Source organism: Squalius cephalus, assembly GCF_949319135.1.
Source record: "Squalius cephalus genome assembly, chromosome: 25".
NCBI lineage: Eukaryota > Metazoa > Chordata > Actinopteri > Cypriniformes > Leuciscidae > Squalius > Squalius cephalus.
In genome coordinates, this window is record NC_137146.1 from 1269818 (window position 1) to 1334115 (window position 64298).

Here is a 64298-nt window from a genome sequence, read left to right on the forward strand (position 1 = left end):
GAGTGAGGAAGGATTGGTCTCCAGGAACTGATAAGCATCCTTAGACTGAATGTATAAGATTCTACTTGCTTTCTCACAGTTTTGACCAAATGTATTCCAAAACTGAAAGATTAAAGGCACAAGATTTTTTTTACAGCACATTTACTAAAAATACATTCACACAAACTCAATATATTCCCAAAATCACTCAATTGTCTCACTCATTAAATACACTCTACATAATGAAAGTCATTGCATATGCTATACAGTACAGTCCGGGTCAGAATTATTGGCATCCTTGGTAAATATGAGGGGAAAAATCTGTGAAAATAAATCTGCATTGTTAAAAATAAAAAATAAATCTTTCATTAAAAAAACTCACAAAAGCCTATCCTTTGAAAAAAAAAATTCATAATGTGATTTCATTTTTTGAATATTTTTTAAATACAAGTTCAAAATGATTAACAATGAAGATTTATTTTCACGGCCTTCTTGGCTCATATTTACCAAGGGTCCCAATAAATCTGACCAGGACAGTTTGTACCTAACCTTGTAAAATACATTAGTTTCTTGAAACACAAAGGCCATGTTTCTGCACTCAGGGAAGAGATCTGAGGAACAGATTATCTCGTTTTTTTGTTGTTTTAGATTGCAGTCTACTTTGGCTTGTGGGCAATATAGGAACATCAGGTGTACATCAGTACTCTAAAAATCATTATGAGTTTAAAATATAATTATAAGTGTGAAAAAGTGACCTACTTTTAGGATTTAGGAATTAGGACTATATTGGCTGAAACTCCACATAGTGCAGCATATTTAGAATAGGGAGAGATTAAAGACGCAGCCTCAGCAACCCTTCATTAAACATATAGGTTTGTAAGAATAGTTTTAACTTCTGAGACTTTAAATAAGAATAATAAATCAAGGGCAATTTTAAATTACCTTTACTGCTATTTCAATAGATTGCAGAAACTGGTCCCTCATGTCAGGATCATCAATGAGAGCCTCATCAACAAAGGTCTTGTTTTTCAGATGCTCCAGCTCACATCCCACTTTCTCCCAAAACTTTTTGAGCTGAACAAGAATTTTCTGGATTTGAGAAAGACAGGATTGGACATTCTTCAGGTGGGAAGGGCTGGCTTGGATGATACCTGGAGAAACAACATACGGCAGATTCTGATTTCTGAGAGATCAGTTTAAGCATTCAGACTGTTTAAACTTGTGTTAGTACATGTGTAAACAGCATGATACTCTGGCACACTTACAGATGCCATTTACTTTATATTTATTCTTTCAAATGTTTTAACATTTCTATGAATGTTCAGATGATTCAGATATTTCATGTAAGCACAGTTACATCTGAAGTATTGCATTAGCAAAGGCCAGAACCTAAATGAAGATATTATAAGGAGTAGATCTGTTTTCTAAACTATAAAACCAGACACTTACCCAGCTTTATGTTGGAACTGTCCAACTTCAGCTGAAGGTCTATCAGTTCGACATGGAGTTTGTTTTCCTTGTTTTGCAGTTTTCTCTTTTCAGATGTGAGACGAGACAGTTCGACACTGAGATCATAGTTTTGACCATCAACACCAGGCGCAGTCATAGCATTATAGATGGAATTAATAAAGGATGGAAAATGTGGCACCAAGGAGGACAGAATACCAACACTGTGGTTTTTTCCAGAAACATTCACAGTGCATTTCTGTATCTCAGAGTTTTTCATTTGATTGTTTTTCTCAATTTCCTCTATAGCTTTGGCATTTTCTTCCAGCTCCTCCTCAAGGTTGGCCATTGCTTTCTTCACCCTCTCCATCTCCACAGATTGTCGAGTTTTTCTTACTTCAGTCTCATTCTGTTCTTGAATCACATCACTGGTGCATGCAGCCACACTTTGGTTTTGTTGATCATACCTGAAGGTGCATTCAGATAAATGAATGCTTACAGTGATTGGATTTAGAGTACATTGTGTGTAATGTCAGAGATATGGTGCTATTCCATTTTATTGTGTTAGTGAGTAAGTAGGTTACTACTCTTGAGAGCTGCACTGCTTATGGGGGTCAATAAAAAGCTCACAGTGCAAGCAAACCCAAACAAGTAACGCACAAGTCATGTGTGTCATCGAGTCGCAAAAATCTTGGACACGGATCCACACACTTCTTAAAACGCTTAGCTTATAGTATAGTAAATCGATTTCTTACCGCTATCACATACTCAAACAAAACAGTTCCTGAAGACGAAGATTTGGATGACATGCTTTCTAGGTGCCCTTCTTATACCTCACGGTCGCACTAGTGGCGACATAGGCTGTAGCCGGCCAATACTATTGTCACGTTTAAACACGTGTTTCAATCTCCGGTCATGCTGAGTCATTCCCCATTAGCGCCTAGGACTAGGACACAGTGCGAGTAAATTTATCTTTTTAACCCCCTGGGGTCAGCGGTCGTGCCGGTTCGATCACTTCACTTTTTTTCTTATCAGTGCAAAAGACGCTCAAATAACTAGTCTATTTTTGCCATACAGGCAAGATTTATACATTTTTCAAAACTGTTAAACATCTATTTTTATTTGTGTACACTCATCATAAAAACAAAATGTTCTGCTTTTCGTAAAATAAAGAAAATAAACATGATGCGCGTTCATGTCTCTCTCAGTGTGAAGTTCATTCTGAAATGCGACAGAAAATGAACTGTAACTCAGCGAATACTTGCCAGCCATAAGTGAGAGACATGTTTTAGAAAGCTTGAAGTGTCTAGTGTTTTTAAATGACGTAAATCATATAAAAAACAAATACTCTCTGTTTAAGTAATCCGTATGAGAGCAACGAGATGTAAAGTTTCTCAAGCGCGTCCTCAATAACTCTAATGTGACCACACGCACGAGCAATTCAAATGCAAATAGTCCACGTGAAGGAACACAAACCTGTAAATGCCCTCATTGCCTCAAAACAAAGAATCAAACTTCATCATTCCTCTGCGTTTCATTGAGTTTGGAAGACACACTGTGAGTTTACACTGAATTTACCTCAGAAGAAGATGCGATTTGAAGATAAGATTTTTAGCGTGTTATTGGTGCATAAACTTATTGGTACATTGCACTTGTTGAACTGGTGTCAGACTAAACTTTATGAAATCAACAGAAACATGTTGAAATATGAACTATAGACAGGTAGGCAACCTTTCAATGCTAAATGAATATACATGTAGGACAAGAGGATGTTTAAAGCTTGATAATATAAAACACAGCATGATATAAAAGTAGGCTAGTATGAGTGTTTACACTAACATGATGAATATTTTCATGTTTAACTCCAATCTCATTTCATAAAGTCATAACGAATGATAACATTTGAGGTAACATATAATAATCCATATATGTTTCTCTAGTGTAGTGTTACTGAAGTGTTCCTATTTATTGATTCCGTGACTGTTCACGTCTCTCTGTTTAGATCAGTGTGCTCAATAATGTGCCTTTTTGTCTTTTGTATCTTAGGACTATGTTGTGTTGTAAATAAATCTCAACATTCAAAAAGCCATTCTTTTTTAAATCTCTCCTCAAACTTTGTTTATAGGTCCCTCACAGGCCACCTGATAGGGCCATTATGGGAAGGTCCTCATCTTCTTTATCTTGTGTGAAACACATTAATATTCATGATGATTCACCTCCTCGCATATAGCTTTCTTACACAAAACATGTCTTACAAATTTGAAATCAATATATTGTTTTATGTGAATGAGTGGGCAAGATGATTTTCACATAGTTTTGAAACAAAAACTAGACTATGTGATACAAATTCAAAAGTCTTGTAAACAAATAGTCAGTATGGGTTTTATGGCCTTATTTCAGTGACTTCATTTTTTTGTTTTTTCACAAACCACGCGTAAACGTAATTTTCTCAAAACTACAAACTTTTACATACATGCTGCAGATATATTATTGTAGCAGAGTTTGTGCTGAATACAGTGTAATCAGATTTTAGCCATGAAAATGTCACAAGTAACAGAAATAAGCACAAATGTCAGAGCATGTCAGAACACCTCCAAGGCCCAGAAAACACCTCAGACCCCAGAGGGTTAACAATGTTTATATGTTTTTTACTGAAAAACACTGGAAATGTAAACTATTTTTTGCCATGAAATGTTTCATAAACAACCCCAAGGTATGATATTGCTTTTCACCTCTTTACAATGTCATCCACTGCTCTAATAATGTCATCGATCCATGTTTTGGTTTTCTCCAGGTACTTCACAGCCAGTCTGGGTTTGTTCAGTTGAACAGCCTGCATCAGCCCCGGGAACAGGGAGGTCACCAGGTTGGAACTCGTGCCCACACACTAAGAGAAAACATCAATGATCCACAGGTACAGTCATTAGTATGCCATAATTGTTGGCCCAGAGCATTAGTTGCCAAGCTGAGTGTTACAGAACAAATTACCTTTTAAGGACAATAAAGCGGAAAGTAAATAAGATGAGCTGGTCAAAACATTAGTTCACATAACCTTTAAGACAAATAAATAATTTTGTGGGATTTGTTTGGATTTTGTTACAAAACTGCATTCTGTTCAGGGCTTGGAGTAGTGCATGAGTACTTGAATAGTGAGCTACCGTTATGGTTTTCTTTTGGAGATTGACAAATGTGGACACTGTGAACTGTCATTGTTGGGTAAAGATTGAAAACTTCTTATTTTGTGTTCTATTATAAAAAAACAGAATACAAATTCTGCTCACACAAAGCTATTATTTTACTTCATAAGACTTCCTGATCTGGGTGATCTGCTTGGGCTATCTAACTGGGGCCCAGCCAGTTTTTTTCTCATTTTCCATGTAGGCCTTAACCGGTGCATAAATGATTGAAATCTGCTCAGATTTAGCAAGTGTGAACGTGAAATGTGATTTTTACAAATCTGTTTCAAGCTACATTTATATGTGGTTTGAAATACTTTTTCATTACAAAATTATTTCCAGGCATTTCTTTTCTTTAATCCACAGCTGATGTGTGTAGTTTATTTTGCTTGCTTTATGTTTTCTCTTTTTTAGTTTTTTTATTGCAGTCTTTTTCTGCTGCCCTCATTTTCCTTGGATTTGCTTCTCAGTTCCATGCAATTTTAAGCGTTTCTTGGTTCATTCTATATTTATAGACAGCCTCTGTCATGCTAATTGAGATTAGCACAGTTGATTTTAAATTAATCTTGTTAATTTTAGTTCTGGGCTCCATAGTCCAGCTGTAAGGTCATGGTTTAAGCTTTACCTTCATCAGAACAGCCTCAGTGGATCCAAACAGCAGTTGTGTTCCAATAGCTTGTTCTCTGATCAGATGCTCCAGCTTCGGGATACTACCCAGACACAGGTAAGACAGGTGATAGAGGAGAGCCGTTCGCTCCGCAGATGTATGAAGATCCTGGACAAACTCTGGACTCCATGAAAAGTCACTGACAATAAGCTCTGAGATAGAAAACAAACATTAGTAATGTTTAATAAGCTCTAGGGTGGATGGGTGAAATGGGTCAGTAGTAATGTGCAAATAAATTGCTCTTGAATCTTGGGTTTTAACTTCTTAAAATATATGTGGAAAAACGATATGTTCGCTGTAATATGCATTAATTCATGGTCAACTATAATGCACAGATTATAATGAGTTAATTTATGACTCATGAACAATGACTTTAGATACACAAAGACGGTGAAAAGCACAGACATGAATCAATCAGGCTTAAGTATTCGGATAAAACGGAGTTTCCCTATATGCGTCTAACGTAGACGGAGAGCGAGTGAACTGTATCAAAAGGGAATTGTTATTTTTGGCAGAATTAATTAGTTTGAAGTAGAAAGTGTCTCTCACCTTTGCTTTCAGCCATGGTTTTCTACAATTTGCACACTGACAAAGCCTCCTAATACAACAGAAAGACATGTGACACAAGTATTAATTGTCTGTTGATGACTAAAGTGGTGAGTTTACAATCCCAGCCTATAATATAATCAATAGGTAATTAAACAGTGCCTTTTTACATAGTTTATAAAGTAAAAAAAAATGCAGATTTGTGAAATGAAGGTGTCTTTGTCATCATTGAGTCTGGCCAATCAGGGTGATACTTTATTTAACAGGGTCCATATTCTTAAAGCTTCTAAGAATCCTCTCAGAAAACTTTTAATATAGCTTAAAAACTTCTACGTAGGAGTCTTAGCTTAAGAGCGATTCGGGACCTATCTGAGAGCAACTCTGAGCAAGGAAAAGACATAAACTTTCATCTTAGTGAGGAGGTGGGGCTGACCTCGTTGCTACGTATGACACAATCTTTTGAAGACTGTGATTGGTTGTTTATCCAAGAAGGAAAAAAAAAAGCGATTTTAAGTATAGGGTCTACTCACACACATACACACACATTATAGAGAATGAGAAGTTACGTCACAATATTTTCACGCAGCGTTCTATCCCGTACTCGGGTCATATGTGTATTCTAAGTCCTCCCTACGGATAGGCATTGTGTTACATGTTCCTCCTGGGATATGTTACCCAGTGTACCTTGGTATTCTTACGTTAAGCCGAGCCCTTCGTCCGTGCTAGTCTCACGACAGGGAGCTCAGTCTTGCGCAGGGCACTGGAAGACAGCCGATGCCTTCTGTCTATGATAGAGACAGAATATCAACCAAAAAATTCTGAAAAAACACATTATATATAGGTTATAAATTGTTTTGCATTTCAGTGAGTGAAATAAGTATTTGATCCCCAATCAAAACATAATTTAGTACTTAGTGGAGAAACCCTTGTTGGCAAGCACAGAGTTAAGACGTTTCTTGTAGTCCGGGTGGGAAATTAACTTTTTTTTGCCACAGTGGCTGGTGGATGCCCAATTTTACCAGCCACTTATATTTTTTACCAGCCACTTTTCCGGAATTCAAATTTATAAAACAAAAGTGCACTAGCATATTTTGAATTGCAGTTGTCGCCGCTACGGCTGCTGACGCTGTGTTTATGTATATACTGTGTTTACGTATATGTATATGCTGCTCTGTATTGTTCAGTACAGCCTAAGATCCTTGCTGATATGCAATTCTGGTGTACTTGAGCTGAGCAGCTCATTGGTCTGGCCCTGCCTATCAGCTGTGAGCACTTCCAGAGGAGCAACGCTATTGGCTGTTGTTCAACAAGAGAGTGTCAGTGATCCTCGTGGCCCCGAACTGACCGAATCAGCCCTGGTTCACGGACCTAAGGGCCCGTCCACACAGAGACACGTTTCGCTGTATACGTATACATTTTTTATCGTATTGGCGTTTCGTCCACACGGATCCGGCGTTTTGGGAGACTGAAACCGCTATTTTTTGAAAACGGGTCCCAAAGTGGATAAATCTGAAAACGACACCCTTGCGGTTTCGTGTGTACAGCCAATCCGTATATTTTGTGAAACGATGATGTCATCACATCACGTGTCGGCGGCGTCACACGTAACAGCAACAACAATAATGGCGGACTACATGATTGTCTTCGTGCTGCAGAAGCTACTAAGCCTACTAGCTTTATTCAACTGTGGTGAAGTTGTTGCGTTTCGCCATCTTCGTCTTCTTCTTGGTTCGTATACAGCGCACAAGGTTATGCGCATGCTCAAAGTCTTCTTCTCCGTGTATAGTGTATCTCTGTGGCAGAATTACAGCGCCCCATACTGGTCTGGCATATATACTACACCGTTTTCAGTCGGTTTCAGTGGTTTCGTGTGTACGCAGATATTTCTTGAGACGACGCCGTGTTTACGAAATTTTTTTTTAGAACGAGAAAAAAAATTATCGGATAGGGAACGCACCGGCTTCGTGAGGACGTAGCCTGAGAGAGTTAATGGTGGCTCCCCCATGGCAAATCCCCCTCAGGAAGGACCTGCTGTCTCAGGCGAACGGCATGAAATGGCACCCCTGCCCCGAGCTGAGGAACCTTCATGTGTGGCCGCTGCGGGGACCTTGAATGAATACCAGTACGCTCTGAGATGGGGAGTCTTTACAAAATGGTGCCAGGACATCGATATTGACCTGGGGATCTATTCTGTGACGGATGTTTTGCGTTTTCTACAGCACAGAATGGATAGCGGGTGTCAGCTATGTTTGTCACGTTCAGCTCTGTGACACACGGACTAAATACTGAAATACTGACACATGGACTGAAAACCAATTACTCGACAAAAGTGCATTATTGTTACTTAGCAACAGCATTCTTTGACAAAAGCTGTCCAATCCGTTACAAGGAATGTTTTAAGTAGTAACCAATAAAAATATGTTTTACAATCCACCTGCCACTGTGGCTGGTATACAAGGCAAAGTCCCCCGCCACTTTGAAAAAGTACCCGCCATTGGCTGGTGGCAGGCGCTAATTTCCCACCCTGCTTGTAGTTGGTCACCAGGTTTGCACCATAGACTGTAAAAAAGATGGACGACACCCCTTCGCTCTCTTCCATTGGAGATCTCACTCTTGCAGAATGCATTCTCACTGCACTTTTTTTAAGTGGCCTATGTCTGCTCCGTTCTGCTCCAATTTTGATGTCTGTTGATTGCAGTACGACAAGAGGCTTGTTAAAATAAAGTAAATACAATCTCCTCAGTCCTCCGAAGATCCCAAAAAAAAGTCAGTTGGTGCTTCAGTGACTACTGTCAATCACAGCTGTCAATCATGACGTTACACCACCGTTTTTGTAGCATCACGTGACAAACTAAAAACAAACTTTTAAAAACAGACACTTGAACTTACATCAGCGTGATTAAAAACTACAGTAAATGACAGAAACCACCTTTGGAAAAAAGATATTTGAAGTGTAATTTAATTGTTTAGTTGGTCTCATGACCCGTTGAATAACACTGGGAGACAGGGTTTATGACCTATACTAGGACTAGTCACCGGAGGGCGATCAAGACACTTTGTCTTCACTTTTCAGGGCTTGTGCGGCACACTTGGTTTGCACACATCTCAGGAGGGATTTTAGTGCACTCCTCTTTACATATCCCCTCTAAATCCTTAAGGTTTCTTGGCTGTCGCTTTGCAACTTGAAATTTTTCCTATTTTCTATAGGATTAAGGTCTGGAGACTGGCTAGGCCACTCCAAGACCTTAATGTGCTTCTTCTTGAGCTACTCCTTTGTTGCCTGTGTGATATGTTTTGGGTCATTGTCATGCTGGAAGACCCATCCACGACCCATCGTCAGTTGAGGGAAGGAGGTTCTCGTCCAAGAATTGACGGTACATGGCCCCATCCATCAGCCCCTCAATACGGTCAAGTCGTCCTGTACCCTTAGCAGAGAAACAGCCCCAGAGCATTATGTTTCCACCTCCTTGCTTGACTGTAGGGATGGTGTTCTTGGGGTCATTGTCAGCATTTCTATTCAATACAAACATGGCGAGTTGAGTTGATGCCAAAGAGCTCAATTTTGGTCTCATCTGACCACAGCACTTCCTCCTAAGCATTTTCTGAATCATTAGATGTTCATCGGCAATCTACAGACGGGCTTCTACATGTGCCTTCCAGAGCAGGCGAACCTTGCGGGCACTGCAGGATTTCAATCCATTGTGGCGTAGTGTGTTACCAATTGTTTGCTTGGTGACTGTGGTCCCAACTGCCTTGACATCATTAACAAGCTCCTCCCGTGTAATTCAGGGCTAATCCCTCACCTTTCTCATGATCATACTTACCTCATGAGGAGAGATCTTGCATGGAGCTCCAGACCAACGGCGATTGATGGTTAATTTGTATTTCTTCCATTTCTAAATAATGGCACCAACAGATTCTTGCTGATGATCTTGTAGCCCATCCAGGGCAGGTCTAAAATCTGGTCCCTCACGTTTGACAGCACTTTGGTCTTGCCCATGGTGGTGGAGAGGTTTCTTTTATACACATTATTAGTACTTTATTAACCCCCTGAGGTCGGCGGTATCGCCGGCGATACCAGCTCGCTTTTTTTTTATCAGTGTAAAAGAAACTCATAAATACTCTGTTGACTTTGATTTTCCATAGGAGTTTCATACATCAATCGATTCTGTTAAATGTGTATTATTTTTGTGTATACTCACAATAAAAACAAAGTGTTGTGCTTTTTGCCAAATAAAGAAAAATAAACGTGATGCGAGTTCTGCCTTCTCTCTGTCCGTGTAGTCCATTCTGAAACGCGTCCGAAAATGAACTGTAACTCAGCGAATACTCAGTCAAACAGGCATACAGACACACAGGCATGAAGCTTGAATTCTCTTCTTTTAAATGAAGTAATTTATATAAAAAAACAAATATTCTCATCTTGTGAAATCTGTATTAAAAGAGAGCGATTCCAGTCGAGCTCATTACAGCTGATTCAAATGTAATGTGACTCCGCCCACGGAGAGCGTGCGCTATTCAAACGCAAATGGCTGAGGCAATCCGCGCAATCCTGTGAACGCCCCCATATCAGCTCGAGAAACACAAATTTATTCAGATCATTACTTGTTTACACCATCTCGCAGCGCTGTGAGGAATAATAATAATGGAAAATGTACCTCAGAAGTGCGGGTATATCGAGGAGCGAGCTGAGGAATACAGTAGCTGTAACGGGGTTTAGATGTTATGGGAAGAAGGAGGCGGGAACCGGCGAACATTCAACATTTTTAATAAATAAATAAACAATACAAAAATGAAAATAAAAGCCAGCAGCCCCTCACGGACGACTGCTGGCAACACAAAACAGAAACAACACACCAAATAAAATTCAGGCCTGTCCTCTCTCGCTCTTCACTGTCGTCGCTCCTCCTTTATGCTTCCGCTCCTCCGTGAGAGATGCGAGACCGGTGCGTCGCGCAGGTGTCGCTCATTTGCAATCATGCCACCGGCCTCGTGCCGTTCTCCCACGGCCCTCGACCTCGTCCTGCTCGCCACATACCCCCATCGCCCCTCGCAGGCCGGGGGGTACCACCGAGGCTGCGCCTACTCCCCCTCCCCCTCCCCGGGAGGACCGATCACGGCGGCTGCGGTACCTGGGGGTATGGACAGACGAGGCGAGAGTACAGGAGACGGAAGCATGAGGAGCGACAGAGACGAGAGAGGGGAGAGAGGAAAAAAAAAAAAAAAAAATCTTTGATCCGGTTCCCGGACACACTGCCGCTCGGCCCTCAACCAGCTGAGAGACTCACTCGCGGTGCCATGCGATGGTACTGGACATCCGTTGGGGGACGGCTCGACGCTCCTCCGCCTCCTGGCGGACGGCGATGGCTCCTCCTGTCGAGGGCAGCCGGCAGCGAGCCTCCCGTCCCCTGCTCCGCCCCCATCATGGCCGACGGCAACAGGCTCCGGCCCACGGCGAACGGGAGCAACTCCTCCGCTCCCTCGCGGATGGCAGCCATCCCTCCTCGACCCAGGAGGACGGCAGCGAGCTCTCCGTCCCACCTGATCTTCTTTCGATCCAGCACCATCGCCTCGGGCAGCAATCGGCGGCCGACGCTCCCTCGTGCTGCCCGACCTCCTCAGCACCGCGATTCCTCCCAGCAGCGAGGGCTCTCCGACAGCGTGTCCCTCCTTCTTCCCGGGTTTCGGCACCAATGTAACGGGGTTTAGATGTTATGGGAAGAAGGAGGCGGGAACCGGCGAACATTCAACATTTTTAATAAATAAATAAACAATACAAAAATGAAAATAAAAGCCAGCAGCCCCTCACGGACGACTGCTGGCAACACAAAACAGAAACAACACATCAAATAAAATTCAGGCCTGTCCTCTCTCGCTCTTCACTGTCGTCGCTCCTCCTTTATGCTTCCGCTCCTCCGTGAGAGATGCGAGACCGGTGCGTCGCGCAGGTGTCGCTCATTTGCAATCACGCCACCGGCCTCGTGCCGTTCTCCCACGGCCCTCGACCTCGTCCTGCTCGCCACAGTAGCCTAGTAAGTTTTTTTCCTTCTCACGTGAATCGGGTTTCTGTTTATGAATGAATGAACGGCAGAGATGCGCATTGTTTACCACAGCTCGCAAAAAGACAGTTTAAATTTAAATCGCGTGTGTGAATGAATGATGATGTTTTAGCAAACTGTATTACTATACTGAGATGAGTAAAAATCGACTGAAATATGTTGAAATAAAATGTAGGCTATTTGTATAAGCAACGTATTAAACTGCAAATTAACATTTATATGCCCTAATATTTCATAAAAACAACGTTACAGTCAGGCGAAATATGAAAGACAACATTTTGTTGACTAGATTTGAGTACAGTTTTTACTGTAGAATATACTGCCACATCAAATAAGCTTTTGTTTAGCAATTTCTATATATATAAAACTATACTATTTTTGTCAAAAATAAAGTCATCAACTAAGATGTTAGCTGTTCCAATGTTGGTTATATTCAAACTAATGAATACATAGATAAAATGTAGGCCTATAATCTTTTTTTTTTTTTACAAAGAAAGAGTACACTTATTGTTGAAATTGTAATTATTGTTGTAATTGTAACCTTTTTAATAAAATAGCAAAACAATTTTACAAGATAGATGTAAGCAAAATCTTAAATGGTCAATATAAGTCTTCTTCTAAATATATCTTTTGTCCTTGCATTGTGGCTCAGTCAGTGTCACACCTGAATGAATGGCTAATTATGCAGAGTGGGTGGGACATTGTATTCTAAGGTGTAAACCACTCCTCGTTCACGCCCCCCTCGCATATTGGCTTTCCAAGCAAAACCTGTTTTACATCAATTTAAATCAATGTATTGTTTTATGTGAACGATAAAGCAAGACTATTTTCACATAATTTTGAAGCCAGAACTCGAAGGAACAACATCCATTAGTCAAAAGTCTTATTGACACATATTTATTATGAGTTTTGTGGTCTTATTTCAGCAACTTTCATTTTTATTTTTTTCAATAACCACGCATAAACATTATTCTCTTAAAAATTTAAAAATATACATGCATGGTGATCACATATTTTGGTAGCCCTGTTTGTGCTATATAGAGTGAATTTACACCTTTGCCATTAACATGTTTATAAATAACTGAAAAAAGCACAAATGTCAGAGCATGTCAGAACACCTCCAGGGCCCAGAAAACCGCTCAGACTCCAGAGGGTTAAAGTGGTAGATTCTTGCTGGTTGGTAGGGGATCAAATACTAATGTTTTTGGTTGATATTCTGTCTCAATCCTTTAAAATAAACCTACCATAAAAATCAGGGCCGGATTATCCATAGACAGGATTGGGCGAGTGCCCTGGGGCACCAGCCAATAGGGGTGCACAAAGGGCTGGATTATCCAATGGACATTATGGGACCCAAGCGAGTGGAAGAAAAAAAAATCCTTCTTTTTTTACATTTCCGATAATGGAGCGTATATTTGCACTAAGTGCCTGTTTTTCTGGCAAAAAGACTCCCGCCACTAAATATCTACAGTGGAATAGGTCGTAGGGCGTGAGGTGCTTGAAAGTAGCTTTTGACGCGTTCGACCCGAGTTCGAATCCGCTTTTTGCCGAACGCGTTCTTCTCACTTTTCCCAACACATGAGATGTAAAATGTATAGCCTAACATAAAGGTCTCTAGCGTTATATATTTTGCCAATTAACTAAAATCTTTGTGCCTTTAGAAAACAGCACAAGACTTTAATTAAAGCTGCCGTCGGCAACATTTTTTTGATCAAATTCAGTGAAATTGACACTATAATCTGACAGAACAACATAAATAAGATGGTTTTAGAAAAAAACCCGAGCTTCTAACTACACCTGGAGCGTGTTATTTGTTTTGCAAAAATCCACCGCTCCCGTCTCATCGGGTCCAATCAGCGCAGGGGGGTGTGAGATCTGACTGTCAATCACAGCTCGTGCACACGCCACAGATCCCCCCTCCCTCGCGCAGACGCGCACATTACAATATCACATGCACACGACACGCCTGAAGTTCGCCTGAAGATTGTACGAAGCGTGATGGCGGAGAGAAAATCTACTAACAAGCTTCCAATTCCTCGGTTATTGCTATCTATGGATAGATTAGCCAGGGCAGCCTACCTCCGAGTCCATGGTGTTGATCGATGCTGAAGAGACGTACGCGTTCACAGAAAATCAGGTACACACGCACTGACGATGGGAGGGTGCTCGTTGGTAGTGGGGGAGGGGCATGAGAGTTGTAAACATTCAAAATTTTGGCTAAGTCCACTCAATCTGCCAGACTTGCCGACTGCAGCTTTAAGTATCCTATATAGGCATTCTGTTTGTGCTGCGTGATTTAAAGAAAAGTGCACACTTTGCTCACGTGATCAGCATGGTGATCTGGTGTTTTCTCCAAAATAGGTTTTATTTCTTGCAAGTGAAGAAATTAGGACAAAAGTATTGTTCATTTTCATTTATATTTATAGGCTATAAGGATTTTACGTCATAGGAATAATTATATAAATCATTATTATATTATTATTATAATTGTTTGTCATCCTAAAGAAACAGTGATAATGTAATGTAGAGACTCTATATCAAAACTAAAAAGATGTTTGTACAAGACATTGTGCCCAGGGGCCTCTGAATTCTTAATCCATCCCTGATAAAATAGGGTGACCGTATTTTAGTTTTCAGAAAAGAGGACGGGGGCGTGGTTAATGGGGGGGGGCGTGGTTTGAGAAGGCGTGGTTAAGGGTGGGGGCGTGGTTTGGGGAGGCGTGGTTAAGGGTGGGGGCGTGGTTGGGGGGTGAATGCATAAAAAAATACTTGACAAATGCATTCACAACCTTGCAACTATGTTATTGTTTAATACATAAAGTAATACATCCTTTCCATTCAACGTTTGGCCCGCAACAATAGAATAATATATATATATATATATATATATATATATATATATATATATATATATATATATATATATATATATATATATAATAGATTATCTTTTAACACCTTTTACATGACACTATTTCTTGTCATGGCCATAGGTTAAAATAAAATAAAAAATCTACTACACTATTTCAGTAAAAAACAATTTTACTCCTCCTGATGTTCTCTTGTAGCCTATACTTTCCTTATGTGGGCTTCTAGGTCGCTAGCACATTTATTTGACACCAACACGTATGTGCCAGCTTTGCAGGTCATCCATTCTGCTTTACACGGATCCCGACCGAAACGAAAACACAGGAATTTTCTCTGTAAATCATCAGTAAATTTACATTTGGGCTTTTTTTTACGCTGTTAGCGACTTACATCTTATCTCGCACTTGACCGTAAAGCCGTAAACTGAAGCGTTGAGTCACGCTGCTAAAATTCTGTTAACATAAAGTCCACCTACTTTGATTTGATTGGTCATTTCAAATATTCTCACATTGACGAGCAGTGACAGACTAATGAGGCTGACACACACACACACACACACACACACACACACACACAGGCCTCTGTTTTCTGACGTGCTCTCTGCTTGGAGCCGCAGTGGATTGAGGAACACGCTGATTATAACAAGACGGGGCGAAGCTGAAGCCGGTTTCATATGTTTTGTGTGCAAAGGCAAGCGCCAGTCAATTTAAAGTACATGCTTAATGGTCACATGAAAAACAGTGAAAACTGGACATTTTCATGAATATTACACCGTCTTATTAAAACCTGAAAGAATAAGTTGGTCTACTTACATATATTCTGTTTCCAGTTTCTTTCTCCAACTGTCCTGGAGCAGGTACATCAACCAGATATATACGGCTTGCTTGTAAAGACACATATTTTAAATCACATGGTTGTTAGAAGAATTTAAAAAATGCATCACTTGAAAAGTAGGCTATATGTGATGATCTCTTTCCGGGATCTCTTTTCACTTGGGTTTATGGGCGGCTGCAAGTTTTACCTGCCACAGGATGGCACTGTTTTGACACTCTAGATGCCTCAAATCTTTTCCCAAAACAATCAGAGAAAAGATTCAAAGATTCAAAGAAAGCTTCAAAAAAGCTTAATTTCTCCATTCCCACTCAATAAGTATTTTTTACAAATGTTTCAAGTGTAGCTGCTTTAGATTGTGTCTACTAGTTTTGAGCCTGGTTTTGAACATTAACTATCTGTAATGTGATTTTTCGTGTGTGGAAAAAGCTACAAATAAACAAAACTAAACTAGTCAATCAGGTTTCTTTCCCCTACCAATGCACGCACATACACACATTTGACTTTACAACACAAATACATTCCACAAATGTCCCCATCCACTTACAATGTATGGTCAGGAAAAGCATGAACATTCTCCTTTTGTATTCCACAGAATAAATTCATAAGACATAAAGGTGGGAACATTATGACAGCTTTTAAATTTTTAGCGTACGAAGGTATCTCCCGAAATAGTTTTCGTGACAGATTTCATAGGCAGCATAATGGTGTAATTAAGCTTCTGATGCTTCTAGGCTTGAGTCCAATACAGTGAATGACATGCATCTGTGGTCTCCAAGTGATTTACGTCATGGGCAGTTTAGCATTAAGTGAATAAAAGAAAATATAATGCTTTAATTTCTGGGGGTTTTTTTGTTTTGTTTGTCTTGCAATTTTGTGGATTATAATGTGCGCAAAGGACTTTGGAAGTTGAGGACATGCACTTGATGGAACTTTCAAAATAGGTAGAAAGAAGGATGAGAAACGAAGGCTGCCTTTCAAGTTTCCTTTGAATTGAGATGACATTTGATGGGGCTTGATGACATGACAGTCAAGAAATGCAGCCCTAGAATGTGACAGCTGAGATATGCATCCCTACAACACCCAACGAGTCTTGTTCATCAAGACCCACCATACATTTACATAACACTAGAGCCTGTCATCATCTTCTTCAGATTTTCTTCTTTACAAAAACAAAAAGTAAAGATATGAGAACTGCTTAGGACTTTTAGAAATGCACTTTGGAACATTCTCACTAACTTCTTAGAATTTCTTAGCAAGATTTTTGTCAATCCGGCCCTGACTAGTTCTTTTTGGTATTACTTTTCTTAGCATAAAAAATAATTGTCATTTGTTTGTTGCTTTTTTCTTTCTTTCTTTTCATCCATTTCTGTGTATTGAATTTAAACATTTTCATGTTCATAGAAAAAAATTAAGGAAAAATATCATACAATATTACATGTTTTACAATAATCAATTAAACAAGTCAAGTCACCTTTATTTGTATAGCGCTTTTTACAATACAGATTGTTTCAAAGCAGATTTAAAGTGATAACAGGAAAATGCAACAAAGTTTATTTCGGCTATACAGCAGATCTAGAAGAAAGTATTCCTCATAGTCCAGCTTAAGTAAGTTCAGTGATGGTTCATTTTTGTTGTAAAAAAGTTATTTTATATATATAGCAGCTCTGGAGAAAACACTGATGTCATCGTCCCACTCAGTTCAGTTCTCATATAATGGTGTCAATGCAGGAGATCAATAATATTGTTGTATATCAAGTGTTCCCAACTAAGCAAGTCAAAAGCCAAAATGGCAAGAAACCAAAACTCGATCAGGTATCAGAATGGAAAAAAAAACCTTGATAGAAACCAGGTTCAGTCGGGGGAGCCGTTCTCCTCTGGCCAATGAACGAACAGTAAATGATTATGATTCAGGCAGCATTACAGGTGTCATTCCATGTGTAAAAATTGAGGTAAAAATATCCAAAAAATGAGCTACACACATCAAAAGAATGAGAAGAAATAAGGGCGATTATGTCATTAAAAAAATGGCAAGTTATAGTGCTGCAGAGATATCAACCTGAATTAGCATGCTAAATTACTAGCCACGACCCGACAGGTGTCATAATACCAGTTTCGGCCATGGGAGGCGGTATGCGGGCAACATAACCACCAGCCAAACTGCAATACACGAATAACTCGCACGGCTTGTGGGCGTACTTGAACCTGATGTCAATCGTGTGGAAAGTACAGCCCACTACTACATTTCAGTTCAGGGAAGAGAGCGAATACATTTCGGTAAGTTGTAGCCTACTGTATCTTTCAACAGTGTTCGTGTTTTTTTTACTATTAGCTAGTAGAGATGATCGGTTCACGTGCGCTAGGGATCTGTCGTGTAACATTTACAAGCACCAAAACGGTATTTATTGTTTGAATTGCGTAATAAAATTGACAGAATCTGAGAGCTGAGATTTTTTTATATCATAACTAACCTGCTCTGTCTAGTCTGTAGGTCTCTGTGTCCTCTTTGCTTCACGATTTTTCTGTGCGTGAGAAAATTGATGTGTGGCGTGAGAGCGTGTGAAAAGTGTCAATTGCGTGTGTCTCACGGTGAATGCGTGAGAGTTGGCAGCTCTGGTTACGTTGGCGCTAGCTTGGTCAACATCAGCGAATGCTGTCTGTCAAATTAATGTAATTCAAACTAACAATAAAAATGTAATATGAACAAAACGAATATGAACATACCCAGTAGAGCATTACAATAATCTAGCCTTGAGGTCATGAACGCATGAACTAATTGTTCCGCATTTTTCGTGGCTTTCAAATGAAAGATTGGTATCAAAGAGCACACCCAGGTTCCTAACCGATGATGAAGACTTAACAGAGCAGCCATCAAGTGTTAGACAGTATTCTAGATTATTACGTGAGGAAGAAATTACTAGTTATCCAGTTTTTTATATCAGCTATGCATTCTGTTAATTTTGTGAACTGGTAAGTTTCGTCAGGGTGCCAAGAGATATAGAGCTGAGTATCATCGGCATAACAGTGAAAACTAATGCCATGTTTCCTAATGATATCTCCTAATGGTAGCATGTACAGAGTGAACAGCAGCGGTCCTAGTACTGAGCCTTGTGGTACGCCATACTGAACTTGTGATCGATGAGACATCTCTTCATTTACTGCTACAAACTGATAACGGTCAGATAAGTATGATTTAAACCATACTAATGCAATTTCACTAATGCCAACATAATTTTCGAGTCTATTTAAAATAATGTTGCGGTCAGTAGTGTCAAATGCGGCACTAAGATCGAGTAACACTAATAGAGAGATACAACCACGATCGGATGATAAGAGCAAATCATTTGTGACTCTAATGAGAGCTGTCTCAGTACTATGGTACGGTCTAAATCCTGACTGGAAATCCTTGCAGATATCATTTCTTTCTTAAAATACTAGAAAAGATACTGAAAAAGTTGTGAGGAAACTGCCTTTTCTAGTATCTTTGACAGAAAAGGTAGATTCAAAATCAGCCTGTAATTGAGTAATTCTGTAGGATCGAGTTGTGGTTTTTTAACAAGCGGTTTAATCATGGCCAGCTTAAAAGTTTTTGGTACGTATCCTAATGATGAAGGTATCTCCCGAAATAGTTTTCGTTTATAATAGTATATTCGCAGCATAATGGTGTAATTAAGCTTCTGATGATTCTAGGCTTGAGTCCTCAGCATTAAAGCTTTAATGAAAGGGTCTGGTACAGAGGTTCCCAACAGAGTACAACAGAGGTTGCTGGTACAGAGGTTTTAACTTCAAATTTGATCAAACCGAACCGTCTGAAACTTTCTTATAATCCTGAAGACCTTGAATAGCATGGAATAGCATGTTCATGTGTGTTTGATTAGGGTTTGACTTTGAGCTAAACTGGAAAGTTGAGAGCCCCTGGGCTAGAAAGTGCACCTGGCGGTTTCTATACACACGGTCACGGCACAAAATTAAAAAATACCATTAAAATGAACTGTGGAAAAATTTTAATTAAAAATATTTATATTGTCTGACTTTCTATTAATCCAATACAGTGAATGACATGTAGGCCTATCTGTATCTGTGGTCTCCCAGTTATTTACATCTTGGGCAGTTTAGCATTAAGTGATTAATTTGCAACAAAACAAAAAAGAAAGTATAATGTTTTGAGAAACGAAGGCTGCCTTTCATTTTTCCTTTGAATTGAGATGACATTTGATGGGGCTTGATGACATGACAGCCAAGAAATGCAGCCCTACAACACTTCAACGAGCCAACAATCACTTAACACTAGAGCCTGTCGTTTATCTCCTTCAGGCAAAAAAGAAGAGATGTTCTTAAGAAATTTTTTTAGATTCTGGAGTCTGTGACCGGAGGGTGGACAGGGAGATGACAGACAGGAGACTCCAGGATGGTATCGCCGACCCCGGGGGCGCAGGACGAGGAGGAGACCATGGCGGTGCAGGCTGAGGAGGTGGCCATGGCGAAGCAGGCTGAGGAGGTGGCCATGGCGAAGCAGGCTGAGGAGGTGGCCATGGCGAAGCAGGCTGAGGAGGTGGCCATGGCGAAGCAGGCTGAGGAGGTGGCCATGGCGAAGCAGGCTGAGGAGGTGGCCATGGCGGTGCAGGCTGAGGAGGTGGCCATGGCGGTGCAGGCTGAGGAGGTGGCCATGGCGGTGCAGGCTGAGGAGGTGGCCATGGCGAAGCAGGCTGAGGAGGTGGCCATGGCGGTGCAGGCTGAGGAGGTGGCCATGGCGAAGCAGGCTGAGGAGGTGGCCATGGCGAAGCAGGCTGAGGAGGTGGCCATGGCGGTGCAGGCTGAGGAGGTGGCCATGGCGGTGCAGGCTGAGGAGGTGGCCATGGCGGTGCAGGCTGAGGAGGTGGCCATGGCGGTGCAGGCTGAGGAGGTGGCCATGGCGAAGCAGGCTGAGGAGGTGGCCATGGTGAAGCAGGCTGAGCAGGGGGCCACGGCGGTGCAGGCTGAGGAGGTGGCCATGGCGAAGCAGGCTGAGGAGGTGGCCATGGCGGTGCAGGCTGAGGAGGTGGCCATGGCGAAGCAGGCTGAGGAGGTGGCCATGGCGGTGCAGGCTGAGGAGGTGGCCATGGCGAAGCAGGCTGAGGAGGTGGCCATGGCGGTGCAGGCTGAGGAGGTGGCCATGGCGAAGCAGGCTGAGGAGGTGGCCATGGTGAAGCAGGCTGAGCAGGGGGCCACGGCGGTGCAGGCTGAGGAGGTGGCCATGGCGAAGCAGGCTGAGGAGGTGGCCATGGCGGTGCAGGCTGAGGAGGTGGCCATGGCGAAGCAGGCTGAGGAGGTGGCCATGGCGGTGCAGGCTGAGGAGGTGGCCATGGCGAAGCAGGCTGAGGAGGTGGCCATGGCGGTGCAGGCTGAGGAGGTGGCCATGGCGAAGCAGGCTGAGGAGGTGGCCATGGCGGTGCAGGCTGAGGAGGTGGCCATGGCGAAGCAGGCTGAGGAGGTGGCCATGGCGAAGCAGGCTGAGGAGGTGGCCATGGCGAAGCAGGCTGAGGAGGTGGCCATGGCGGTGCAGGCTGAGGAGGTGGCCATGGCGAAGCAGGCTGAGGAGGTGGCCATGGTGAAGCAGGCTGAGCAGGGGGCCACGGCGGTGCAGGCTGAGGAGGTGGCCATGGCGAAGCAGGCTGAGGAGGTGGCCATGGCGGTGCAGGCTGAGGAGGTGGCCATGGCGAAGCAGGCTGAGGAGGTGGCCATGGCGGTGCAGGCTGAGGAGGTGGCCGTGGCGAAGCAGGCTGAGGAGGTGGCCATGGCGAAGCAGGCTGAGCAGGGGGCCACGGCGGTGCAGGCTGAGGAGGTGGCCATGGCGAAGCAGGCTGAGGAGGTGGCCATGGCGGTGCAGGCTGAGGAGGTGGCCATGGCGAAGCAGGCTGAGGAGGTGGCCATGGTGAAGCAGGCTGAGGAGGTGGCCATGGCGAAGCAGGCTGAGGAGGTGGCCATGGCGAAGCAGGCTGAGGAGGTGGCCATGGCGGTGCAGGCTGAGGAGGTGGCCATGGCGGTGCAGGCTGAGGAGGTGGCCATGGCGGTGCAGGCTGAGGAGGTGGCCATGGCGAAGCAGGCTGAGGAGGTGGCCATGACGGTGCAGGCTGAGGAGGTGGCCATGGCGAAGCAGGCTGAGGAGGTGGCCATGGCGAAGCAGGCTGAGGAGGTGGCCATGGCGGTGCAGGCTGAGGAGGTGGCCATGGCGGTGCAGGCTGAGGAGGTGGCCATGGCGGTGCAGGCTGAGGAGGTGGCCATGGCGGTGCAGGCTGAGGAGGTGGCCATGGCGAAGCAGGCTGAGGAGGTGGCCATGGTGAAGCAGGCTGAGGAGGTGGCCATGGCGAAGCAGGCTGAGGAGGTGGCCATGGCGGTGCAGGCTGAGGAGGTGGCCATGGCGGTGCAGGCTGAGGAGGTGGCCATGGCGAAGCAGGCTGAGGAGGTGGCCATGGCGAAGCAGGCTGAGGAGGTGGCCATGGCGGTGCAGGCTGAGGAGGTGGCCATGGCGAAGCAGGCTGAGGAGGTGGCCATGGTGAAGCAGGCTGAGCAGGGGGCCACGGCGGTGCAGGCTGAGGAGGTGGCCATGGCGAAGCAGGCTGAGGAGGTGGCCATGGCGGTGCAGGCTGAGGAGGTGGCCATGGCGAAGCAGGCTGAGGAGGTGGCCATGGCGGTGCAGGCTGAGGAGGTGGCCATGGCGAAGCAGGCTGAGGAGGTGGCCATGGCGGTGCAGGCTGAGGAGGTGGCCATGGCGAAGCAGGCTGAGGAGGTGGCCATGGCGAAGCAGGCTGAGGAGGTGGCCATGGCGGTGCAGGCTGAGGAGGTGGCCATGGCGAAGCAGGCTGAGGAGGTGGCCATGGCGAAGCAGGCTGAGGAGGTGGCCATGGCGAAGCAGGCTGAGGAGGTGGCCATGGCGGTGCAGGCTGAGGAGGTGGCCATGGCGAAGCAGGCTGAGGAGGTGGCCATGGTGAAGCAAGCTGAGCAGGGGGCCACGGCGGTGCAGGCTGAGGAGGTGGCCATGGCGAAGCAGGCTGAGGAGGTGGCCATGGCGGTGCAGGCTGAGGAGGTGGCCATGGCGAAGCAGGCTGAGGTGGTGGCCATGGCGGTGCAGGCTGAGGAGGTGGCCATGGCGAAGCAGGCTGAGGAGGTGGCCATGGCGAAGCAGGCTGAGCAGGGGGCCACGGCGGTGAGGACCCTTCGGGCGGCCATGGCGGTGAGGACTTATTGCCCCCCCCCCAAAGGGCTGGACGGGACCAGCGGTGAGGGCTCTGTGCTGGGCAGCGATGAGGGCTCTGTGCTGGGCAGCGATGAGGGCTCTGTGCTGGGAAGCGACGAGGGCTCTGTGCTGGGCAGCGACGAGGGCTCTGGGCTGGACGGGACCAGCGGTGAGGGCTCTGTGCTGGACGGTACCAGCGGTGAGGGCTCTGTGCTGGGCAGCGATGAGGGCTCTGGGCTGGACGGGACCAGCGGTGAGGGCTCTGTGCTGGGCAGCGATGAGGGCTCTGGGCTGGACGGGACCAGCGGTGAGGGCTCTGTGCTGGGCAGCGATGAGGGCTCTGTGCTGGGCAGCGATGAGGGCTCTGTGCTGGGCAGCGACGAGGGCTCTGTGCTGGGCAGCGACGAGGGCTCTGTGCTGGGCAGCGACGAGGGCTCTGTGCTGGGCAGCGATGAGGGCTCTGGGCTGGACGGGACCAGCGGTGAGGGCTCTGTGCTGGACGGTACCAGCGGTGAGGGCTCTGTGCTGGGCAGCGATGAGGGCTCTGGGCTGGACGGGACCAGCGGTGAGGGCTCTGTGCTGGGCAGCGATGAGGGCTCTGGGCTGGACGGGACCAGCGGTGAGGGCTCTGTGCTGGGCAGCGATGAGGGCTCTGGGCTGGACGGGACCAGCGATGAGGACTCTGTGCTGGGCAGCGATGAGGGCTCTGTGCTGGGCAGCGATGAGGGCTCTGGACTGGACGGGACCAGCGGTGAGGGCTCTGTGCTGGGCAGCGATGAGGGCTCTGTGCTGGAAGGGACCAGCGATGAGGGCTCTGTGCTGGGCAGCGATGAGGGCTCTGGGCTGGACGGGACCAGCGGTGAAGAGGGCTTTGAGCTGGGCAGGACCAGCTGCGATGAGGGATCTGGGCTGGACGGGACCAGCGGTGAGGGCTCTGTGCTGGGCAGCGATGAGGGCTCTGTGCTGGGCAGCGATGAGGGCTCTGGGCTGGACGGGACCAGCGGTGAAGAGGGCTTTGAGCTGGGCAGGACCAGCTGTGAAGAGGGCTTTGAGCTGGACGGAACCAGCGGTGAAGAGGGCTTTGAAAACTCTGGCTCTGGGAGAACGACGCTCTCAGTCTCAGGTTCGGCGGGCATGACGCATACTGCTTTAGGCTCAGCAGATCTGGCGTGATGTGCGGGCTTGGCTGGACTGGCGTTAAGTGCAGGCTCGGCTGGACTGGCGTGAAGTCCAGGCTCGGCTGGACTATGGATGAGGATGGATGGATGGCGTGGCGAAGATGGCTGGAGACGGTGGCGTTCCGGACCCGAACTGGAATGCCGGCTCGGCAGGAACCAACCGGATGATGAACGGGGCTGCGTCGAATAATGAAAGCTGACTCGTTCTGGAATCCTAAGGATTCTGCATCTTGGTCTGGTCTTCTGCCTTCGTCTTCAGGCAGGATATGCAGATTCCGTACCCCCGGAATGCGAGTCACGGACGGGGCCTACGCCAAAGAACTTGATTGTTTGCTGAGCTCTTAAATAAATGTTCATTGTCACAGTATTAATTCTCCCGAGTCTTTCTGGTAGAACTTATAAGCTGGGCCCCCTCAGAGGCCAAGCCCACAGTTTCCACAACTCTGGGTGTGGGTAAAGGATCAACCCACTGGCCTGAGAGAGAAGGTCCCTCCTGGGCGGAATATCCAGAGGACAGTCGTCGAGGAGAGACACTAGGTCCAAGAACCATACTCAGGCTGGGCAGACGGGGCTACTAACAGAAGATGAACCCCCATCCCGGGGGACTCTTTCCAGAACTCCTGGGAGTATAGCAATCGGGGGAACAGCATACGTCCAGCTCAACAGGGGCTGCATGAGTGAGGGATAACCATTGTGGAAAGTGTGTCGTCTCTAGAAATAAGAACAGATCGACTTCTTCTCAAACAAAGTTCTCCCATAGGAGCTCCACCACCTCGGGGTGGAGTCTCCCATCCCCGGGCCTCGGCCTCTGACTCAACAGGATGTGTGCTCCCTGATTTAGATACCCTGGGATGCAAACTGCCCTAATAGAAAGCAGTTTCCCTCGGGCTCACAGGAGGATCTGGTGGCACGACCGCAGACCCCCCTGATGGTTTATGTATAAGTCCACCAATGTGTTGATGGATCGAACAAGCACATGACGGCCTCTCAGGTCTGGGAGCAAGTGTTTCTCTTTGCCATGAGAAACAATAGTCCCAACACAGACCTCGAGCCGAGGACAAGGAGCCCCCAGCACAGGACCCTGGGAAAGAAATCAAGGTTTTTTCCACATGACTAAGGCACAAAGGTATCGCCACGTGATCTTGATCATACGGAGCTGATTTCCCCTCAGGGAGAATCCCTTGTTTTTGAGCCTGCAGCGGTCTCATGTACAGCAGGCAAAGAGGAATCACGTTGGACGCAGCTGCCATCAGACCTAACAGTCTCTGAAACCGTTTGACAGTAAGTGACTGGCCAAGCTTTAGTTTGTTCACGGCTGAAAGAATCAAAGTGATATGAGCAGGAGACAGACGTGCCTTTTTCATCATTGAATCTTGATGCGCTGTCCGAAAGGTGCACAGTTGCGTCCTTTTCATAAAAACACTGAGGTGACCGGCAGCGCTGCTAATGCGGTGGCTCTGAATCCACTTGATGCTCTCTTTTTCCAGGAGCGACAATGTTCATGGTTGCATAGCAACGACAGACGCCGTGGGAGAGCAAGCGTTTGTGGAAAGAAAGAGAAAGCAGTCCGAAGGTATCAGCAAAGAATTAATTGATTTCTAGCCCTTGCATTAGTTTTACTTCTAGATATATTTATGGAGATGAGAAATAAAAAGCTGCCCTGTTCAGCTATGATCAGCTGTTCGGACGAGTTTTCGATGTTGTTACAGAAAGGCCGAAGCTGATCGGTTGTTTTTTGTCACATGACCTGTTGAGATGAGATGTTGAGATGTTTTCACCTTGCCATGGAATAAGCACGCCCGGAAAAATGAGCTTTCCACGCCGCTTTGCTTCTATTATGAGCCCTGCTTGCTGCACGCCTACATTTGAACTAACGAATTTGCACGCGCAAAAAAAGCGATATGTGAACGGCCTCTAAAGTGGTATCGGGTGCGGTTGTATCGGGGTAGTTTTACGAGTACAAGTACATGAGCACAGTATCAGCTGAGTACTGGTATCAGTATCGGTGCATCCCTATTTATGTCATTAATATCAGTCTGTCAGAAAAGCAGTTCTAGGCTTATTCTTGGCTGAATAACTCTTTGCAGGTTTAAAAAGCCCTTTTAAAATTAAATATGAACGCAGTTCATATTAAATAAAACTACAGTCAAGTCAAATAAAACTGGTTTTATCTCCTGTATAGTTTGGTAACACTTCAATAAGATACCATCTAACATCAACACATTGAGTGATTAATATATTTTTACAACCTTAATTAATGTTTGTGAATGTTATTTAATACAAACCCCTAATTATTCATGTTTGTTCACTTCATTCATTGTGCATTAAATAATGCTAACAAATAAAAAATTTGATTTAAAAAATGTATTAGTACATTTTTTAATTAATCCCAAGGAGAATAATTGCTACAGTATATATTGTTTATTGTTAGGTCATTTTATCTAATGTTATCTAACAAATGGAATCTCATTGTTAAGTGTTTTTAATACTACAGTTTACATCTTTATAACCGTGATATACTTAAATTTTATCTAAATTAAGCTTTGGTACCGAAAATGGCACAGAGAACCGCGGATTTTCACTGGTATTGGCACAGAACACTGAAATTTTGGTACCGTGACTACACTAGTTGTGAGCGGCCTACCCCTTGGTTCTGTGACCGGGGCCCAACATATGGTGCTACGCCCCTGGGTGCATCCACACACTTTGTGAAAGTGCGAGGTGACAAAGCTAGGCCCTGTGTTGAGGAAGGATGGATACGTGGAAGTATTTGTCTTTGAGATCTATTGTGACAAACCAGTCCTCGGACCTGATCTGTGACACGATTTGCTTCAGAGTAAGAATTTTGAATTTGAGCTTCCTTACAGAGTGATTCAATTGGTGCAGATCTAAAATCAAATGTAACCCCCCATCCTTTTTTGGGACAATGAAGTACCAGCTTTAAAACCTGGAATCCATGCTGGGAGGAGGACCTCGTTCTATAGGCTCATTTAGCAAAAAAGAGCTTTTATTTCTTGTTCCATAATCAGAGCCTGCTCGGGGCTGGACCTCACTGAATCAGGATGGGCAAGACCTCAACTGAATGGTGTAGCCTTTTTTGATTGACTGCAGGACCCAGCGAGATATGTTTGGTAGAGGATTCCACTCAGCCAGAAAATCTACTAAGAGTACCAGTCACTCCAGACTGGCCTCTGGTATATTTCGAACAGCAAGCACAGTCACCTGAAGTGATGAACTGGCAGGGAACAACTGGCTTGACAGCTCTGGAGCCGTCCTCGGGGGCAGCTTTAGGTAGTTCAATTTGTTCTCCACGGAGCGGACATTACCGAGCAGAATGGATGGAAGCGGCATTCTGCATGGGTTAGCCTTTAGCTTAGCTTTTAACCCTCCCCAACTGCTGCATTTCTGTTTTCTATCGCACTCCGTCAGTGGGTTGATCACTCCGTCTCCTCTGGGTGCGACCGCAACTTGTGGGAGTCTCTGCTGGTTCATGGGGCACTGGGTGTAGCAGGTCCGATGTCCGAGGCTATGCAGTGCGTCTAGAGTGATCACATCTACAGTCCCTAAACTACTAACTTTACGCAATTCTAGCATGAAATGACGATCATATATTTGTTTAGTGCTGCAACTTCTGAACTCACTTGTCTAAGTGGCTTATTTCCTGTTAGATATCCGATGCTATTGAGAGCCAGTACTGCCGCAGCCGAGCAGGGAGCCACCATTTAAAACTTTATTAGGCGTTACACAGATGTAAGATGAAAAAAATAATAATTCTGAAGTAAGTCGGTTCCCTTCAGAGATACATTCATATGATTCATTTATTCATACATTTATTCATACAGGCTAATTCATATAGGCTAATTCCCCTTAGCACTCCACAGTCCCTCCAGTTTTTCGCGATTCCGCGATCGCTGAATACAACGCAAAATCAACAAATTGTCGCATTTTTTTGCGATCCTGCATAATTCCTAATTTAACCGCAAAATAATCACAAAAATGAAAAAGACCTCACAAAACATTAAATTATAATCACCCAATTGAAATATCTCTAGTTTAATTAAAGTTTCAATGCATTTTACGTGGATACAGATGTTGCGCACGCAACGTTATGTCTGTGAGCGGTCTGTCAGAAACATGGCGAAAGAAAATTTGTCTCACCTGCCCTCTCACATAAGCGCCAAGGAGCGGGCTAAGCAATATTCTGATATATTGCACGAGAGTGGGGGTAAATTGTTTTGTTTTGACCGAGTGACTGCCTGACTGCAGTGTGTGTGTGTGTGTGTGTGCGTGTGTGACTTGACTGCGTGTCACCGCCTGTCAGCGTAAATTCTCTTTATAGCGCTTGAACAATTACACATAGCAACAATTACTTCAAAATATTAATCTTGGCGAGTATTTACGTAAAACTATCAGTAATAACTGATTGGGACGTTTGTCATTACTGTAGTAGGTCTTAAAGTGACAGTAACCTAATTTACCTGCTGTTGTCAGTGTTGTTAATGTTAATCAAGCAACAACAATAGCTACAGCACAATTTAAAAAAACGTAAATTATCCACTGTTTGTAACTGTATCCTTGTATTTATTTGTCCTGTTTTGTTTCTTTTTGTTATTTGTTCCTTTGTTCTTATTTCATTACTGAGTGTTTACTTGATTATTTAAATCATTTCTTGGATGTTCCTGGTTGTGCCCATAGGTTGTTTTAAAAGTTAATTTGATGAGACCAAAATAAACAAGCTTTATGCATTTTGTTTGTGATTTGTGTCATGTATGACTATTGTGCATCTGACATAATACTTTTATGGTAAATGTGATGTCCTAATTATAAAATATAAAAATCGCAAATTTTTTCACAAATTTCTGGAAATTACCACCACAAAATCAGTCATTTTGATCGCAAAAGTCACACAAAAAAAACGTGAAATCCTGGAGGGACTGACTCCATTGTAAGACTGCTTGTAAATTTGATCATCTCCTGACTCCCCAGATCATTTAACTGCGTGACATAAGTTACATTAATGACAAAATTTAGCATTTCAGTAATTTACTTGCATTAAATAAACTAACGGTTAGTTTAACCCTCTGGGGTAGGCAGTCGCGCCGGGGATACCAGCTTGCTTTTTTTCTTATCAGTGCAAAAGAGACTCAAAATACTCTGTTGATTTTGATCTTACATATAAGTGTTATACATCATTCAAAACTGTTAAATGTCTTCTTTTATTTGTATACACTCATAATAAAAACAAAATGTTGTTTTTCGTAAAATAAAGAAAATAAACATGATGCGAGTTCTGCCATCTCCAGCGAATGTTTGTCACACAGACTTGAGACGTATGTCTTTACAAAGCTTGGAGTCTCTATTTTTAAATGATGTATATCAAAAACAAATATTCTCTGTTTAAGTAATCCATATAAAAGCAACGACATGTACAGTTTCTCAAACCCATCCTCATTAACTCTAATGTGACCACACCCACGTGCACACGAGCGATTGACATGCAAATAGTCCACGCGGAGGAACGCAGACCTGTAAACGCCCATCACAGAGACTTCAGTAAGGTACTCCTCTGCTTTTCATCGAGTTTGGAGGACTGTGTTTGTGCTGTGCTGTGCTGTTTACCTTGGATGTACCTCAGAAGAATTAGAAGAATGCGATTTGAAGATTTTTAAGGTAAGACTTTTCCACTCATAATAGTAAAAAAGTTCCTGGGACAAAACGCAGGTGGAAACGCAGCTTTAGAGTAGCACCCTGAAAGAGATCATCACATATAACCTACTTGTCAAGTGATGCATTTTTAAAATTCTTCTAAAAACCATGTGATTTAAAATATGTGTCTTTACAAGCACGCCGTATATATTTGGTTAATGTACTTGCTGCAGGACAGTTGGAGAAGGAAACTGGAAACAGAATATATGTAAGTAGACCAAAGTATCATTTCAGGATTTTATTAGAATATGTGATATAGTATGTGTTTCTTTTTTCTTTTCTTTTTACAAACACTCAAAGGTGTTTTCTTTTTTTACATAATTAAACAGAGCTTAAGCAACACAAATCTTTATTTTATTTTTATTTCTATTCTCATTTGCACAGTTTTATTAAACCCCATGAAATTAAATTTTTGAAATGTCAAGTCAACTTAATTCATTTGTGTTGGTCCCACATTAATATATTTGTTGTGTTGACTGAGACAGGGCAGTGGATTTCTAGTTCCCTGCATGCTTTGCATAGGGATCGAGCAGAAGAGAAAATGTTGAAAACTATAGTGCTGTTAAACAGTAACTTAAACAGGTTTTCTATTTATTTTTCACATAACTCGCGCAACTCTGCATTGGGCACCAATTTGAACAGCAACAGCACAGGTTGGAACAAAGAATACACAGAATATTCTGTGTATTCTTTGTTCCAACCTGTGCTGTTGCTGTTCAAATTGGTGCCCAATGCAGAGTTGCGCGAGTTATGTGAAAAATAAATAGAAAACCTGTTTAAGTTACTGTTTAATGTTTAGTTATCTATGTATACATAAAATGAAATTGGTGTAATATAATTAAATTAAGATGAATTTTATTAATTAGTAAAATGAACTTATTTTAAATTCAAATAAATCTATTCAGTGTGTAGAGAGGTGTGACAATTGTATTAAGTTGTATTACCAGTGATAGGCAAGTTCAGCAGAGAGCCGCTGTCCTGCGGAGTTTAGCGGTTATTTTCAGCGGCTATTTTCAGACCAAGCTATTTTTTTTGAGTGTATTACACTCTAATTGCATTTTTATTCCCTCCCCCCTAAACCAGGAAATGAAATGATGAAGGTTATTGAAAGATTAATGAAAGTAAATGAAGGTTATTAAGTTGATAATCAATACAAAATATAATTACACTACAGGCCAAAAGTTTGGACACATTACTATTTGTAATGTTTTTGAAAGAAGTTTCTTCTGCTCATCAAGCCTGCATTTATTTGATCAAAAATACAGAATTTTTTTTAATATTGTGATATATTATTACAATTTAAAATAATTGGTTTTCAATTTATTATACTTTAAATTAGCATTTATTTCTGTGATGCAAGATTTTCAGGATCATTACTCCAGTCTATCAGTGTCACATGTGACATCCAGTCTATCACATGATCTTTTAGAAATCATTCTAATATTCTGATTTATTATGAGTGTTGAAAACAGTTCTGCTGCCTAATATATTTGATGAATAAAAGGTTAAAATGAACTGCATTTATTCAAAATAAAAAAATATTTTCTAATAATGTAAATCTTCTTTACTATCACTTTTTTTTCAATTTAACACATCCTTGCTGAATAAAAGTATTGATTTATTTTTAAAAAAGAAAGAAAAAAAATTACTGACCCCAAATTACTGACCAGTAGTGTATTTTGCAGTTTAAAAAGTTTCTATTTTTAAAACATTTGCTTCTTTTTTTTCTTTCTTTTTTTTTACTTTTTATTCTTCAGAGTATCCTAAAAAAGTATCACGGGTTATGAAAAAATATTAAGCATTAGAATGATTTCTAAAGGATCATGTGATCATGTAATGAACCTGAAAATTGAGCTTTGCATCACAGAAATAAATGCTAATTTAAAGTATAATAAATTGAAAACCAATTATTTTAAATTGTAATAATATATCACAATATTACATTTTTTTTCTGTATTTTTGATCAAATAAATGCAGGCTTGATGAGCAGAAGAAACTTCTTTCAAAAACATTAAAAATAGTAATGTGTCCAAACTTTTGGCCTGTAGTGTATGTTATGTGGTGAAATGTGTATTTAAGCAATAAAAATGCATATTGTTCATTTTCTGGGTTCTTTTCCTCTTTATATATGTTGCATTTCTCAGGGTTTAGAAGTGTTGTTATGTACACATATGTTATGTGTTATGTAAGTGATGTTACTTGCTGTGTGGTGAACGTCACCAGGGTTTCAAGTTTCTCATCTCACACTCTTAATATTTTTTGCTCTGTGTCACGGGAGATGTTACCTCCACATGTCATATGATAGCCTAGCTTTGTACTTTATGTGGCCTTTGCTCCATAAATAGCTTATCGTGAACAATGTTAAAAATGTTTCTTAGTTAATCCATAGATTCCACCCAGTTAACAGTGACTTAAGTTAACAACAAGTTAACATTTTGTTACTTACATTTTAGACACAAAACAATGATTCTCCAGCTAGATTTTTTTTTTGTTCCCAAAATGTTCTCCTAAAAAGTAGGATAACATTCTTTGAAAACATTCAAAAAATATGGAATGCTTGCCATTAATTATTTTCGACAAGCAAAGTAAAAGTTTCTTCATAAATAATTCACAGGTATCACCCTGATTGGATAGACTCACCGATGACAAAGACACCTTCATTTCACAAATTCACATTTTTAAGATCTTTATTAACTGTGTACAAAGACATTGATTGATTAACTTGATAAACAGGATGGGATTTTAAAGGCCACCACTTTAGTCATCAACAGACAATTAATACTTGTGTCAAATGTCTTTCTGTTGTATTTTTAGAGACCTTACATTAGGAGGCTATGCCAGTGTGCACACTGGATAAAACCATGGCTGAATGCAAAGGTGAGAGAAACTTTCTATTTAAAACTATTTAATTCTGCCAAATATAACTGTTTTTAGAGAAGAGCAGAAAATGTAAGCTGTGAGCTGTTCAGTGATCCGCGCATTATACAATTTGCGAACGAATCGTTTGATTAATTCGGTTCTGCCTCTATCAAACCAGTGTTGTGCCAAATTGTGACCCTCCTGCCAGGTAATATTAGATTCATCACTGAATGTGTCTGTATGAACAAGAGCCGTATAACCATTACCTTAATCTCACAAAAGCATTGGTTATGTCTGTTTCAAAGGGAGGGAGCCACTAACTAGAGAATTCATTAAAGCAAACTAATACCCGTTGCAAGCACTACTAGAAAACAACACAAGAGAAAATAAATGCTTCTTATTATTTACATCTCTTTATCTTTTAAACACATAAACAAATAAAACAAAAAATTGCACATCTTCCATCAATAAATCAATACATAAGGAATTGGTGCTTTTCATATATAAAAAAATGGATGCATATATTTACTATGTAATACTTGTACTTGACTATTGTCACTCTCACAAACTACATTTCCCAGAACTCACTGCCCGGACTCACTGGCACATCTTACCTCAATGAACACAGAATGCCTTATGCTCTTTTTTCAGGGAGGACTATCTGAACCGCTCAGTTCATTCATGCCCTTGCATGATCCTCACTGGACTCTAGCTCAATATATTGACCTTGCCCTTTTACTGTGGCTCATTTACTGTGGGCTTTACGGATGAGGAGCCTTGCAAGCCTACGGTGTCCTCTAAGCCTGAGCCACTTCACGTCTTGAACACACAGCCCGCTCACCAGCGCAGTCACATCAGAGCCTCATCCCACTTGAGCTTCACGTCAGTCTTGCCGAGCCGAGCCAGAGCTTCACGTCAGTCCTGCCGAGCCAGATCTTCACGTCACTTCTGCCGATCCAGAGACTGTTCACGTCACTTCTGCCGATCCAGAGACTCTTCACATCACTTCTGCCGATCCAGAGACTCTTCACGTCACTTCTGCCGATCCAGAGACTGTTCACGTCACTTCTGCCGATCCAGAGACTCTTCACGTCACTTCTGCCGATCCAGAGATCTTCACGTCACTTCTGCCGATCCAGAGACTGGTCACGTCTGCCGATCCAGAGACTGTTCACGTCACTTCTGCCGATCCAGAGACTCTTCACGTCACTTCTGCCGATCCAGAGACTGTTCACGTCACGTCTGCCGATCCAGAGACTCTTTAAGTCAAGTCTGCTGATCCAGAGACTCTTCACGTCACGTCTGCTGATCCAGAGACTGTTCACGTCACGTCTGCCGATCCAGAGACTGTTCACATCATGTCTGCCGATCCAGAGACTTTTCACGTCACGTCCGCCGATCCAGAGACTGTTCACGTCACGTCCGCCGATCCAAAGAATGTTAACGTCACGTCCGCCGATCCAGAGACTGTTCACATCACGTCCACCAAGCCAGTGTCTCCGGACAAGATGGACGCCGCTGAGCCAGTGTCTCCGGACAAGATGGCCGCCACTGAGCCAGTGTCTTCGGACAAGATGGCCGCCGCCGAGCCAGTGTATCCAGACAAGATGGCCTCCGCCGAGCCAGTGTCTCCGGACAAGATGGCCGCCGCCGAGTCAGTGTCTCTGGACAAGATGGCCGCCACCGAGCCAGTGTCTCCGGACAAGATGGCCGCCGCCACGTCTCCTGAGCCCTCAGCAGAGATGGCTGCCGCCACGCCTGAACCTGAGCCCTCAGCAGAGATGGCCGCCGACACGCCTGGACCTGAGCCCTCAGCAGAGATGGCCGCCGACACGCCTGGACCTGAGCCCTCAGCAGAGATGGCCGCCGACACGCCTGGACCTGAGCCCTCAGCAGAGATGGCCGCCGACACACCTGAACCTGAGCCCTCAGCAGAGATGGCCACTGCCACACTGTCTGTTCCTGTTCCTGAGCCGGTGTCTGTTCCTGCCCATAACCCCATAGCCTCCCCCAAGGAAATTTGGGGGGGGGGGGGGCAGGAGGTCCCTTGATAGGGCCGCAGCCTCCATGGTCTCCTGAACTGTCTGGTCCGCCCTGTAGCCCTGAACCGCCTGGTCCCCCTGAACCATCTGCTCCACCCTGGCCACCTGAAGGGTTGTCTCCGCCCTGGTCGCCTGCACTGCCTGCTCCGCCCTGGTCGCCTGCACTGCCTCCTCTGCCCTGGTCGCCTGCACTGCTTGCTCCGCCCTGGCCTCCCGTCTTGCCGCAGTCTCCAGGTCCTCTTCCGCTCCATGGGCCTGGCCCTCCATCCCGCCCCCGGGTCCGCCTCCACTCCACCTCCCTCCTGGACAATTTTGAGGGGGGGCTATGTAACGGTCACCAGCTGGAGTGCCCTTGAGAGCCACCAGAGGGCACTCCACACCAGACTATTGTCACTCTCACAAACTACATTTCCCATAACTCACTGCCCGGACTCATCATCACTGATTGCATTCACCTGTATCTCATTACCTTGTTAGTTTCAGCCTATTTATTCCATGTTCACTCATTCACTCACTGCGAAGTTTTGTTTGTGTCACACTGCATCTCTGAGCATTTTCCCTGGTTTCCTGTCTCTTAGTTTTTGGATTTCTTGCCTGTTCCGTGGATTACTCTCTTACCTCTGACCCCTGCCTGTTTTGTTTTGTTTTGTTTTGTTTTGTTTTGTTTTGTTTTGTTTTGTTTTGTTTGTTTGTTTGTTTGTTTGGACTGCCTACCTGTGTTTTGACCCATTGCCTGTACTTTGGATTACGCCTTTGGATTGCCCATAATAAAAGCTGCATTTGGATCTCACCTTCGTGTCTCATAGCAGTTTGTGACAACACTTTTACACAGTTACTTTCACCCAATTGAGTTGTTTCTGAGTTGTCCCTACCCCCTCACTGTCATCCAGATCCCTACGCAGACCAGCTTGGTATGCCTCCAGTATTGACATCATGTGCAGGCACGGCTGCTAATGGCTTAGTGGGTAGCACCGGGGCCTTCAGGGACCATGCTGAACCAGGGGACAGATAACTCGCGAGCGTCTGTTCAGCCCTAGGCATCGTCCCATTACCCTGGTAATCCAGAGTTCTCGCGAGAGCACAAGTTGAATTTGCTTAGCGAGTTACTCTGGTGTCAAGTAATGATGCTCATTAAATATGCCCCTCGATCTGAGCTGCACCAATCACATCGGGTTATCTGATATAGGCGGGCCAGAGGCGAGCTAAAGATGACGACAGCGCTGTAACGTCGAAGTCATTAGTAAATATTGCAAGATGGCTATGGATGAATACCAGTTGTTGAAACGGCTTTGGCCACTACAATGAACAAGTTAGACTTGGCTTTTTATCTAAAAGAGGAACAGAAGACGCTGCTCGAGTCCTTCCTTTGCAAGAAGGTCGTTTTTGCCGTTTTGCCAACCGGATACGGTAAGAGTCTAATCTACCAGTTAGCTGCTCTGGTAGCTAAGCGTATGGGGTTTATTGTTGTGATTGGTCATAGTGTTATCCAATTGCGTGCAGTGAGATTTTCAAATGCATGCTTGGTGCCACCCCTCGAGCTGGGCGATTTTTATTAGTCGACGCCAGACCGTTAATCTTAGGTCTGGATATCCAGGCTATCGTCCCATAACCATTCTCTTTCAACCCCCTTATGTCTGAATAAACATGAACTTGGGGGCTGAAAAGACAGACGGGACGAGTATGGCTTATTCCATGATCTAGATAGCTCACTATGTCAATCAGGAAAGAATGGAAGGCCCCTGGAGGAGGAGACAGAAAATGCTCGTGAAATGCGGAAACAGCTATCAGGTAGACTTGTGTTCTCTTCTCTCCAAGTTTGATGTCAGCAAAGAACAGTAAAGTTAAGTTGATGTACATCTCTCTCTAGTCTGTCTGTCTCACCCAGCGGGGCAGTGCACCTTTTGGTATTTCTGTGTCTTGCTTGCTAATGCCGGCCACTTCCAGGGCTTCTGTGACTTTGTGCCTGACAAAAAAAAAAGTGAGAGTGAAATATTACGTTTGATAAACGACAAAGGGCAACGGTGTTTGTTTATAAACTGCAGCTCGGAAACCGCATTGCGCGTTAACATGCGTTAATATGCGCGTGCACGAAATGAAACGCGCACTTTCCAGCAACACATCTGTGGGGACTAGTGCAATATGGGCGTGATACCACTCCTCATTATATGCGCACATACTTTTAAAACAAGACAATTAATTATCTAGTCTCCAAGTCAGTTTAGTTACAGCTCTGCAATAAAGCAAGATGGAAAGCAATATATTGACATTGACTATTGATGTATTGGCTATATTGCATTTAAAATGTTGATTGGCTGGACATACTGGTCAATATGGATGCACATCCCTCAGTAAATAATAACCATCAAGTATTGCTTTTATCATTTAAAACACAGTGACATGCTGTGGTGTGCCATTTTAGCTTTTCTCTGCTAACCGAGGAAGAAGTTTCTAAACTCCTCCTCTCCAGTCATCCTACCACCTGCCCTCTAGACCCCATCCCCTCACACCTTCTACAAGCCATCTCTCCCACACTTCTACCAGCACTCGCACACATCATCAACTCATCCCTACATACTGGCACTTTCCCAACAGCATTCAAGCAGGCTCGGGTAACTCCACTGCTTAAAAAACCAACAATAAACACATCATTTGTAGAGAATTACAGACCTATCTCTCTCCTACCATTCATTGCGAAAACACTTGAAAGAGCTGTTTTCAACCAAGTAACATCCTTCTTGTCTCTAAACAACCAGCTGGATGTCAACCAATCTGGCTTCAAGAAAGGGCATTCAACTGAGACTGCATTACTGTCGGTCACAGAAGCCCTACGGATCGCAAAAGCTGCTTCCAAATCTTCAGTCCTCATTCTCCTGGATCTGCTGCCTTCGACACTGTGAATCACCAGATCCTTATGTCCAGCCTCTCATCACTGGGCATCACAGGAACTTCACTCCACTGGTTTGAGTCCTATCTCAGAGGTAGGTCCTTCAAGGTCGCATGGAGAGGTGAGGTATCCAGAGCGCATCAACTGACCACAGGGGTTCCTCAGGGCTCAGTTCTTGGTCCTCTCCTCTTCTCCATCTACACCACATCACAGGGACACATCATACAGGCACACGGATTCTCCTATCATTGCTATGCTGATGACACACAGCTCTTCCTCTCATTTCAACCAGATGATCCCACAGTAGCTGCACGGGTCTCAAGCTGTCTGGCAGACATCTCGACATGGATGAAGGAACGTCACCTGCAGCTCAACCTGGCAAAGACTGAGCTTCTCGTCCTCCCTGCCAATCCGTCTCTACAGCACGACTTCACTATCCAGTTAGAATCATCATCAATCACCCCATCAAGGTCGGTCAGAAATCTTGGAGTAACATTTGATGACCAGCTGACCTTCACAGATCACATTTCAAAGACAGCTCTATCATGCAGGTTTGCACTGCACAACATCAGGAAGATCAGGCCTTTCCTTAATGAGCATGCAACACAACTTCTCGTTCCCTTCCCTTTCCCTTCCCTTTCCCTTAAAAAAAAAACCTTCCCTTTCCCTTTAAAACCTCACTTATCGGGCTTATGCTACTCTGAATAATGCCTGAACTTCGTATTTTGAGCACTTCTTGTGTTGTTTTTGCCTCTTCATGATGACTTGCTTAATTTAGACCTAATTTGTAAATCGCTTTGGATAAAAGCGTCTGCTAAATGACTAAATGTAAATGTATTCATTCACAGGATGCATTTTTGATATTAATAATTAAATTTGTACTATTTAAAATGTGAACTCTTGATATTAAGAATGTACTTTTTCTAGTAACAATGTCTATTTCTGATATCAGGAATTACATTTTCATTAGTACTAGTTAAAGGAGGGAGGATTGTAGTGGGAGCACTGGGGTGTCAGGTGTGACTGTGTGGCAATGGCAAATGGTTGACATGACTCACGGGTCAAGGAGGGCCCCTTAACATAATTTTGCTTAGGGCCCCAGGAAGGTCAGGATCGGCTCTGGTCTTAACTTAATTGTAAAAAATCTAGTAATCTGTACTATTCTGTACACAGTTACATCAACCAGAGAAAATCTAACATTAAAAAGGCAAGGCTCAGTAGCCCAACTAAAACGAACACGGATCACAATAACGGTGCCTTCAGCCAAAACAGTCTATCATTGTCCCAACACTCTTTTGTATGTCTTTCTATAACAACCTAAAACTTTGAGTAAAACATGCTTGAGAAATCTAAGGCAACCGGTTTCTGCACACTAAAAATATTGATGCACCTATTTGCAACAGATTTTTGAGTATTTTGAGCAAAATTTATGTGTGTTTGACCAACTAGACTTTACACCCTAAAAGCTAGGGCAGGCAAAAGAAATGTATTAACACTTTTTTTCACATCCTGATAGCAATCAATAATAGAAGTGCTCTAAAAACTCTTTCCCCACAATTTTTTTTTTTTTTTTTTTGCCACCCACTGCCAGTGTTCTTGAGTATTTTGACAAAAAGTTCATGGCCCCCCGAAATATTTTTTTGTTAACGAAAAAAAAAAAGAAAAAAAAAACTTTACTCCTTTTCTTAATGCAGGTGACAGTACATAACACAAATGCAGCACATTGTCACAGGAACAAGAAAATCCACAAAGAAAGAATAAATAAAAATCATATAATGCTAATTAGATGTAGTTAGGTCTAGAATTTAAGACCTCTCATAAGTAAAAATTAGACTTTTTATGATCTTAAATCAGATTTAATACATTTTAAGGCTTTAAGGATCCACAGGGATTAGTAAAAGCATTATGAAAGGCAGTTACTATATAAAAATAGATGAAACACTTATGTGTAGTGATATGTATACTCTGTGATTTTATGTTTTGTACTAACATAATTGGAAATAACTGGAAAAAGTGCATTTTTAATGATCTGTTGTGTGATTAGAACCCTTGTGACCCATTTCACCCATGACTGAACCACGGAAGTTTCACTAATGTTTGGTTTGAATCTCAGAGCTTGTCGTCAGTGACTCCGCAGTCCTTTCAGAGTTCGCCCAGGAGTTTCTTCTGTCTGCTCAGCGAACAGCTCTGCTCTATCATCTGTCTTACCTGCATCTGGGAACTTTCCCAAAGCTGGAGCGTCAGATCAGAAAGAGAGCTGTCGAAACACAAATACTGTTTGAATCCTCTGAGGCTGTTTTGATGAAGGTGAGACCATCCTTATGATAAATGTCCATATAATTATGATCATTATATTAACTATGCTACATGTATATGTTTAGCTGCATTTTGAAAAGTCAGATTTACACGTCTAAGATAACTATTATTAATTTAAGTTATTTATTTTAACCTTTAACATCAGCTGACACGTTACAATGTTTGTATGGTACAGTAGCTGGGTTTCCTTCCAAACGTGAAGTGAATCTTTTCAAAGTTCGCGAAAGAAGAAAACAAAAAACAAATGCAAATTAGGTGCATTTCCATCAAGTTGTTTGAGTGGATGACGGTGGTATTGATAACCTTTTAACCAACAGTAAATAAAACACCCATTAGCAGAAACAGTAGTGATGTATCGTTCGACTCCATGAGCTGACTCCTTTAAGTGAATGGTGAGAGTCGGTTCCTGTCTGAGAGCCGTTTTCCGTTTTTGTATATTGGATTATGTTGTGTTGTAAATCAATCAAAACAATCAAAAAGCCATTTTTAAAAAAAAAATCTCCTCATTCTTTGCGCAAGGTTGCTCAGGGGTGCGTTTCCCGTACAACTATATAGCTCGCTGCTTAACTACCATACACTGTAAAAAGTGAATAGTTGGATCAACTAAAAAAAATTACTTCAATTGGTAACACCTAAAGAAATTAAGTTTTCTCAACTTAAATGATCACGTTTTATCGAGAAAAATCTGATAATTTAAGTTGAGGAAACTTAATTTCTTTAGGTGTTACCAATTGAAGTAATTTTTTTAAGTTGATCCAACTGTTCACTTTTTACAGTGTAGTACGATGCATCGTTGTAGAAATCAACTAGCTAGTCACGACTGTTTCCCGAAACCGTCTGTCGCAAAGTATCGTTCAACCACGTTGGTTTATGACGTCTCGCACGTGGTGGACTAATAACTTATTTTAATTAATCTGTTTGAGATCGAATTAACGCTAGATTTTGTCATATAAGTTACAGACATGGCATCTGAAGACCATTTCTAATTTTTCTCAGTTATTTTGCTTTATTACCAGACTCAATATTTGGCTCGTTCTTACATAGTAGAGCATGTTCGCACATGCGCAGTCTTCAAAAACGGTGCTTTAAATCTCTTGACAAACTAAAAGACGTAAATTACATTTGTATGTATTCTAAATAAATAACACGGGTTGTACTGAATGTCAGCTTGCTTGTTTTGCTAAAGATAAGGATTTATTCAGTCTACATCTCATGTAAACTAGAAACTATGCTTCTAACGACAGCTCGAGAGCTGTCATTCCAACCACACAAGTTTGCGATGCTGTTTGCGAACGTTCGTTGGAACGATGGTTTCGGGAAACACCAAATCATTGAACAATGTGATAACGACGGAACTTGCGACCATAGTTAGCTAACGATGCTTTCGGGAAACGCACCCCAGAATGACAGGGCCTGATAGCACCTGATAGGGCCATTAGGGGAGGGTCATTGTCTTTCTCAGGTGTGAAACACATCAATATTAATGATGTGTTCACACCTCCTCGCATAAAGTTTTCTTACACAAAACATGTCTTATAAATTTAAAATCGATAAATTGTTTTATCTGAATGAGTTGTCAGGATGATTTTCACATAGTTTTGGAGCAAATATTCTAGGCTACGTGATACAATTTTCAAAAGTCTTGTAAAGAGATAATCATTATGGGTTTCATGGCCTTATTTCAGTGACAATTGTTTTTGTTTTTTTCACAAACCACGCATAAATGTCATTATCTCAAAACTACAAACTTTTACATACATGCTGCTGATATATTATTGTAGCAGAGTTTGTGCTGAATACAGTGTAATCAGACTTTAGCCATGAAAATGTTACAAGTAACAGAAAGAAGAACAAATGTCAGAGCATGTCAGAACACCTCCAGGCCCAGAAAACACCTCAGACCCCAGAGGGTTAATACAAGACAGAATAACATGAATATCCTTTCGCTACACTGCTCAAACACAAGTCAAGTAGCCACTAACTGAATGTTATTTTGATGTCTATGTGCGTGCGAATCAATCACGTTTGATGACATTACCCCGCCGCTCTTGATTCGACACACGCACATACAGCTACACATTAACCTAATATCCAGTCAATACATCGAGCAATGTGGAAAAGATCAACCTTATTATCAGGTTAGAAAACAAAATGAGTAACTCATGCAAACATATACTCTTATTACTGAGCAGACCAAATGATCCAGTTTGGTTCCCTAAAAGAGCCGGAATTTCAGAATTCCTTCTGCAAATGTGTTTCCATCTCCCATTATTCGCATTAACTCTTTTTCGCACAAGTCAAAAACCACCTCAAGCTAGCGTAAAAACTTATTTGAGAATGAAAGGATTTTGAAACTCATTATATTGATAACTCAGCAGAAAAATAAAAACTTCGATTCCAATATATTAGCAAAGCTATTTGCATTGCACAGTGTCACTGAACAGTGAATACACTGAAATTAAGTGCATATTGTGTCACTAAACACTTTTAACTATAAATGAAGATGCCACAATATTTATAAAACTTATATTTCTTGAAAATAAAATCTGTTGAAAATAAAAGTTATTTTGACGAATGTGGGTATCCAAACAGTTGCTGGACGCCTGTGACTTCCATAGTATATATTTTCCTACTATGGAAGTCACAGGTGCCCTGCAGCACACGAGGTGGCAGGCACAGCATCGATCCAGATCGTGGGAATCGCAAATGAATCTTTCAGAGCGGTTTGAGATGGGCCCAGCCTTATCTCAAGGGACCGTTCTGCCAACCCTGCCACCTCGTGTGCTGTCCGGGCCCACTCAACCAGGAGTATAAAGCTCTACTGCCGGGTGCCTCCCTTCAGGACATTTGTGATACGGCAGGCTGGTCCTCTCCGAATAGCGTCTCGACGCAGCGTCTCGTTCCCTCTTCAGAGAACCAGGGTTATATACGTAACCTGAGACATTTCTGTTCTTGTTTTTTCTCTTTCCTTCAGTGATTCTGCTTATTAACAGAAGATGTTTGAATGTTTGAAAGAATGTTTCAGGAACATCATACTAAAATTTAAATGACGTTCTATTAACTTTTAGGAAACTGGACATTTTTATGTTCTTGGAATGTAACAAATTAACAAATTCCAACATTAAAAATTAAGTTGAAAGAATAGTTGAAAGAATTTTTTAGGAACATCATACTAACCTTTTAAAAATGTTCCACTAACATTAAGAAAACTTGACATTTATGTTTCTATAACCAAAACAAAATGTTTAGAAAACGTTCTTAGAACAAAAAATTGTTAGCAAGAATATTGTTTACAAGCTGTATTATTGATGTCTTTCCGTGGTTGAAATACTGATTGAGGTTACATGAGACATGAGACATGATACATTTTGCAAAGTTGTACTGTATCTTTCAACATTTGATGTTTACTTGTGTTTATTTACTATTAACTTGTAAAGAGGAAGATATGATCGTTTCACAAGCGGCTTGAACTGATGTGCTTTAACTGAGCAGCAAAATTTACTTAAAATGTGCTCGTGCAAATTGTTACGAGGATTTTATAAAGTAAATCTTACAAGTTATTTTATTTAGTGTGCTTACTTTTAGCTTTATTGTCCTTAAATAGCAATTTGTTCTGTAACACTCACTGCAGCTTTGCAACTAATGCAATGGGCAAACAAAGTTTATTACAATTATGACATACTAAAATGACTGTACCTGTGGATAATTGATGTTTTCTCTTAGTGTGTGAGCACAAGTTCCAACCTGGTCACCACCCTGTTCCCTAAGCTGATGCAGGCTGTTCAACAGAACAAACCCAAACTGGCTGTGAACTACCTGGAGAAAACCAAAACATGGATCGATGACATCATTAAATCTGTGGATGACATTGTAAAGAGGTGAAAAGCAATATCATGCATTTTCCTGTAAAAACATCTAAACATCATTAAAAAGATACATTTACATGAGAAACAAAATCACATACATTTTTTCTGAGAATCTGAATAGAATCTGAGAAATTAAATGTATTTTCCCTTACACCATTTTTATTTATTTTTTTACATTTGTAAAGTTTATGCTATAAAAAAAATTCTACTGGCATAACAAAAAATGCATAAAAAAAATTGGTTGCACTTTATTTTAAGGTGTCATTGTTACAGTGTAATTATAATGACACCTTAAAATAAAGTGCAACCAAATTTTGTATGCATTTTTTGTTATGCCAGTGGATTTTTTTTTAAACTTTTGAGTAAACTTACTGAGTAAAATTAAGCAACTACATGTACTTACTATAGGGTTAGGGTAGGATTACAATTTGGTTGAGGGTTAGTTGCATGTAATTATGCACAATTTACTGTTATTACTACGCTAAGTACATGTAACACATGTAACAAGGACACCATAAAATGAAGTGTTACCAAAAAAAATTGTTTTAAGATGTCTTAATTTCTATTAATATAAATGTATTGTGTTTTAAGAATGGTTAGAAATATTAACTGGCCAACGAGACAAAATACTGATTAACAAAAGTATTGTTTTCAGTGTTTAATTGTGACATTTTGAAACATGACCTCCTGAAACATGACGACTACAAAATCTATTGACCACCATAAGCATTGCAGCTCTCAAGAGTAGTAACCTACTTACTTACACAATAACATGGAATAGCACCATATCTCTGATATTACACACAATGGGTCTCATTCATGAAACACGAGCAGAACGAATTTTTGTGTAAATCGTGTGTAAAGTGGTTTTGGCGTAAATTTTCGGATTCATTAAAATGTTCGTATTTTCCAAATGTTAGTTGGTACGAAAGAAATCTACACCTGCTCCCAGCCACGCGTAAATAGTGCGTTTAACATCCGAACGTTTTGCTCATTAATAAGCCTGCATTTTAATTCACCTTAATCGGGTACATATTTACACAGCATTTTGAAAAATATTATATATAGTAATTACATACGGTTTTTCTTTTTACTTTTATTACGAGAGCCAGTAATAGCATCTGCAAATGGAACACAAGTCCGCGATTTTTTTATTTTTTTATTTATTTTTTTACAAGTCCGCAAGTCACAAGTGTTGCAGTCAAGCTTCATGTCGAACCATTTTCTTTTCACTTCTTCTGGGACTGTTCGATTAACAGATGAAACTCCATTAACTGCATCTGTAATATGCTGCCAAGCATTTTTACCTAAAGCATTTAGGTAAAAGCATTATTACCTAAAAAATCATTTTTTTTAAGACCTGATACGCCACTACACTTGAAAATAAAATGTGGCGTTAACTTCTGATAATAAAACTTTAATTTCTGCATCTGAGAAATTTATCTTCTTCATTCGCTTTTGAGAAGACATGTTGAAATCCTTCGTTTCGTGTCATAATATGATGCCCATATATAGTTGTCAGTCGGATTTAATGGGCGGGATTTATGGTAATTAAGAATGAGCGTGCACGCACGTCCCATTTACGACTGATTGGAATTCATTAACCCACACACACATTTCACTATCAAATCTGACGTTTACGAAATATTTGTGAATCAGGAGAAGAATTTTCGGGAATGTCTCTTTACGTGCAAATCACTCACATATTTACTCGTATATTTACGAATGTTTCATGAATGAGACCCAATGTACTCTAAATCCAATCACTGTAAGCACTTATTTATCTGAATGCACCTTCAGGTATGATGAACAAAACCAAAGTGTGGCTGCATGCACCAGTGATGTGATTCAAGAACAGAATGAGACTGAAGTAAGACAAACTCGACAATCTGTGGAGATGAAGAGGATGAAGACAGCAATGGCCAATCTTGAGGAGGAGCTGGAAGAAAATGCCAAAGCTATAGAGGAAATTGAGAAAGAAATTCAAGAGAAACACAGTGAGATTAAGAAGTTTATTGTGAAAGCTTCTATAAAAAAAAACAGCGTTGGTATTCTGTCCTCCTTGGTGCCACATTTTCCATCCTTTATTAATTCCATCTATAATGCTATCACTGCCCCTGGTGTTGATGGTAAAAAACATGATCTCAGTGTCAAACTGTCTCAGCTCACATCTGAAAAGAGAAAACTGCAAAACAAAGAGAGCAAACTCCATGTCGAACTGATAGACCTTCAGCTGAAGTTGGACAGCTCCAACATGAAGCAGGGTAAGTGTCTGGTATTATAGAAAACAGATCTACTCTTTATCATATCTTCATGTTCTACCCTTTGCTATTGCAGTACTTCAGATGTAACTGTGCTTATATGAAAGATCTGAATACTCTGAACATTCATATACTGTAAATTCCAACTAGTTAGACTTACTTAAAGCATGCAAACCAATTACCTTAAAAAACTAAGTAAAATTAAATAGGAATACTATGTTGTACTGACAAATGCTTATTTATTATATTTCTCTTACACAAGAGTTCTAGTAACTAAAAAAGAACTGTACTTGATAATTTACTTTAGATTTACTCTTGACTTAGTATTGGTACCATTGTTGTTACTAGCATTGTCAATTGCAAGATATTATTTGCAAGATATTATTGTCACATTCACCATCTGTCTTCATCTGTGTGTGCACTACACTTCCCATCATCCTCCTTGGCACACCTGCACTCTATCAGCCATCATCATCATCACCTGCACTCCCTCGTTAACAAGCCCTATATATTCAGCACTCTCCCTTCACTCCTCGTCTCGTCTATACGTCTCTATTCATGACACACAGACTCTCTACTTCACCTACCTGCATACTTACCGTCGATCCCGATCTTCTTCAGCCTGTCTTCAGTCCATCTTCAGAGAATCTTCATCATCTGCATCTGCAAGAGAGAGACTTTGTTATCATTCAGTTAAGCTTCATCCAATTATCTACTTCCTGTTTACTCACCTTTCACGCTGTATCCGATCCATTCTGCTATTAAAATATCAAACTTACCATATTGCCTGCTTCGTCTATGCCAAAACCTGACAGAAGACCAGACCAAGATGCAGAATCCTTCGGATTCCAGGATGAGTCAGCTTTCATTTTTCTACGCAGCCCCGTTCATCATCCGGTTGGTTCCTGCCGAGCCGGCATTCCAGTTCGGGTCCGGAACGCCACCATCTCCAGCCATCTTCGCCATGCCATCCATCTTCATCGATAGTCCAGCCGAGCCTGCACGTCACGCCAGTCCAGCCGAGCCTGCACTTCACGCAAGTCCAGCCGAACCCGCACTTCACCCCAGAGCTGCCGAGACCAAGGCAGTATGCGTCGTGCCCGCCGCCCCTGAGACTGTGAGCGTCATGCCCGCCACGCCTGTGACTGACAGCGTCGTGCCCGCCAAGCCTATGTCTGAGGTTGATGACTTCAGCGATCTTCCTCCTCTCATTGGCCCTGACGATGAGCCAGAGCCAGTCGCCTGCCCACCAGAGTCTGTGAGCATCGTTCTCCCCTAGCCAGAGCCAGAGTTTTCAAAGCCCTCTTCATCGCTGGTCCCGTCCAGCTCAAAGCCCTCATCACTGGTCCTGCCCAGCACAAAGCCCTCTTCACCGCTGGTCCCGTCCAGCACTGAGCCTTCACCGCTGGATCCGTCCAGCACTGAGCCTTCACCGCTGGATCCATCCAGCACTGAGCCTTCATCGCTGGATCCGTCCAGCACTGAGCCTTCATCGCTGGTCCCGTCCAGCACTGAGCCTTCATCGCTGGTCCCGTCCAGCACAAAGCCCTCTTCACCGCTGGTCCCGTCCAGCACTGAGCCTTCACCGCTGGATCCGTCCAGCACTGAGCCTTCATCGCTGGTTCCGTCCAGCACAAAGCCCTCTTCATCGCTGGTCCCGTCCAGCACAAAGCCCTCTTCATCGCTGGTTCCGTCCAGCACAAAGCCCTCTTCATCGCTGGTCCCGTCCAGCACAAAGCCCTCATCGCTGGTTCCGTCCAGCTCAAGGCCCTCTTCGCCGCTGGTTCTGCCCAGCTCAAAGCCCTCTTCATCGCTGGTCCTGTCCAGCTCAGAGCCCTCTTCGCCGCTGGTCCCGTCCAGCACAAAGCCCTCATCGCTGGTTCCGTCCAGCACAAAGCCCTCTTCATCGCTGGTCCCGTCCAGCACAAAGCCCTCATCGCTGGTTCCATCCAGCTCAAGGCCCTCTTCGCCGCTGGTTCCGCCCAGCACAAAGCCCTCTTCATCGCTGGTCCCGTCCAGCACAAAGCCCTCTTCATCGCTGGTCCCGTCCAGCACAAAGCCCTCTTCGCCGCTGGTCCCGTCCAGCACAAAGCCCTCATCGCTGGTCCCGTCCAGCACAAAGCCCTCTTCGCCGCTGGTCCCGTCCAGCACAAAGCCCTCATCGCTGGTTCCATCCAGCACAAAGCCCTCTTCATCGCTGGTCCCGTCCAGCACAAAGCCCTCATCGCTGGTTCCGTCCAGCTCAAGGCCCTCTTCGCCGCTGGTTCCGCCCAGCACAAAGCCCTCTTCATCGCTGGTCCCGTCCAGCACAAAGCCCTCTTCATCGCTGGTCCCGTCCAGCACAAAGCCCTCTTCATCGCTGGTTCCGTCCAGCACAAAGCCCTCATCGCTGGTTCCGTCCAGCACAAAGCCCTCATCGCTGGTTCCGTCCAGCACAAAGCCCTCATCGCTGGTTCCGTCCAGCACAAAGCCCTCATCGCTGGTTCCGTCCAGCACAAAGCCCTCTTCATCGCTGGTCCCGTCCAGCACAAAGCCCTCATCGCTGGTTCCGTCCAGCTCAAGGCCCTCTTCGCCGCTGGTTCCGCCCAGCACAAAGCCCTCTTCATCGCTGGTCCCGTCCAGCACAAAGCCCTCTTCATCGCTGGTCCCGTCCAGCACAAAGCCCTCTTCATCGCTGGTTCCGTCCAGCACAAAGCCCTCTTCATCGCTGGTTCCGTCCAGCACAAAGCCCTCTTCATCGCTGGTTCCGTCCAGCACAAAGCCCTCTTCATCGCTGGTTCCGTCCAGCACAAAGCCCTCTTCATCGCTGGTCCCGTCCAGCACAAAGCCCTCATCGCTGGTTCCGTCCAGCTCAAGGCCCTCTTCGCCGCTGGTTCCGCCCAGCTCAAAGCCCTCTTCATCGCTGGTTCCGTCCAGCTCAAGGCCCTCTTCGCCGCTGGTTCCGCCCAGCTCAAAGCCCTCTTCATCGCTGGTTCCGTCCAGCTCAAGGCCCTCTTCGCCGCTGGTTCCGCCCAGCACAAAGCCCTCTTCATCGCTGGTCCCGTCCAGCACAAAGCCCTCATCGCTGGTTCCGTCCAGCACAAAGCCCTCTTCATCGCTGGTCCCGTCCAGCACAAAGCCCTCATCGCTGGTTCCGTCCAGCACAAAGCCCTCTTCATCGCTGGTTCCGTCCAGCTCAAGGCCCTCTTCGCCGCTGGTTCCGCCCAGCACAAAGCCCTCTTCATCGCTGGTTCCGTCCAGCACAAAGCCCTCATCGCTGGTTCCGTCCAGCACAAAGCCCTCTTCATCGCTGGTTCCGTCCAGCTCAAGGCCCTCTTCGCCGCTGGTTCCGCCCAGCTCAAAGCCCTCTTCATCGCTGGTTCCGTCCAGCTCAAGGCCCTCTTCGCCGCTGGTTCCGCCCAGCACAAAGCCCTCTTCATCGCTGGTCCCGTCCAGCACAAAGCCCTCATCGCTGGTCCCGTCCAGCACAAAGCCCTCATCGCTGGTTCCATCCAGCTCAAGGCCCTCTTCGCCGCTGGTTCCGCCCAGCACAAAGCCCTCTTCATCGCTGGTCCCGTCCAGCACAAAGCCCTCTTCATCGCTGGTCCCGTCCAGCACAAAGCCCTCTTCGCCGCTGGTCCCGTCCAGCACAAAGCCCTCATCGCTGGTCCCGTCCAGCACAAAGCCCTCTTCGCCGCTGGTCCCGTCCAGCACAAAGCCCTCATCGCTGGTTCCATCCAGCACAAAGCCCTCATCGCTGGTTCCATCCAGCTCAAGGCCCTCTTCGCCGCTGGTTCCGCCCAGCACAAAGCCCTCTTCATCGCTGGTCCCGTCCAGCACAAAGCCCTCTTCATCGCTGGTCCCGTCCAGCACAAAGCCCTCTTCATCGCTGGTCCCGTCCAGCACAAAGCCCTCTTCATCGCTGGTCCCGTCCAGCACAAAGCCCTCTTCATCGCTGGTTCCGTCCAGCACAAAGCCCTCATCGCTGGTTCCGTCCAGCTCAAGGCCCTCTTCGCCGCTGGTTCCGCCCAGCTCAAAGCCCTCTTCATCGCTGGTTCCGTCCAGCTCAAGGCCCTCTTCGCCGCTGGTTCCGCCCAGCTCAAAGCCCTCTTCATCGCTGGTCCCGTCCAGCACAAAGCCCTCTTCATCGCTGGTCCCGTCCAGCACAAAGCCCTCTTCATCGCTGGTTCCGCCCAGCACAAAGCCCTCATCGCTGGTTCCGTCCAGCACAAAGCCCTCATCGCTGGTTCCGTCCAGCACAAAGCCCTCTTCATCGCTGGTCCCGTCCAGCACAAAGCCCTCATCGCTGGTTCCGTCCAGCTCAAGGCCCTCTTCGCCGCTGGTTCCGCCCAGCACAAAGCCCTCTTCATCGCTGGTCCCGTCCAGCACAAAGCCCTCTTCATCGCTGGTCCCGTCCAGCACAAAGCCCTCTTCATCGCTGGTTCCGTCCAGCACAAAGCCCTCTTCATCGCTGGTTCCGTCCAGCACAAAGCCCTCTTCATCGCTGGTTCCGTCCAGCACAAAGCCCTCTTCATCGCTGGTTCCGTCCAGCACAAAGCCCTCTTCATCGCTGGTCCCGTCCAGCACAAAGCCCTCATCGCTGGTTCCGTCCAGCTCAAGGCCCTCTTCGCCGCTGGTTCCGCCCAGCTCAAAGCCCTCTTCATCGCTGGTCCCGTCCAGCACAAAGCCCTCTTCATCGCTGGTCCCGTCCAGCACAAAGCCCTCTTCATCGCTGGTTCCGCCCAGCACAAAGCCCTCATCGCTGGTTCCGTCCAGCACAAAGCCCTCATCGCTGGTTCCGTCCAGCACAAAGCCCTCTTCATCGCTGGTCCCGTCCAGCACAAAGCCCTCATCGCTGGTTCCGTCCAGCTCAAGGCCCTCTTCGCCGCTGGTTCCGCCCAGCACAAAGCCCTCTTCATCGCTGGTCCCGTCCAGCACAAAGCCCTCTTCATCGCTTGTCCCGTCCAGCACAAAGCCCTCTTCATCGCTGGTTCCGTCCAGCACAAAGCCCTCTTCATCGCTGGTTCCGTCCAGCACAAAGCCCTCTTCATCGCTGGTTCCGTCCAGCACAAAGCCCTCTTCATCGCTGGTCCCGTCCAGCACAAAGCCCTCATCGCTGGTTCCGTCCAGCTCAAGGCCCTCTTCGCCGCTGGTTCCGCCCAGCTCAAAGCCCTCTTCATCGCTGGTTCCGTCCAGCTCAAGGCCCTCTTCGCCGCTGGTTCCGCCCAGCTCAAAGCCCTCTTCATCGCTGGTCCTGCCCAGCTCAGAGCCCTCTTCGCCGCTGGTCCTGCCCAGCTCAGAGACTTCTTCGCCCCTGGTCCTGTCCAGCCCAGAGCCGCCTTCGCCCCCTGTCTCATCCAGCTTAGAACCAGAGCCTGATCATTTCCCCAAGAAAATTTTGGGGTGGGGGGGGGGCTATAAGTCCTCTGGGGGGACCATGGAGGCCTCACCGACACGGTTCCCAATGCCGTCCTGGCCATCCGAAGGGTCTTCACCGCCGTGGCCCCCTGATCAGCCTGCTTCGCCATGGCCACCTCCTCAGCCGGCTTCGCCATGGTTGGCGATACCATCCTGGAGTCTCCTGTCTGTCGTCTTCCTGTCCACCCTCCGGTCACAGACTCCAGGATGCCAGAATGTTTCACAAGGTGTTTATGACAAGTGTTTGCAATAAAATTGTAAAACATTATTCAAAATGAAAAATAGACTACTAAACTCACCTTCTCTTTATTTATATCTCTTTATTTAAATGATTTTCCATAGGACTCAAGGATGAAAAAAATGGTTTTGACTACCGTACTAATCTGTTTATCAAATAATAGAGCACTACCAAAAAACATGCCCAAATTCTTCACTAGTGGTTTCGCACGAAGACAAGTGGCCACAATTTAATCAAGAGGAGCTAGCAGCTTCTGGGGCCAGTTGTTCAAAAGTAATCTGATCGAATTTTGGCTATGGTATTGGATCAAATCTTGAAAATGAGTTGTTCAAAAGAAAAGAAGGATTCTGAAATTAGATTAGATCACAAAATCCAATCTTGGTTTTGATCTGGATCAAATCATCAGTTTGTGTTCAAAACTTTTCAGTAAGATTGGGATACCTTTGATCCCAAAAAATATCCAAAAGTATCCAAACCCATGTTATTTGACCCCAGGGGTAGATAGATTTGGATATCATCATTCATCACAAGTTCAGTTTATTACTTCTCTTCATTTGAAACCAGATAACTGTGACATCTTGTTGCATCAATAGGAAGAGAATTACAATAATATAAATGAAGTTCCAAGTGCCCAACCAAACTAAACACTAATCACCATAATGGTGAGGTGTTTTTTTTTTTTTTAGGAAAATCAACATCACTTTATGAAGTCAGCTTATGTTACGTTCTCTCAAATTTTTTAGTTGTTTAGACAATTCAACATTCAAGATGACTTTTTGAAATGAGTGAATGCAACTAGAGAAAGATAACTGCAGAAGGAAATGAGTGAAAAGTCTATAAAGAATTGCCCCACCTCGAAAACTTTTTTTTTTTTTTACAAAATTGCACTCAAACCAATAAATTAATATTAACTTGGGTTTTCTGAGTAAACACAAATGAATGGTACAAAGTACTAGATAGTTTACTAAAAAGTGTTTGTTAGAACAACAGTTGGATTTTACAGTGTAAAAATGTTATAACATTTGAAAGAATAAATATAAAGTAAATGGCATCTGTGCGTGTGCCAGAGTATCATGCTGTTTACACATTCCCTAACACAAGTTTAAACGGTCTGAACGCTTAAACTGATCTCTCAGAAATCAGAATCTGCCGTATGTTGTTCCTCCAGGTATCATCCAAGCCAGCCCTTCCCACCTGAAGAATGTCCAATCCTGTCTTTCTCAAATCCAGAAAATTCTGGTTCAGCTCAAAAAGTTTTGGGAAAAAATGGGATGTGAGCTGGAGCATCTGAAAAACAAGACCTTTGTTGATGAGGCCCTCATTGATGATCCTGACATGAGGGACCAGTTTCTGCAATCTATTGAAATGGCAGTAAAGGTAATTTAAAGTTGATTATGCCCTTGATTATTATTCTCATTTGAAGTCTCAGAAATTATACTTATTCGTACAAACCTATAGGTTTAAGTACTAAGGAAAACAAGGTAATTAATGATATACAGTACAGCTGAACTGAAATCACTAATCGTATCTGTAACCATAACAATTAAAGAGGGGTGGGGAAAACTAAACAAGTAAGTAAGTAAGAATAAATAACTTACTCGTCAGTAATTATATCCTCGGCTGAATCAAGTCGCTCCTCAAAATGAAACCAAAACTACAGTCGCGCTGTTCTTCTGAGGTAAATTCCCTCAGTAAGTTGTACACTATCCGCCATTTTCTCCTCGCTCGAGCAGCTGCAGTGACAATGGGCCCTATTTTAACGATCTGAAACGCAAGTATCAAGCGCGAAACGCAAGTAACTTTGTGTGCGGATCTCTGGCGCTGTTGCTATTATATCGGCGGGATAAATGACTCTTGCGCCCGACGTAAATCTAAAATGTGTTGGTCTGAAGTAGCTTCATTATTCATAGGTGTGGTTTGGGCGTACCGTGAAATAAACCAATTAGAAAGACATCGCACATTCCCTTTAAGAGCAGGCGCGCTTGTTCCATGGCGGATTGCTATTATAACGGTGGATTTGCCAGGCGCACGCCAGGAACGGTTCACAGCCGAGGAGACCGACGTTCTCGTCAGTGCCGTAAAAGACAGAGAAGTGACATTGGGGATGGAGAAACTTCATGTTTTTTTTTTTTTCAATTATAGCACAACCAAGGCGGAGTCTCACCGAGTCACGCGTCCTCAGAGTACCCCCATACATAAGCATGTCAAATTTGGTGAAAATATCTCATTTTGTTTAGGAGTTATCAATCAATCAATCAATCAATAATTTATTTTAAAACAACACGAGTTGACCAAAAGTGCTTTACAGACTCAACATGTCAACAGCATTACACAAACATCAAACGACACAGCGAGACACTAAACACCACATGTACCAAAGAACAGTTAAAAGCAACAGAAAATAAATATGTCTTCAACATTGATTTAAAACCCTCAATGGAGTTGCAGGATTTGATATATACAAGGGAGACTATTCCAAAGACTCGGTGCTCGATCTCCCTTTGTTTTCAACCGAGATTTTGAAACCTTTAAAAGCAAGCTTTGCGAGGATCTTAGTGGTCTGGCGGCACAATGATGCTGTAATAGACCAGAAATGTATACAGGGGCTAGCCCGTGTAAGCCTTTAAAGACTATTAGGAGGACCTTGTATTGCACCCTATACTCCACAGGGAGCCAGTGCAAAGAGGCCAGCACTGGAGAGATACTGGAACGTTTCCTGGTGCCAGTCAGCAGTCTGGCCGCTGCATTCTGCACTAACTGCAGATGTGAAAGCGACTTCTTTGACAGCCCCAAATATAACGAATTACAATAATCCAGTCTGGACGAAACAAATGCATGGATCACAGTTTCCATATCTTTAAAGGACAAGAAGCCTTTCAGTTTAGCAATACCCCTCAGTTGAAAAAAGCTACCCTTTACCACACAGTATTTATTTGTTTATCGAATTTTAATTCGGAGTCGAAGGTCACACCAAGGTATCTCACCTGAGTATTAATATTAGAGGCTAAAGGGCCCGGAGAAAACTGTTTGGCTAGCTTCGATGGGCCAAAAATCACAACTTCATATTTCGACTCATTCAGATGTAGGAAACTTGATGCCATCCTCTGCTTTATCTCATCCAGACAATCAAGCAAAACTGACCATTTAGAATTGTCATCAGATTTCAATGGAAAATACAACTGGGTGTCGTCTGCATAACAATGGTATGCCACGCCATGTTTCTGACAGATTAAACCCAGAGGGAGCATATATAATGAAAACAAGACAGGGCCGAGGTACGAACCTTGAGGAACCCCAAAAACAATGGGACGAGCTGAGGAAATAGAACTCCCTATTTCTACAGCAAAGGTTCTCCCCTGTAAATATGAAGCGAACCAATCTAATACAGTCCCCCTAATACCCACCCACTGACTCAAACGATAAAGGAGAATCCCATGATCCACTGTGTCGAAGGCTGAACTAAGATCAAGCAGCACTAACGCTGTACATTTCCCAGAATCTGCCGACAAAAGCAAATCATTAGTCACCTTGAGAGATCTAAACTCGTTTTCTTTAAAAGAGGTTGCAAAAGATCGCGCTTAAAATATAATAGTACCAGCCCCTCCATAAGACTCTGATTCACTATAACTGCTATAGTGGGACCTACCACATCCCAAACCTAAATTAACAATCGGGGCGGTAAGATATCAAGCAAGCAATAAGCAGGCTTCAGATGTTGGACAATTTCTAAAAAGTTAGTGGAAGTAACCGGCTCAAATGTACTCAACTGACCCGAGTTAAACGAATCAGGCCGGGGTTGAAGAAGGCTTTGATCCCGGACAGAGTTAGAGATGCTGTCTCTAATTAGCGGTGATCTTATCCATAAAAAACTGCAAGAAATTTTCGCAATCTCTCCCTGAATTTTCAAAAACCAGAGGGACAGGCAGGAATCAGGACAGTATTAATCACACCAAATAATACTTTAGGACTATGCTGGTTTTTAGAGATTAGATCAGAGAAGTGTCTCACCTTAGCCGCTTTTACAAACTGTTGATAAGACACCATACACTCTCTTAATATCTCATATGAGATCTGTAGTCTGTCTTTCAACCATTTCCTCTCTGCCTGCCTCCATTTTTGCCTAAGCAACCGACTCTCATCATTAAGCCAGGGCTGGGATACAGTTTTCACTTTTACCTGTCTCCAGGGGCGATACAATCCAAGATATGGTTACACCCCGTATTGAAGTCAGATAGAAGCTCCTCTACACCATAATTAGAAGAATTGGACTTAATAGCGTATTTTATTGCTCTGAAAACTTAGTGGCCGATGCAGCATTTATGGCCCGGGCACGACGGCCAGCTGTCACTGGCCCCGCAGGAAGCCTAGCAAATGTAACATTAAACATAATAACAAAGTGATCTGACAGCCCCAAATTCTCAATAGTCAGCTCACCCACTTTAACACCCCAGGACAGTACCAGATCAAGAGTGTGCCCCTGCTTATGCGTTGCACCAGCTACCGACTGGGTAAGGTTAAAGGAATCCAACAATAACAAAAAATCTTGTACCAAGGGCTTCTCAGGGCAACAAATATGAATATTAAAATCACCTAATATAACAAGGCTATCACCACAAGTAATCATAAAAGATAAAAACTCAGAAAACTACCCTAAAAACTCCTTGTTATAATTTGGAGGTCTGTATATTAGTGCAAAAATAACTGGCCTGGTCAGGACCACTTTAAACACTTGCACTTCAAATCTAATACTTATTAACTGTTACCAGTCTGCATTTAAAAGAATTCTTAAAAATTGTCGCAACCCCCCCGCCCCGACCCCCAGTCCTTGGAGAGTTGAGAGCATTATAGTCTCTAGGTGGTGCTTCAGCGAGGGAGCCGTGATTACAATCGCTGAGCCAGGTTTCAGTCATTAAGAAAAAGTCGCGTATAGAGATAAGATCATTAATTACAAATGTTTTGTTACTAATAGATCTTATGTTCAAATGGGCCATCTTCGTAATTGTACCGGTAGCCGACTCACTTCGTTTATGTAAAGTTGGCACATATTCCAGAGAACGAAGATTCTCAGGGTTAACCCCTCGCTTCCTGAAACGCCGTTGCGAATACGTTTACGTTACGTTTTTTGGCTTCCGTACAAAACAGTTTGATGAATCAAATTAAATTCCATAACTTTTTATTGGCATGGTCCGAATATGACTTGGTTCAACTTCAATTTTAATGAAAGTTAGAAAAAGTAGGTTTTTCGGGAAATTCTAAATGACTTTTACCTGAGCAGCAAATCAGCATATTAAAATTACGTCTGAAGGATCATGTGACACTGTAGACTGGAGTAATGATGCTGAAAATTCTGCTTTGATCACAGGAATAAATTACATTTTAAAAATATATTCAAATAGAAAACACACAGTATACTGTATCAGTTATTTAGATCCACTGTATTTGCATCAACATTCAAATTTGCTCACTCACTCCTTCCCCATAAACTCAGTGATGTGGCTTTAAAGGGATACTTCACCTCTGGAAAGATGAATGTGTATTCAAATTGGGTCATTTATGTAGTAGAAATGTGAAATTATTTTTGAATTTGGAGCCTTCTAGACTGAGAAAAGCCAGAAAATGTATTTTTGGCTCATGTGGATGAAAGACAAAAACTCCCAGAATGCACTTGCTTCGCTGCCCTAGGAGGCCACTCCCAAGCCATGCCTACCGGTTAGAGAGCAGTTGTAAACAACAAAGCTAAGCTACTAGTCTCCGTGAGTTTGCCCGGGTTTTTGAGATCGCACAAATTGTCCGGGATTCGGCTTTTGCGTTCTACAGTCGCCATTCATTATGTTTACTGTGGCGAGCAGGATGAGGCTAGGGCCGCGGGAGAACGACGCGAGGCCGGTGGCGTGATTACTGATGACCGACACCTGTGAGATGCACCGGTCTCGTATCTCTCACGGAGGAGCAGGTATTTTCTTAGCAATGGTAAAACGCACATCAACCGATCACTTGTTTAGCGTTCATGTAAACACTACATTCAGATTCATCAATCGGAATGAATTCAGTTAGATTGAAACAAAAGGTGTGCATGTAAACAATGAATGGTGACCGCAGAACGCAAAAGCTGAATCTCGGACATTTTGGACGATCTCGATGGCCGGACATGTCCGGGGAAAAAGAGGATGTATGGTAACCCCTACTACTCAGCTTTCTCCACAGCATAAGAACCCGATAGCTTAGCTTCCAAAGAAAGATGGCTGACACTATGTGTACATTCTGTGAGTGAGATCCCTCCCTCTATGGGCGGGTTGAAAACATGTGGGACTAGCCCCTACTACTGGCTGTAGTCTTTAGCCTCTGGCCAAAAAATCCTCCGATGACGCAAAATGACGATTTTTGCATCTTTGGAGGATTTTTTCCAGACAAAAAATACATAAATCTCTCGTCTCAGGGGGATATGAGGTAGGAAAGTGAGGTTAAAAAATACTACAGGTTTTCTACTGATACCTAGCCTGACTACGTCAGACTTCGTACTTCCGCTCAATTTCATTTCGCTTCTGTACTCAGTCTGAGACAGCTTCAGAGCTTTCTGTTTGCCACCGGTCTGGAAACAGCCGGGCCAATCAACGAACAGAGGGCGGGCTGAGAGCCGTGACGTACACGCTGATTGTACCGTGGATGCGTAGATTTACTTAACTTAACCTGCAAAAGTCGTTCACAGCCATGTTCACTCCGGTATTTCGCTCGATGGTTTTGTTTTCGCATCATACATGTGTTTACAGTGAAAGTTAAATGCGGCCGAGCATGCGCATAACACACGCCATAACCAAACGTTATGTGATTGGCTTACGGGTAACCAATGATTTTAAACTTCAGACAAGCGCCCCCTAGCAAGAGAGAAAACACTTCTCTGTTATGCCATTCCAGACTCTGTCTACGAAGCAAAGTGAAGTAGCAGAGTCTGGTATTACCAGGCTAACTGATACCAAGCTTAATGCTAAATCCTGAAGTATCCCTTTAACTATGTAGGTGTTAAAAAAAAGTGTTGTAATTGATCTTGTGCCTTTAATCTTTCAGTGTTGGAATCAGTTTGGTCAATGCTGTCAGAAAGCAAATATAATCTTAAACATTCAGTCTAAGGATGCTTATCAGTTCCTGGAGACCAATCCTTCCTCACTCTCAGAGAGCCAATGGGAAGAGCAGTATAAGACTGTGATGAAGAAGCTGAATCAGATCAAGTTCCAGGAACCGTCCACAGCCGCCATCACTGAGACAGAGGGACTTCCGAGGTCTGCTGGAGGGCCCTTTTCTAGAGAAAGTATGGCAATCCGACAAACCCAACCCCTAATGGAACCCAAACCAGTTTGCCAGCTCCCCGCACCACAGGGACAATTTACCATAGGGGGACCCCAACCTTTTTCCTATCCCCCTGCCCCACAGGGACAGAGTTTAAGCATAAGGGGACCCCAATCCATTTACCAACCCCCCAGCTCACAGGGACACAGTTTAAACACAGGGGGACCCCAATCCATTTACCAACCCGCCAGCTCACAGGGACACAGTTTAAACACAGGGGGACCCCAATCCATTTACCAACCCCCCAGCTCAGATGGACACAGTTTAAACACAGGGGGACCCCAATCCATATACCAACCCCCCGCCCCACAGGGACACAGTTTAAACACAGGGGGACCCCAATCCATTTACCAACCCCCCGCCTCACAGGGACACAGTTTAAACACAGGGGGACCCCAATCCATTTACCAACCCCCCACCTCACATGGACACAGTTTAAACACAGGGGGACCCCAATCCATTTACCAACCCCCCGCCTCACAAGGACACAGTTTAAACACAGGGGGACCCCAACCTATTTACTATCCCCCTGCCCCACAGGAACGCAGTTTCAACATAGGGGGACCCCAACCTAATTACTATCCCCCTGCCCCACAGGAACAATTTATCATAGCGGGACCCCTACCTATTTGCCCCTACCCACAGGGACACAGTTTAAACATAGGGGGACCCCAACCTATTTACTATCCCCCTGCCCCACAGGGACACAGTTTTAACATAGGGGGACCCCAATCCATTTACCAACCTCCCACCTCACAGGCACAATTTATCACAGGTGGACCCCAACCTATTTACCCCCCCTCCCACAACCCATATGGAAACAATTTTTATCATAGGGGGACCTGAACCTATTTACCAACCCCCCACCTCACAGGGACACAGTTTAAACACAGGGGGACCCCAATCCATTTACCAACCCCCCACCTCACAGGGACACAGTTTAAACACAGGGGGACCCCAATCCATTTACCAACCACCCCATCACAGGGACACAGTTTACACACAGGGGGACCCCAATCCATTTACCAACCCCCCACCTCACAGGGACACAGTTTAAACACAGGGGGACCCCAATCCATTTACCAACCCCCCACCTCACAGGGACACAGTTTAAACACAGGGGGACCCCAATCCATTTACCAACCCCCCGCCTCACAGGGACACAGTTTAAACACAGGGGGACCCCAACCTATGTACTATCCCCCTGCCCCACAGGGACACAGTTTAAACAGGGGGACCCCAACCTATTTACTATCCTCCTGCCTCACAGGGACACAGTTTAAACACAGGGGGACCCCAACCTATTTACTATCCCCCTGCCCCACAGGGACACAGTTTAAACAACATATAGACATATAAAAGACATTTAAAAGACATATCGTTTCTTTTTATCATTTTTGTAATGCTTTGTAATTTTTGTAATCAAACTACGCTTGTACAACTTCTATTACAATTCTACATAAATGTTCTTTAACAATTTGATGTTAGGTTATTAGATTTAATTTTTATTTCTAAATTGTATCTTTAGTTTAAATTGCTTTGCGTTTCACTATGGTATATCATAGTGAAAAGATGTAAGATCTTGTGGTCTGGCCACATGTCTAAAGTCACATAATAAAGACAAAAGATATTAAATATTTTATTGTAGCTAAATCATTTTAAAAAATTGGTCTCCGAATTGTCACACCTTTAGTATGGTGGCGGAAGTTGCCATTTTCTGATTGGTCAGTTTGAATGTCTCACATTTGGGTTACAGTCACATGGTCAAGGAAGGGATAAAATAAGATTGTAACAGTTGCTCTGTCTCTTTTATTCTCTGGCTCTTTTTCTTGGGGCACTCTTTGCCTCCTCTTTTCTTTCGACCCTATTTTAACGATCTAAGCTCATGGTCTAAAGTGCAAGGTGCAAGTGCTTTCAGGGTGTGTCCAAAACCCCTTTTGCTAGTTTAACGATGGGAAAAATGGAAAAATGACAAAAATGATTTAGGTGTGTTTTGGGCGATGCGTGCAATAAACCAAAAAGAGTCTCTACTCCTATTCCCTTTAAAAGCCTTTTGTGCTCGCGCCATGGCGGATTCGCTATTTACATGGCGGAATTTTCAAGAAAACTGAACGCTTCTCTGAATTTGCAATGCAAGAAACGGATCTGCTCGTTCGTGAGGTTGAAGCGTGTGAGCAAACCATCTACGGGACAAAGTGTATGTGCGTTGTGGACCGGCCTATAGGCGCACATTACTAACGCGCTCATTAAATAACAAAAATAAATAAATACTGCGTCATTGACTTTAGACCAGGTTTCAGTTGGTCAATGCCTCAGTCTATTTAATTGCCTGAACACAGGCCAGTTTTCTGACAGTTTCAGTTTTCAGACAGTTTTACGACCAGCAGCCCATGGGCGAAAAGATGGGTGCAAATGTGTTTGCTATTTAAACAACGTGGAGCAGGACATGAAAATGAAAACTGCGTCGGGCTGAAACTATCAAAAAACACTTACGTTGCGCCTGCCGCTGCATCTCTCTCTCTCTCTCTCTCTCTCTCTCTCTCTCTCTCTCTCTCTCTCTCTCTCTCTCTCTCTCTCTCTCTCTCTCTCCCAGGTAACATTTACATTTATATGCTAGGTACAATTAATGGTATAAGTTTTTATCATCTCATACATCTATTTTGTAGCTATTTTAAGTGTAACCATAACCATATCTTGTCATTAAACCCTTTCAAATACAAATGATTGTTGATTGAAGTTTTGACGTTGATTTGTTATTGACTTTGAAGCGCTACCTATTGCAATACAATATCATCACTCTATAGCAGCGCTCTTCCACATATTAAGCTATTGTATCTGTGCTTATTTCCGTCGTTGGCATAAGTAGCAGTGGGTGGTAATAGACAAGAGATGTACAGTTTTCTACCATCTTGCCGATAATATTTCTTTAGTCATTCGGTAGTCCTGCAGCCTGAACCACTGTAGGAAAACCACCCTTACAGTTTTATCTAATGATTCACTGTACATGGAATGACAATCATGGGTCTAAACAAAAACAGATTTTTTTTGATTTTGTTATTTACTATTATTAGTATTATTAATTGTGATATATATATATATATATATATATCACAATAAAATATACCACCATTATTAAAACACAAGTCAGTCAATCAGCCCCTGCTGGTAAATGATGTAATTACAGGGTGCAAAAAGCATCTTTCTCCATTGAAAACCATTCAAAAGTATTCTTGTGTTTTGCAATCAATGGATATATTATTATATATCATTACACAGAAGATGATTTTCCAGTGTCAGATTCTTTTTTTGAGGCTCTTAAAAGCTTGAAAGGTATGAAAGCATATGGGTAGCAATATTCAATTTGAAATGTAATATGCAAAATGACAATGCAATATGTAAAATGGCAAAGCATTTCTGTATTTAAATTGACATTTGCCATTACATTTGTGCAACTTTTGGTGCAAAATTAAAATTAAATTATATAATTTACATTTGCCATTTCATACACTAGTTTTAATATGTAAATTGAATACATATTTTAACGATTTAAAAGTTGCAAAATTTAAATTTAAATGTATTACAGAAATGATTTGATATGTTTAACATGTTCAAGCAAAAACTGTAGCAAAATGTTCACTTAAATGTTATTTTTCTTAATTGCACTTACACTCGACTCTGGAAGACTTGGAGATCAGCTTTTCTTTGAAAAAAGTTCAAAAAAGTGTTGCTCTGGTTGGCTGTAGCGCAGCGCTATCCTATTGCGTGCAGAGGGAATTTGAAAGACATTGAGTCCTGCCAATGGTGAGTTGGGTCTGGCTTGTCAGGCTAATGTACACTACCAGTAGACTAGCCTACACAAAATTCAGATATGCAGAATTAGAAACATATCTGTTTTATATCAATATTCTAATTTATATTTTCAAACAATGTAAGTTTCAAAAGACTGTACATGAAAAACTATGTAAAAAAAATATATATATTTAATAGGCTGCTCGATCAAAATAGTTAACACAACTACAAGCCAAGTATACTTTGAATGCTTAATTTTACATTTAAGTATATCTCGATCAAAAGATTGAGTACAAGTACAGGCCAAATTTTCTCTCAGTATAAGTCAAGTGCACTTAAGTGTAATTTTGAGTATATTTTTGAGAAGTATATAAAATGTAGACTGAAAGTACACTTTCTTATTTTTAGTTTAAAATAATTTTACTAATTGAATACTTGAATAAACTTCTTTTTCGTAAGGGTCTGGCCACTGACGTCCCTGCCATTACACGGTAGACTGAGGTGCCTCATGTGATCCAAGATCTGTTACGCTTTCTCCAATGATAAGAGCCACAGACCCTACCATCTCCCAGTAATAAGACAATCTCTGGCCCATATACTGTCACTACATTTTAACAGGGGTGTGTCTAATGCCTGCTACAAACTGTGCGATTTCGGCAATCCTATAAAATCATTACAAATCACACTGTACAACATGGATTATATTAATCTTGGGTACGAGATGCATGTAGACTGTACAATGATGACACTTATTGAATCGTAGGCTAGTATAGAAGAAAAAAATGTCATCAGCATGCGCTACTGGTAAACAAATAAAGCAAAATGAATCACTTTTTATATGCGAAGAAAAAATAAGGAGGAAGCAAAACTGGAGAATATGGACATGGTCATGGCTAGGGAACAGAGGCCAACTTGGCATTCAAATTTTGCAAATGGTGCTTGAGGTAAGTAGTTTTAAGTTTTAGTGCCATGTTGCATTTATCAATATCCCAGCTAACAAAATTTTGTTCTAAGAATGTTCATTCTTTTTAGTTATGGAAACATTAAAATGTCCAGTTTTCTTAATGTTAGAGGAATGTTTTTTAAAAGGTTAGTATGATGTTCCTGAAACCGTCTTTTTCAACTTAATGTTTATTAACAACATTCTAGGAACATTTGTAACTTTCCAAGAATATAAAAATGTGCGGTTTCCGTAGATAAAATCAACTCAAGATAGTAAAATAAATTAAATCTCTCAAGATCTCAGCAAAGTATTATTTAACAACATCACAGCATTACATCTTCACTTATTACACACCAGTTTGGCTTTATTTCTGTCATATGTCTACAGAAGTTCTTGAGATTAACAGAGATTTAAATGTTGATGTTTGGTTGAAAATTTCTAGTTTGTGTTTCCTTTAGTTGGGCTCTTGACCCTTGACTTTTAGTTTATTTCTCTTTAGGTAATTGCAGGTGTTTTTAGAAAATGATTCTGCATTGATAAAGGAAGAGATTGATGAAAAGGCAGATCAGCATGTTTGTTTAACAGCAGTTAAATGACTGCATTAAAGTGGTGTATAAATGTGCTTTGGATGCACTTTTATGATGGATAGATGCACTTTTATGATGGATAGATGCACTTTTATGATGGATGGAT

At 43.2% G+C, this 64298-nt stretch overlaps 1 protein-coding gene across 1 annotated transcript; it reads left to right on the top strand.

Annotated features, from left to right (window-relative positions):
* Nucleotides 1–32503: 32503 nt before the first annotated feature.
* On the top strand, nt 32504–59084 carry LOC307153701 (uncharacterized protein; the record flags this gene model as incomplete). The annotated part of the gene is made up of 7 exons (XM_079863327.1): nt 32504–32546; nt 39568–39761; nt 43494–43648; nt 45437–45900; nt 52701–52909; nt 58595–58879; nt 59034–59084. 7 exons carry the CDS (start codon nt 32504–32506, stop codon nt 59082–59084), a joined length of 1401 nt encoding a protein of 466 aa, XP_079719453.1.
* Between the last annotated feature and the right edge of the window lie 5214 nt (nt 59085–64298).